General features: G+C 55.1%; 1 protein-coding gene and 1 long non-coding RNA gene across 2 annotated transcripts; one reads left to right on the forward strand and one right to left on the reverse strand.

The window, feature by feature from the left end:
* Window positions 1-35,121: 35,121 nt before the first annotated feature.
* Window positions 35,122-44,454, reverse strand: LOC147914170 (uncharacterized). Its single transcript, XR_015555507.1, has 4 exons — window positions 44,367-44,454; window positions 40,070-40,384; window positions 38,133-38,279; window positions 35,122-37,130 (listed from the first exon to the last, which is right to left on the reverse strand). It is a non-coding gene; the product is annotated as an uncharacterized LOC147914170 (long non-coding RNA).
* A 329-nt stretch (window positions 44,455-44,783) lies between these two features.
* On the forward strand, window positions 44,784-50,608 carry BHLHE23 (basic helix-loop-helix family member e23). Its single transcript, XM_087444868.1, has 2 exons — window positions 44,784-46,551; window positions 49,445-50,608. The coding sequence occupies exon 1, from the start codon at window positions 44,821-44,823 to the stop codon at window positions 45,493-45,495; it is 675 nt and encodes a 224-aa protein (XP_087300994.1). The 5' UTR covers window positions 44,784-44,820; the 3' UTR covers window positions 45,496-46,551; window positions 49,445-50,608.
* Window positions 50,609-63,630: the final 13,022 nt, after the last annotated feature.

Consider the following 63,630-nt stretch of genomic DNA (forward strand, 5'->3'; position numbering starts at 1 on the left):
CCCCAAGGGCAGGGGCCTCAGAAGCCCATGGCTCCTCTGACTGCTCCATCCTGCGCCCGTCGGCGCTGGGCAGCCACACACCTGCCCCCATCAGAGCCCTTTATGCCGTGCTCCCGCTGGTCCATCGGAGGCCCATCTCCTGGTGGACACAGCTGGTTTGTGCGTGAACCCCTTCTGTCACAAATATTTTTTGAGCTCCTGCTGCATGGGGGTCAGTGTTCAAGCACGAGAGACACAGTGGAGGGTAGAGCAGGGTACCCTGGGGGCCCCCCAGGGTACGTCTGCGAGGCCCAGGCTCCTGCTGGCACGTGGGGCTCCCCAGGTGCCGGGGACGGGAGGTACTCAGCTCAGGGCAGGGCTGCAGCTTTACGTTGGGTCGTCAGGGACGGCCTCCTGAAAAGGTGGCACTTGGAGGCCATGAGGGAGCAAGCCGGTGGCCGTCGGGCAGTGGAGACCCCGGGCAGAAGGGAGCACAAGAGTGGGGGACCAGGAGCAGAGGAAGCAGGCCCCCACTGGTGAAGGATGTAGGGCCACTGCACAGAAAAAACGTGGCCTCTTGGGCTGAGCAGGATGAGGACCCACAGGCAGGACTTCCTGCAGGGGAGGGACCCCTCTGGATTCCATTTCAAGGGGACTATGAGGTCCTATGTAGGCGGCAAGTGGACGGGAGACATCTGGGAGGGCGGCAGCCGTTTAGCTGGGAGGTGTTGGGGCAGGGGCGGGGGCCAGGTGCGCAGTGGGGCAGAGGGGGTGAGGAGCGTCCGCTAGGACATCTCCCTGCTCTGCAGAGGAGATGGGGAAGTGCCTGGCGAACCCACCTTCCCGAAGTCAGCTAAGCCCAAGACACAGGGACAAGGAGGGCAGGTTTCTCGCAGGCGACTGAGGTTCAAAGATGCTCTCCCCTGATGTGGATGGCGGCTACTTCAGTAAACCATCTCCCTTGCTTTTTCTTTTATTTATATCTGACCTCATTATTCCAAGTAAGAGTCAGCCCCTCCAAAAGGCTTGGGCTGACACCTGCCCTCTGGTGAAAGTCCCCTCACAACCAAGCGCCTCCGTCACAGGTCTCTGCAACGATAAAGGAGCACGTGCTATGTGCGGGACCCTGGAGCCCCCCCCCCTTCCTTGCTCTGTGCCCAGGACAGAGTGGCTCCCCTTCTGGACAGCACATCCCCAGTCACACAGACGGCGTTGACTCAGCATGGCCAGCATGGTGCTGGATTGACAGCGCCCGAGCTCCCACGGCTGGCCCAGACAGGTCAGGGGGCTCAGCTCACGGGAGCCCCACCTGCCAAGATGCACAAGGGAAGGGTCCGGCCTGCCCTCCACACACGGCTCGCCTCCATCGTCACAAATTGACTGTGAGCCAAAGCCTCTGTGAAGTGTGGGCTTCCTGCCCTCACAGGTGCACATGCACACATGAGCACACGCATGCACGGCACACTCACACACACAGATGCACACACGCACACACACGCCACTCTCTAATTCACAGGTTAGCAACGCCTCCCAGATATGATAGCCTGACTGAGGTGTGCACCTCCAACCTGGACACCTGGATGTCAGATCCCATGGTCCTCCCCCTCCCTGAGATGTTGCCCTGTAGCTGTCCCCTCAATGCTCCGTCTGCTCGGGACCCTCCCAGCAACCAATTCCCCAGCCCACATGGCCCCCCAGCTGCTGCCTCATTTCTGTGCTTCCCGTAAGAGCCACTGCTTCCTTACCTCCCAACCCCATTCCCACCCTGCTCTGACCCCCACCACACCCCTGAGGCAGCGCCTGCCGAGAGGCAGCCATGGTCGGGGCGCAGGCTCTGGGGCCCAGCACGTGGGCTGGAGTTCTGGCCTCGGCAGCTTGAGCCGGTTGACCTCAAGCCTGACTTTAGGGCACTTATGAAAAATAATCATCAGACCATTTCTTTATCTTAAATCGGGCAGTAAGATGACAGTTCTTACAGCACTTTGTTATGTGCACTGGTCCTGATGGTGACGGTGATGATGGTGATGGTGATGATGGTGATGGTGGTGATGGTGATGGTGGTGATGATGATGATGATGATGGTGATGGTGATGATGGTGATGATGGTGATGGTGGTGATGGTGATGATGGTGATGGTGATGGTGATGGTGATGATGGTGATGGTGATGGTGATGATGGTGATGGTGGTGATGATGGTGATGGTGATGGTGGTGATGGTGATGGTGGTGATGGTGATGGTGGTGATGGTGATGGTGGTGATGATGATGATGATGATGGTGATGGTGATGATGGTGATGATGGTGATGGTGATGGTGATGGTGATGATGGTGATGGTGATGGTGATGATGGTGATGGTGATGGTGATGATGGTGATGGTGGTGATGATGGTGATGGTGATGGTGGTGATGGTGGTGATGGTGGTGATGGTGATGGTGGTGATGGTGGTGATGGTGATGGTGGTGATGATGATGGTGATGGTGATGATGGTGACGGTGACGGTGACGGTGATGGTGATGATGGTGATGCCAGTGATGCCCCACCTAGGAGCCCCAGCAGCGGCACAGATGCTCTGGGCCCAGAGGGGCTGCTGGAAGAACACGAAAGGATTGGCTGAGGTTGCCCTCAATGGAGGCCCACATGTGCCCCTCCCAGAGCTGGGCGGAGGGAGCCAACTGCATGGGCACACTGGCACAACAACCTGTGCAGAACCTGCCATCAGTGTCTGCAGAAGGGGGGCTCAGGTTCAGTAAGGATTTGCATCCCTGGCAAGGGCATCCTGCTGGGGGACCAGCATGGGCACGGGTGCAGAGGGTCAGCCCTGGGTGACACCCTGGAGGGGGTGAGGTTCAGGACAGGCCGCCAGTGTACCTTGACCTATGACTGGTTCCTTCAGCCCAAGTCCCTGGCATGTCCTTGAGGATTCACGCAAGCCAGCTGGCATTTCCCTGCAGGCTGACTTCACCACGAAGAGCCTGGCACAGCGCAGACGCTCCATAGAGACCTGGTGGGCAGGCAGGAGCATGGGGGGTACATGCATTTCCATCCCTCATGCTCATGCTGGCCCCACGCTCTGGTTGACTGGGCTCAGGAGAGGCCATGGGGCCAGGAGGGCTGTGCAGAGGGCAAACAGACTCTCAGACCACCTCCCAGCCAGAGCAGGTGGGGGCCTCCCCTCAAAGGTCAAGCCCACCACTTGGAAAGGCACACCCATCCCAACCCTGGCCAGACTCCACTCCCACCAATGACCATTCAGGACAAGCCGTGGTTTCACAGCCGCTGTGGACGAGCCAGGCCCCGGGTTCCCATCTGCACCTGGTGTTCCCGTGTGGTAGGGGCTGCTGTGCTGCCAGTCCCAGCCAGTGACAGTCTGTCCTCTGTGGGGAGGCTCCAGGCTCTCACCTGGGAGGAGCTGGAGTGGAGGAGCTGGTGCCCACGTCCCTCCACTCAGCCTTTCCTCTGAGAGCAGCCTTAGGGGGAGGGGCATGGCCCGCAGGCATCCTGTCCCTTCCAGCTGACCGCACACGGCCCCAAGAGCCTGCCACACATCGTCAGGCTAGGGGAGTGGAGCCCGTGTATAAACGCTCCTGCTTCCCATGTTGGGACAGACAATTCTGGAAGCTGCCCTGTGTGTTTCTCAGGGGCCCCACTGCCCCATTTGCTGACCTCCACAATTGCAGCTTTTTCCTGCCTCACTGTCCACTGTCTTCTCCCAGAAAAGCCACCTCACGTGAGTCCCAGCCTCAGAGCCTGGCTCAAGCACCCAGTCTCACCTCCCTGCAGGCTCCTCTGGGGTGAACGCTGCCGGGGTCAGCAGGGAGGGGCCTCCAGCCACGTCATTTGAACACCGTGGAGGGGGCGAGGCTTCCACTGACTGAGGCCACTGCTCTGGAGGGCAGGTGAGCTTCCTGCAGCCATGAGGTCAGGACACTTGCTGACGAGGCCTCTAGTCCTGCCCAGCTCCCAGGCCCCAGGCACTGCAGCCCCGCCAGGCCCTCTCCTGGACAAGGGGCTAATTCCTGGACCACTGTCCAAGCCCAGACGGTGGGGTCCAGGTCACCACCCAAAGCCTGCAGCTGGCCCTATACTCAGCTTTCTCCCAGAATAGCCCTCAGGGGCCTGTTGGGAAAAGCACAACTGTCCAAAACATGTGAGTCAGGTTGCTAATGGCCAGGAGCCCAGGCTGTCGGAGAGGGCAGTAACCCACAACTCAGCAGGCCTGGGCTGTCCAAATCCTGCGTAGAAAGGTCTGGCCCTTGACCGGCTCCTGGGTGGTGACCTCTGTGGAACGTCCTGCTTGAGGAGAGTGTCTTTGCTACCTTCAGTCTTGGGCCCTGCTGGATGTCCACATTAGCAACGGGACTTACAGTGGGGCCTGGGCCACGCAGTTTCAGCCCCGCACTAGAGGGGCGGGAGGCGGTGTATCTAAGGTCAGCCACGCGGGCTTCATGCTCACGCCGCTGAGCCCCAAAGAACCCTGGACACCCCGGCTCAGGAGCTTCCCTGTTGGCAACACCCCACGTGTTCACACAGCGCTGCTGGGAGGAATCAGTGGTGTCCGCGCAGCTCCACGGAGGGAGGACTGCCGGAGGCGCTCCGGGAGGAGGAAGAAGGGAAGGGAGAGGGCTCCTCGCTCGGCAGAGAGTGGAGACAGAAATGGGGTGTGGGAATCAACTTTGCAAATGAGACTGGAATCAAATTCTGGGATTCTGAGAAGACTTGCAGTTTAGAGGAACCCCGTCCTGAGTCCTGCTCCTGGTGAGTGTGTATGGCCTCAGAGCAGCACCCGGGAGCTGGGGGCCGCCTCCCCTCACGTGCTCACACACATCCCAGGAACGGTTTCCTCCGGGATCCACGCCTTGCAATCACCTGAGTTAATATGTTACCCCTACATAAGTTAATTACATTATTACTTTCTGACACTGCAATCACAGATTTTTATGTTTTGATGCTAAATTTGGTAAAACTTTACATTAGGGTAATTAAATAATTAGCTGTAAGATGACAAGCTAGCAAACAACTTCCCTCTCCCTCTGACACGCCCAGTCGGCATCGCCTGCGTGGAAAATGGGCAGAGAGCGAGCGTGTGCAACCACAGAGCCTGCACCAGGAGATGTACCGCTTGGTGCCCGGCCCAGGCCTCTGCCCTTCCCTCTGGGTCACCCATCCCCAGAATCTCCCAGCAGCCTGAGCTCTCGTCTTGGGATCAGGGCCTGGCAGTCTCCATGCGTCTGGCACGGAAAGAGCAGAGCTTGATGTGACCTGTGCTTCAAGGCATCCTCATCCCTCTGGAAACATCGCCGCTGGGAGAGCAGTGGGGTTGCTGGCATTTCCAGTGGACACCTGCCTCTACAGAGCTGTCCACACAGCAAACCAAGTGCATTTGTCCCTACGGTGGCTCAGAGTGCGGCAGGATCAAGGAACAGTGTCGGTGCGAGATAAGGTGATGCCTGGGCTGCCACGCCTTCCCCTCAGATCTGATTCTTAATCCTCCTCCTTCTCCCCTTCTCCCCTGAAAATGCAACAACTCTGAGCACCCAGTCATGGGTGTGCACGCGACTGCCGTCTGGAGTTGGTGGCTATTTGAGGAGCATTCAGTTTCTAGGTTAACATGGCACACAGAAATATTTAAGACCTGAATGTTCAAGAAAGCAAAGTTATGGAGCGTTTACACCATCTGTGGCCTCATTTCTCTCCGGGTGAATTCCCCATCAAGGTCGTATGTCAGCAAGAAAAGCCAGAGGGCTTTGAGCAGGATCCTGTTTCCTTTATTTCCAGTGTGGATGTCGGTGAATCCTCTCATGTCTGCAGCAGTTGCAGACACAGGCCACTGACCTGCTAAGGTTGTGCCTACCAGGCTTGGGGAGAAACACCACAGCCAAGGCTGGCTTTCACCCAGGGCTCCTTGGTCACATGTGTGCATCTGACCCAGATTGTGGTCAACACCCCGCGTCTGGGGAGGAGAGAGCCTGCAGCTCCTCTGTGAGGTGGTGGAAGGTGCAGCCTTTCCAAGCAGCCGTTAGCACCACGGACAGTGCCTGAGAGACCTGCAAAGTATGCTCATGAACAGGATCTTTTCAAACACGCGTTATTCTAACTGAACCTGAGGGAACTGTAACGGCGCCCTCCAGGGATGGGGGCTGTCTCTGAATTAAGAGATACTGCCCTTATTCCTGGTGCTGGAGGGTCCCTGGGCTCGGCTCACAGCGAGCGGCAGGCCTCCCGACAGCACAGTGTCCTGAGCCCAGGCGGGAGCCAGCATTAGACGTCCGGGCAGGTAAATCGCTCCCGGTGGGTCAGGCCAGCAGCCCAGCTCCTCCACTCCCTGCATCCCGCTCCGCTCTTGGGACTTGCCCAAGACCCCAGCCATGGCCTGCAGCTCACCCTCCTGCCTTTGGTGTGGAGGAGGCAGTGTCATCATTCACTAAATGAGGGTGAAGATGTGCCCACGCCCACCCACAGATGGCATCAGGATGTGGGCAGTGCCACGAGGAAGGACCCGACACCAAGGCTGAATGAGACCCTGCTGGGGTCCACTGCAGGGCCAGCTCCAGAAGCCAGCTCACGAAAGAGATGTTTCCTCCTGACCGAGGATCCTTGGGCCATGTGCCACCCTGAGCTTCCAAACGTCAGGGTCGCGAGCTGCTGGGAGCTCCAAGACAAGGAAAGAGGCCACCGGATCAGCCTCACAGGGTCCTGGCAGGTGCTGTTACCATGGCCAGGGGGACACGAGCTGAGCTGCACTTCTACCCTGCTCTTGTCTCTCTCAATGACCCCTCAATTGCTGTGACAGTCCTTCCCAGAGTTTGGACTGAAGGCTGTGCAATGCGTGGTCTCTCGCTCTCTATTCCTTCATGGCCAATCTCTAGGGGTCCCTTTTCTCTCCTGGCAGCAAAATCCCTTGTTCAAGAACTTGTAGACAATGAAAATCCACAAATGAGAAGGGGAGAGGGGACAGAGGGACCCTCCCCAGGATGTTCAGACGATAAAGAGGTTATTCAGACGATAAGGAGGTACCCAGGCTCTTACCGCGTATGCCTGTTGAACAGTGGGGGGCAGGTGAGGGTTGGGGCCACCATGCGAGGAGAGGCCTGTATCAGTCGGGGTCCAGTCGGGAGAGCAAAGGCCATGCCTGAGTGTTTCACATGGGAACACCAGTGTCAGAGGAGTTGGAAGAGCTGTGAAGCCAAACAGGAGATGGGGGCTTGTGGCGGGGGGGGCAGCGTGAGGGGGGCAGCCACAGGAAGCCAACACCACCTGAGGGCTGGGGGTGCAGGGACGTGGACTCCAGTGATGAACTCGCCTCCTCCAGGCAACCTCGCAGCCCCACAGACTCCAGCCGTCCCAGCCAGGCAGGAGCTCCTGGTGGGGGACATGCCTGGCTCATCTGCCCTCAGCTCAGAAGAGGCTGCTTGGGCATCTGGGGTTAAGAGAGCCATGGAGGAGAAGGGGCACCACAGCCAAGTGGGTGTGCCCAGGTTGCCATCCTGACCAGTTCCCTCTGTGTCCTAAGCCTCCTCTTGGTGTCTGGTCCTCCCACTCTCCCCTGCCCGTAGAGGAGTAGCGACTGGAGTCCTTGGGGTCCTGGCTTGGGCCACACAGCCAAGATGGCCTCTGGAGGAAGCGTTGTGTTTTTGGGGTTTCTTAGGAAGCCATGAACACGAAGGTGCTGGCAGACAGCAGGAAGGAAGCCCGCACGGGGCCCCTCCTAGGTCGAGAGTGACAGAGCAGGAGGGCCTGCCCAGGTTTCAGAGCCTGTGCAGTCCCTGCCATGTGGTCTGGAGTGGACCTTCTGCTCATCCACAGACGAAGCCATGGGCCTGGGGCAGGCCTTGACCAAGGAGAGGGGCCCAGGAAACACCCCAGCTCCACGCGCCCAAGTTGCTGCTCCCTCCCAGCTGAGGCTCCCTGCCCGTGATGGCGGGCAGAGCTCCTTCCCCAGGGACCAGGATTGGCTGAGATCACGGCGGGTCTCAGTCCAGCGAGCAGCCTCACAAGGCGTGTGCACATGCGGCTCGTGGTGACGAGTGACCCCACACGCATGTCCTGCTGGAGATCACGCCATGTCTGCACATGTTTGGGCCTCAGCCGTCTCCCCTCGAGGGGTCTTGCTCTGGGGTTGGGGGGCCGTCAGCCTTTTTCATTGTTCTTTGTTTCTTTGCTCTCATTTCATTTCGAATTATGGAATTTTACTCTCAAACCAAAAGATGTTCAAAATAATGCCGGACACAATTGCACAAAATCCAATATTTTATGGTAAATCGCACCCCAGGCCCTTGTTTTCGGATCTCACTTCTGAGTTGATTTCTGCCCACTGGAGGTTACCGGGCTCCTGACAGACCCCTGCCACTCCCTGGTCTGAATGAATGTTGTCTCACTCCCGAGCTGAGTGTGGGGCGTGCAGCAGAGTGGAGGAGGGACCAGACACGCCTGTCAGTGCTCTGACCGCAGGGCCATCAGTGCCCGGGACGGAGCGAGCTGCTGACCCCACGCCCCCACCCACCGAAAGAGAGACGGGGTGGACAAAATGACCAAATTCATCCTTTTTTCCTGTCAATGACCAAATTCAAATGGACAATTTGAAAACTGCATTTGCACTTTCTACCCGCTGCCTGCAATGATTGTGCTGTGATTATCAAATACTTCATAAATAATAATGTGACATTTTCCGATTGCCCATCTGATTAAGTCACCGTTCTTTGCAGCCTGAGATTGTGGGCAGCTGAGATGGCTGAGGACAGGACAATTCCACAGGATCCTCAGCCCCCTGCGGTCCCCGGGGACCAGTAGTCCAGGCCCCCAATCAGGGCCACCACAGATGCAGCCCTCCCCTTGTCCAGAGAGGGAGGGAGGCAGTGTCCACCCCACTCCTGGGGTGGGACAGGGGGGCTGGTCTCCTAGCTGTGTCCTCAGGAGCCTGCGACATCCTCAGACACCCCATCGCTCCTCCCAACACCTGACCTGCCTGAGTTTGGGAGCCTGGGGACTACCGAAGAGAGAGGGAAGAAAAGCAAGAGCTGTCCCCACACGTCCTCGAGGGTCACCCTTGCAGACTCGGAACCCTCCCCTCCCCCACAGCAGGAGCCAGACCTCAGCTACCAGCCCAACACCAGCAGCTCCCGAGCTGAGCAGGAGGGTCCCCCTCGCCCCGTCACCTGCGATCTGAGACCTTGGACCCTTTCCCAGCCCTGAGGTCACTATCCGCCCACCGCCCTGACCCCAGGCTCCCACTTCCTTTGTTGGAAATGAGACCACAACCTCCCCCACACCCCAACCCACCAGCAGCTGGCTCCTCGGTGGGAGTGGGTTTCCATCAGACACTCCTCCTTGGAGAGGAGGGAAGGAGTGTACCTCAGGAGCAGAATCACTGGCATGGACTAGCCCTCAAGATGCCAAAGATCATTCCAGAGTCGGTGACGCCTGCAAGCACTGTGCCCGCCCGGCCCAGCTGGCTTGGCAGGAGGTAATGAGGCTGCACAAAGCATTATGCGGTGTTATTGGCTCAAGAACTGCTGTCCCCAGGCAGAGCCGCGCCACAAACTCTGACATTTGTGAGCACTGACACCCGCTCCCCAGACACCCAGATGGTCACCACCACAGACACAGAGGGGGATGGGACTCGGGGAGGGGCCTGCCGGCAGCTCCGGGGGATGTTGTTAGTGCTGTGGAGTCGATTCCGACTCCTAGTGACCATGTGCACAGCAGAGCGGAGCCCTGCTCGGTCTTTTTGCACCGTCCTCTCCTCTTCCAGCACTACATCAGACGATGCTCCACTGCTATTCACAGGATTTTCAGGGTCAATTCTTTCAGAATTGGGTGGCCAGGTCCTTCTTTGCAGTCTGTCTTAGTCTGGAAACTCTGCTGAAACCTGTCCACCATGGGTGACCCTGCTGGTATGAAATACCGGTGGCATAGCTTTCAGCATCAGAGCAACACACAGCTGCCATGGTATGACAACCGACAGAGGGGTGGTGTGGTTCCCTGACCTGGAAACAAACCTGGGCTGCCACGGTGAGAATGCCAGATCTTAACCACTAGACCACCAGGGGTGGCAGCTCTGGGGGAGGCGGGAAATGAAGCCCCAGACACGAGGAGGTGATAGCCCACAATTACCCAGGGTCACAGCACAATGCAACTCTGCTCAGGGCAAGATGAAAACGCAGGAAAAGTGCCCGAGAGGCGCTCAGATACAGAGCTTTCCTTCTCCTGCAGTCTCTCCCTCTCTCCCTCTCTTCCTCTCTCTCTCCCTCTCTCTCTTTCTCCACGTGTCAGGGTGTCTTTTATTTGCTATTTAATGTCATTTGAAGTAAAGAAAAACTAAAGTTCCAAATTATTAGCATGAATTTTACTGTTCATCTTCATATTGTGCGATACCAGTTTTAAGTGGAAATATAAGAGCATCAACTTCTACGCGGAACCACCAGAAATCCCCCAATAGGACTTCACTGCCTGCACAGGCGCATTCTGTCCTTACAGTACAGTGAAACGCTGCCCAGACTCATCTGGGTTGTTTCACTCTCGAGACGTGGACGATCCACCAGCATCTCTCTCTCCCTTACTGGTGGGTTTGGAAGGGCGACAGGAGAGCAGCTCCGGGCTCCCTGTCTTTCTCTCCCGTTCCTTTCATGTCGTCAATTCAGCGTAAGTGGCTGGTTAACTCGGGGAAGTAACAGGAGGAAGACAGCGGGTGATGGGCTTCTTGGTTGGTTGTGTTTCTTAGAACACATTGTCTCGAGAAGAAGTCAAGATGGCGGCGTAGGCAGACTCTGAACTCACCTCCTCCCACAGACACAGCCAATTTACAACTACTCGTGGAAAAATTACCCCTGAGACAGAACTGAAAACTGGATAAGAGGAACTCCTGCAACAAAGGACAATCCTAATTGAGGTGGAAGAGGCAGAAACTCCCTTCTGGAGAGAAAAAACACTGCCTTCACAAGCCGCCAGCTTCACAGCCGCCCGGGAGCCGCCCACAGGTCCGCAGCCCTCCCTGGAGGAGCAGGGACCTGAGCCGGGGAGCGCCCCCGCTGTGGGCATTTTGTGGACCCAGCACAATCGAGACCAGTGGCACAATATCTGACTTTGCCTGCTACTAAAACATTAGGGAGTACCCCCAGAAAACCTGGTTCACAAAGAAATTAAAACCGGCTCTTAAAGGGCCTGCGCACAAACTCACCCGTTTCAGAAAGCATCCTAAAATCACCAGAAAGAAAGGTGCATAGTGCTTTGGTGAAAAGAGACTCCCTGATAGGCCCTGAGTGCATCTCGGTGAGAGGTGAGACCTCTTCAGGGACTGGGACATTGGCGGCGGCCATTGCTGTGGCCTGGTGTGGGCGTACTGACACAGACGCCATTGGAGTTCTCCATGGGGCCTGCTAGCCCAGGTCTGCCCCACCCACTAGAGCACCGATTTAATCCAGCTCAGCCAGGGCAGGCAGCCCACCCTAGAGACTGGCCCCACCCAACAACGAGCCCTTAGGCAACTTGTGGGCCTGCATAGATTGGTGACTGGATTCTCTGCAGCCTGGCAACTGAGCCCACTTCAGTGGGGCAGCGTGTGCACAAGGAGCAGGTGGAGAGTGTGGGGCGGTGGTGGAGTGTGTGGGGCTCCCACCGTGGAGAGACTGGGTCCACTTCGGGAGGTCGGGGCGCGCACATGGGGCAGGACTGTGTTGACCGTGTGTGTGGACCTGTGAGCGGCAGGGCCTGTCAGCTGCAGAAGACTTGTGCTTCTCAAAGACCCACATAGGGGGTTTGCCCCACCTTCAAAGTTTGAAACAATTGGGTGCTCCCGTGCCTGAGGCCAGCCCCACCCAGCTGCAATCCTCAGAGAGCTGACAAGAGACCTAAAGTCTGGAGGCTTATAGCAATTGTAAGCCCCTGAGCCTAACAACCTGCCATGCTGGGTGCCTACTCACTTAAAAGAAATACTGCAATACATATGTGGTATTAGAACGTGCAGCCAACTGTGCTGGGGCTCCCCACACCTGATAAAGAGACTGAAGGGCCCACAACAACTACAAACAGCTGAGCATTACAACAGCTGACCAGGAGCATAACTCGGCCTCCCTGGGCGCATACAGGGAGAGCAAACAGGCCACAACAGAAGGACACACGTAGCCAACATAGGGGTCACCCCTGGAACATTGAGAACTGAGGGAAACACACTGCAGACCTCCTAAGGCATCACTTATATAAGGTCACCTATCCAAGAGCAGGAGACGTAGCTGACCTACCTAATACGTAGACACAAGCACAGGGAAAGAGGCAAAATGAGGAGGCAAAGGAATACATTCCAAGTAAGGGAACAGGACAAAACCCCAGAAAAGGAACTAAGTGAAACAGAAATGAGCAACCTACCTGACAGAGAGTTCAAACTAAGAGTGTTAAGGATGCTCACTGATGTGGGGAGAAGAATAGATGAACTCAGTGAGAATGTCAACAAAGAAATGGAAGATATAAAAAAGAGCCAATCAGAAATGAAAAATACGATACTGGAAATGAAAAATTCGCTAGAGGGACTCAAAAGCAGAGTAGAGGATACAGAAGAATGGATCTGCGAGCTGGACGAAAGACTAGAAGAAATTACCCAAGCTGAATGGGTAAAAGAGAAAAGAATTAAAAAGAGTGAGGACAGTCTAAGGGACCTCTGGGACAACATCAAGCACACTAACATCCGTGTTATAGGAGTCCCAGAAGGAGAAGAGCGAGACAAAGGGGCAGAGAATCTATTTCAAGAAATAATAGATGAAAACTTCCCTAACCTAAGGAAGGAAGCAGACATCCAGGTACAGGAAGCACAGAGAGCCCCAAACAAGATAAACCCAAAGAGGCCCACACCAAGACACATCATAATCAAAATGTCTAGAATTAAAGATAAAGAGAGAATCCTAAAAGCCGCCAGAGAAAAACAAGTTACATACAAAGGAAACCCCATAATGCTGTCAGCTGACTTCTCAGCAGAAATCTTACAGGCTAGAAGAGAGTGGCACGATATATTTAAAGTGCTAAAAGGAAAAAACTTACAGCCAAGAATACTCTACCCAGCAAGATTATCATTCAAAATGGAAGGAGAGATCAAAAATTTCCCAGACAAGCAAAAATTAAAGGAGTTTGTCACCAAGAAACCAGTGCTACAAGAAATGTTAAAGGGACTGATTTAAGGGGAAAAGAGAAGACCACAAATAGGAAAAATTATCTATTTCCATGCTAAGAGGGCAATGGATACAAATGCACAAAAAAGAGGCTAGATATGATATCAAAAACATAAAATGAGGGAAGAGGGGAGTTAGAGAAGAGCTTTCAGACAGAGGTCAAACTAAAGAGACCATCAATTCTGTATAGAAGGAGAAAGGAACAGAGAAGGACTACTAAAACACTGAGAAAAAAAGTTAAAAAATGGCAGTAAGTACATACTTATCAATAGCTACTTTAAATGTCAATGGACTAAATGCCCCAACTAAAAGGCATAGGGTGGCTGATTGGATAAAACACCAAGACCCATATATATGCTGCATACAAGAGACACACTTCAGACCTAAAGACACTCACAAACTGAAAGTGAAGGGATGGAAAAAGATACTCCACGCAAATGGCAATGAAAAGAAAGCTGGGGTAGCAGTACTCATATCAGACAAAATAGACTTTAAAACAAAAACTGTAAAAAGAGACAAAGAAGGGCATTACATAATGATCAAGGGAACAATCCAACAAGAGGATATAACACTTGTAAATATCTATGCACCCAATGTAGGTGCACCTAAATATATAAAGCAATTATTAACAGACATAAAAAGAGAAATAGACAGTAAAACAATAATAGTAGGGGACTTTAACACTCCACTTACATCAATGGATAGATCATCCAAACGGAAGATCAATAAGGAAACATTGGCCTTAAATGACACACTAGAACAGATGGACCTAGTAGATATATACAGAGCATTCCATCCAAAAACCGAAGAATACACGTTCTTTTCAAATGCACATGGAACATTCTCCAGGACTGATCACATATTAGGCCACAAAACAAGTCTCCATAAATTTAAGAAGATTGAAATAATACCAAGCATCTTTTCTGACCACAACGGTATGAAACTGGAAATCAACTATAGGAAGAAAATCAGAAAAGCCACAAATACGTGGAGATTAAACAAAATGCTACTGAACAACAACTGGGTCAATGAAGAAATCAAAGAAGAAATCAAAAAATACCTGGAGACAAATGAAAATACGACATGCCAGAATTTATGGGATACAGCAAAAGCGGTTCTAAGAGGGAAGTTTATAGCAATACAGGCCTATCTCAACAAACAAGAAAAATCTCAAATAAACAATCTAACAATGCACCTAAAGGAACTAGAAAAAGAAGAACAAACAAAGCCCAAAATCAGTAGAAGAAGGGAAATAATAAAAATCAGAGCAGAAATAAATGAAATAGAGACTAAAAAAATAATAGAAAAAATTAATACAACCAAGAGCTGGTTCTTTGAAAAGATAAACAAAATTGACAAACCTTTAGCTAGACTCACCAAGAAAAAAAGAGAGAAGGCACAAATAAGTAAAATCAGAAATGAAAGAGGAGAAATTACAACAGACACCTCAGAAATACAAAAGATTATAAGAGAATACTATGAAAAGCTATATGCCAACCAATTCGACAATCTGGAAGAAGTGGATAAATTCTTAGAATCACACAACCTTCCAAAACTGGATCAAGAAGAAGTAGAGAATTTGAATAGACCAATCACCAGTAAGGAGATCGAAACAGTAATCACAAACCTCCCCAAAAATAAAAGTCCAGGACCAGACGGCTTCCCTGGTGAATTCCACCAAACATTCAAAGAAGACTTAATACCTATCCTTCTCAAACTCTTCCAAAAAATTGAGGAGGGGGGGAAGCTCCCTAACTCATTCTACTAAGCCGACATTACCCTGATACCAAAACCAGACAAGGACAACACAAAAAAAGAAAATTACAGGCCAATATCACTGATGAACATCGATGCAAAAATCCTCAACAAAATACTAGAAAATCGCATACAATACGTTAGAAAGATTATACACCATGATCAAGTAGGATTTCTTCCAGGTATGCAGGGATGGTTCAACATTCACAAATCAATCAACATAATACACCACATTAATAAAATGAAGAATAAAAATCACATGATTATCTCAATAGATGCAGAGAAAGCATTTGACAAGATACAGCATCCATTTATGCTAAACACTCTGAATAAAATGGGGATAGAAGGAAAGTACCTCAACATAATAAAGGCCATATATGAGAAACCCACAGCTAATATCATCCTCAATGGTGAAAAACTGAAAGCCATCCCTCTAAGAACAGGAACCAGACAAGGATGCCCACTGTCACCACTCCTATTTAACACAGTACTGGAAGTCCTAGCCAGAGCAATCAGGCAAGAAAAAGTAATAAAAGGGATCCAAATTGGAAAGGAAGAAGTGAAACTGTCACTATTTGCAGATGACATGATTTTATATATAGAAAACCCTAAAGAATCCACCAGAAAACTTTTAGAAGTAATAAACAAATACGGTAAAGTTGCAGGATACAAAATCAACATACAAAAATCAGTTGCATTTCTGTACACTAACAACGAAGTAGCAGAAAGAGAAATTAAGAATACAATCCCATTTACAATTGCAACAAAAAGAATAAAATACCTAGGAATAAACTTAACCAAAGAGGTGAAAGATCTGTACACTGAAAACTATAAAACATTGCTGAAGGAAATTGAAGAAGACACAAAGAAATGGAAAGATATTCCGTGCTCTTGGATTGGAAGAATTAACATAGTTAAGATGTCCATACTTCCTAAAGCAATCTATAGATTCAATGCAATCCCTATCAAAGTTCCAACAACATTTTTCACATAAATAGAACAAAGAATCCTAAAATTTATGTGGAACAACAAAAGACCCTGAATAGCTAAAGGAATCCTGAGAAAAAAGAACAAAGCTGGAGGTATCACACTCCCTGATTTCAAAATATACTACAAAGCTATAGTAACCAAAACAGCATGGTACTGGCACAAAAACAGACACACAGATCAATGGAATAGAATCAAAAGCCAAGAAATAATCCCACACATCTCTGGACTGCTAATCTTGACAAAGGAGCCAAGAACATACAATGGAGAAAAGAAAGTCTCTTCAACAAATGGTGTTGGGAAAACTGGATAGCCACATGCAAAAAAATGAAAGTAGACCCTTACCTTACACCATACACAAAAATTAACTCCAAATGGATTAAAGACTTGAATGTAAGACCTGAAACTGTGAAACTTCTAGAAGAAAACATAGGCAGTATGCTCTTTGACATCGGTCTTAGCAACATATTTTCAAGCACCATGTCTGATCTGGCAAGAGAAACAATAGAAAAAATAAACAAATGGGACTACATCAAACTAAAAAGCTTCTGCACAGCAAAGGAAACCATCAACAAAGCGAAAAGACAACCTAACAATTGGGAGAAGATATTTGCAAACCATACATCTGATAAGGGGTTAATCTCCAAAATATATAAAGAACTCATGCATCTCAACAACAAGAAAACTAACAACCCAATTAAAAAATGGGCAAAAGACCTGAACAGACATTTCTCCAAAGAAGATATACAGATGACCAACAGACACATGAAAAGATGTTCAAAATCATTAACTATCAGGGAAATGCAAATCAAAACTACAATGAGATATCACCTCGCGCCCGTCAGAATGGCTATAATTAACAAGACAGGAAACAACATGTGTTGGAGAGGATGTGGAGAGAAGGGAACTCTCATACACTGCTGGTGGGAGTGCAAACTGGTGCAGCCACTATGGAAAACAGTATGGAGATTCCTCAAAAAATCAAGGATAGAACTACCATATGATCCAGCTATTCCACTGCTGGGTATTTATCCAAAGAACTTGAAAACACCAATGTGTAAAGATACACGGACCCCTGTGTTCATTGCAGCGTTATTCACAATAGCCAAGACTTGGAAGCAACCTAAGTGCCCATCAAGGGACGAATGGATAAAGAAGCTGTGGTATATATACACAATGGAATACTATTCAGCCATAAGAAACAATGAAATCCAGCCATTTGTGACAACATGGATGGACATTGAGGGTATTATGCAAAGTGAAATAAGTCAGAGGGAGAAGGTCAAATACCGTATGATTTCCTTCATTAAGTAGTAGATAATAACAACAACAAACAAACACATAGGGACAGAGATTGGATTGGTGGTTACCAGAGGGGAAGGGGGGAGGGAGGAGGGCGAAAGGGATAATTTGGCACATGTGTGTGGTGATGGGTTGTAGTTAGTATTTGGGTGGTGAACATGATGTAATCTATGCAGAAATAGAAGTATAATGATGTACGCCTGAAATTTATACAATGTTATAAACCAGTGTTACCGCCATAAACAAAAAATTAAAACAAAACAAACAAACAAAAAAGAACACATTGCCTCTTTTCCGCATCTGATGAAAATTCTGGTCCAAAGGGAAAGTGTGGCCCCTCGGGCTGCCAGCGGCCTGCTGGCTCCGTCATGGACGGACTCTCTCACTGCCTCGTCCTCACTTGGATCTCGCTGGGCTCTGACGCATCGTGGGCCACGGAATTCTATGAAAGAAATGACCGATGCACATGGTGTCTCCGCTGCTCACACACTCATCCAGTGTCCCCTGGAACGTCACTTACAAAGCACAAGTTCAAACATAAAGCTGTTAAGAATTTCAAGATTGTGGGGCCAGGCCTGTGGTCTAGTGGTTAAGTTCAGTGCACTCTGCTTTGGCGGCCCGGGTTCATGGGTTTAGATCCCAGGCATGGACCTACACCACTTGTCAGCCATGCTGTGGCAGCAACTCACATACAAAAAAGTGGAGGAAGATTGGCACAGATGTTTGCTCACAGTGAATTTTCCTCACCAAAAAAAAAAAAACAAGCAAAAACAAAGAATTTCAAGATTGTTATAGCAGAACATTAAACCAAGTGCAGGCCCCTCTCAAGGGGCCCTTGTGACTACCCAGGTCACAGCCTGTGAGGCTGGCCTTGCCCCGCCAGGAAAATGGATGTTACCCCCACATTGGGGAAAGGGTCAGGGGAGGAGGCCGGGCACACGCAAGCCCAGAATACAGGAAGGTGAGAACCCCAGAGAGTGAGGAGGCATGAACACATACATACACACACACACACACACACACGTACACACGCACAGGCACGCACACACGTGCACACTGGAACACGTGCACAAACACACACAGGTGCACACACAAACACATATGCACACGTGCACACTGGAACACACTGCACAAACACACATGCACATAGGTGCACACACAAACACATGCACACATACACACTAGAACACACATGTACAAACATGCACATGTGCACACTGGTGCACCAACACACATGCACACAGATACACATGCGTACACACGTGGACACTTGAACACACATGCACACAGGTGCACACACAAACACACATGCACATGCACACTGCAACACGTGCACAAACACATGTGCATGTGCACGCTGGTGCACAAACACACGCACACAGACACATGTGTACACATGTGGACAGGTGAACATGTGCACACAGATGCACACATGAACGTGTGTTCATAAATACACATGCACACACAGGTGCACACGCACAAGCATGCATGCACACAGGTACACACATGTGCACAAAGCATCTGGAATCTCACCCTCAGTGCCCCCTTTCTGTGGGTGATCACCGCCTCACCTGGGTCATCTTATAAAATACAAACGTCCCCAGGAAGACACTGAGGTCCCTGCTCCCCCAAACTCCTGGCAGGCCCCCCGAGTCCTCTCCTTCCCCATCTCTTCCCAGCTCTGTACCCCAAAAGGGCTCCTCCATGGAGGGCGGAGGGAAAGAGGCGATGAGGAAGAGTGGAGCCCCATGGAGGACTGGACGGTCCGGAGAGACAGTGCTAACAGGGGCTTGATGGAAGCAGGGATTTTATTTCTCTGCCCCACAGCAGCACTGTGCCAGGCACTGGCTCCTTCCCACGGATGAGGGACGTGCCACTCAGGCACGGAGAGCCTCCCCAGCTCACAGTCTGAGCCCCTGAAGCCCCCACTTGATTGTCCTCCACACCAGCATCTCCGCCCGCCCTGTGTGGATGGCCCCAGAGCCATCAGAGGGACCAGGCGGGGCCACCACACCCCACTTCCTACCTCAGCCTCCCCAGCCGTCGCAGGACCAGTGCCTCCTTACACAGGAACCGTCCCCCCTTCCCCAGGAGAGAGCAGGTCTGCCCCCTCCCTAAGAGAGGCAGAGGACCCCCACAAATTCAGCAGGGACGGACCCCAGGAGGCCACAACTCTAGGGCTTCCTCTTCATGATCAAGCACATGAGGGCGGCTCTGGGGGCCCCCGGTCGCTCTGCCCAGACCGGCTGCCCCAGGAGAAACCTGGACCCCTCAACTTGCCACCAGCCCTGCCTAGGCCTGCACGGGCTCCACTGCCCCGCCAGTGCCTCCGAGCAGCCCATGTGGGGAAGTGAATGTGGTTTACTGAGAAAGCGACAGGCCACGCCAGGTGGCCTCACGTTTGACCACTGCACCTCGTCCCACAGTCTGGGTAACGACGCATAGAACTTTCACGCTCATTGGGCACCTGCCATGAGCCAACATGGGAGGAGGGGTTTATCCTTCAGATCAACCCCGTAGGGCCGGGACTACTGTCCCCACTGAAGACGGGAGGCCAAGGCTCATCGAGGGACCATCCCAGGTGGACACGAAGGGGACAGAGGAGGGGGGCCCAGGCTCAGCTCCAGGCCCCACCTGCCCTGGCCCCTGGATGCCCAGCTTCTCTCCAGCACTGGTCAGAGGGGACTCTTGCTGATCATCAGGGGCATGACCCCGGAGACAAGGCAAACAGGGTCACCAATGCTGGGTGACTCAGCCCTGAGGAACGCATGCGTCAGTAACTTGGCAGGGAGCAGGGGCCACGCCAGAGCCTTCTAGCAGGTCTCAGACAGGATCTCGTCACTCAGTCAGCAGGCAGTTGTGCCCATGGGGCTCTGCAGGCCGAGGAGTGCCTACGCTGGCCCTTGGGAAGCCAGCGCTCACCTGCACAGGCTCTGCCTCTGCCGACCGACGAGGTGCTTCAGGGGCCCTGAACCTCAGGACCAAGTGCTACAAATGTCACACAGCTTCTAGGCCAGGCCCACCATACACGCCGCCCATAGGCCAGACGGTACTTGATGGTGGATCGGAGACGACAGCCCAGACCCCAACTCAGGTCTGGTGCTCCCTCCACCCGCCACGCAGCCCCCCAGCCTCGAGATGCCCACGGCAAGCCCTGGTTATCCTCTCCAGCCCACTCCCAGCATAGCCAGACGCTGGCAGTTTGCAATGTCACCTTAGAAAAGGAGGAAGAAAAGAGGAAAACGGACGGCGGAGCTCGCTGCACCTTCAGTGGGAAGCCTGCACTTAATTGAGGGTGTAGCAATTTATTTTCTTCTGTCACTGGTCCAGACCATGAAATATTTATCTTTCCTCATTGAGCCTCTGTGCTCAAACAGCCTCAGACCAGCTCCCCGCGGGACCAAACAGAAAATTGTTAGTCAATAACCTCAAACCAGGGAGCACAGACGACGCGGCTGGTGGCTCAAGCAGAACCTGGGCACGGGAGGGCATCTATAGGGGGTGGTGCCGCCCCCGCAGCCCTGTCTCCCAGCCCGGGTGGCCCCATCTCCCCGGCCTGGGCGGCCCCACACAAAGAGCTCACAGACGCTCCCTTTGGGGCGCCTGTCCAGTGGAGGTGCTCAGCGGGTGGAATTTAAAGGTGTCCTGCTGTCCAGCTGTCCAGCCCGGGCGGAGGGGCTGGGATGTGCAGGGAGGGGCAGGGTCAGCATGGTGAGCGGGCAAGTAGCCAGGCTGGAGAAAGAAGGAGGCAAAAGGCTTCGGGGATCTGAGGCATTTGGAGACCTCACCAGAAATGGCAGAATCCTCACAAGGGAAGGAACCTCCCCAGAGTCTCCCGGGCTCCGCGTCTCCCTGTGTTTATGAGGGTGGACAGCCTCTTCTCTTGAATCCGGTGGCCCATTCACTCTAAGACCCATTCCCCATTATAAACACAAGTGTCACTTTTACAAGGAGGGCGTCCACTTCCCTGAAGAGACCCCTCCCTGGAACGGCACATGAGCAGCTTGCGGAGCATCACGTTCTCTGGAAGAGCAGGGCCAGGTGTCATTTCTCCCCAGACCCTCACACCCCCTCAGGGCGGGGGCCTGGTGACAGTGGACCACACCCTACAACCCAGGACAAGGCTGGAAGGAGCCAGCTCAGGCCTGGCCAGCCCTGCCCAGCGCCTGCATCCACCATGCCAAGCTGGGCTGTGCTCTGCAGCCCCAACACTCACACATGGCAGGCGTCCGAGGCCCCTGGAAAGGGAGTGGCCCAGAGCATGGCACTGGGGGAGAAGCTGCGGGAGGTGGGTGGCCGTGAGCTACATGTCAGCCTCTGTCCTGACACCCCTCAGGCCGTGGTGTGGGCCTTGACTCCCACCCAGGGAAAGGGTCAGCCAGGCCAGGCGAGTGGGTGGCCCTGGAAGTTTCCAAAGTGTTGGGAGGAAGGAGAGAAAGTGGATCAGAGGAACGAAGAGTGAAGACGCTGCCCGACCCCGGCCCCTTCACCAGCAGAGGACTTTGTTACAAGGAGAGGACGAAGGAGGAGAAAAATGGAAATTCTGCTGTCAAGAAATAGTGCGCTTTAATTTCATGCCACATTAGGGCAATCTGGCAGCAGAGCCCCAGGAGAGTGGGTGCGTTCGGGCTTCGGGGCACAGGCTAATGTCGTCCCCTTGGGCGCCAGTGCCCTCCGATAATGGTGAACCCGATTCAACAGCGTGGGATTAATTCAATCTATCTCCACGCGCCAGACTAGCAGCCAAACACCTCGCCTCCCGACCTCTTTGTACGTCTCTCTTAAAAGGAGTGAGCATGGTGGGCCTGTGGGGAGGGGCCCACACCCACAACTGTGTGTCATAAAATTAGGAAACGCAAAAGAACACGTCTTCCTCCCCAAAGAAACACGCTCTGCCTTAAAGGGAAAATGAACAGTGGTGTCAATTAGGTCGCCAGACAGTAGCCAGATAAATCACCATATTAATAAACCTCTGACTTTCAGAGGCCAAGCTGGGCCCGGAATTCACCAGCCCTGGATGGGGGGTCCAGCCTGACTAACTTCGGTTGTTTGGTTTTAGGTGAATATGTTGAGACTGCTCAGAAGACAGGCTGTCCAGACATGAGAGATCACACAATTACGATGCCACTGGCCAGAAATGTCCACCCAGCAAATCCAGGGACAGGACGTGGATTCCAGGGCTGGGGGAGGGGGGGCTGCTAATGGGACAGGTTTCCTTCTGGGGTGATGAGAATGTTCTGGAATTAGACAGTGGTGATGGTTGCACAGTGTGTGAATGCTCTGAAGGCCACTGAATTGCACACTTTGAAATGGGTAAATTGTAGGGTATGTGAATTATGTTTCAATAAAGCTGTTAAAGAAAAAACAAAAACCAAGATGTGTGGTGCAGGCAGTGTGAAGGTGGGGGGTGTCCCGGGCCCCCTGATGGGCATCGTCCCCCCAAGCTGGCTGGTGGGCATCTGTGCTCCACTTGGGATGGAGTGCTGTGTAGACAGGCTGCATGAGTGTCTGGGTTTTTTGCCTATTGTGTTGAAACAGATTCCACAGACGTTCTGCTTAGAAGCAGCAGAAGGAGGAAGCTCTGACAAGTTCTGTCTCCTCGACCAGACTCAAATCAGGCCCCTCTGAGCTCCCTTAGCACCAGGCCTCAAACTCTGGGCTTCAAGTCCTTCCTTGCAGAGTCCAGCTCTAGCAAGAACCCTGCTAAGTCAGTTTAGCCAGAACCCCTGCCAGGCGTCATGAGCCGGGGGCCTGGGCAGTCCCTCCTTGTCCGTCCTCAGAAGGGTTAGTAGCTAAATGCTCTGCAGTTGCCATCATGAAATTCTTAATAATTTTTTAACAGGGGCCCTGCATTTTTATTTTGCACTAGGCGCTGAAAATTCTGAGCTGGTCTTGCCTTCCCCATTGGGGGAGATAAAAGTTGACATCATTCCTTGCTCTCTGGTGGGCCTGGAGTGAAGCCCAGGGGTCCCTAGCAAGGCACAGCTGCCAGGAGAGACAGCTCTGGGGATGGGGCAGGTCAAGGCCAGCTAATCCACAGGGGTAGGACCCCTGGTTTCCCAGGCCCTGGCCCCAGACTCTGCCATCCACTGCTCTCAGCTGATCCCCTGACAACCAGCATGGAACCAGTGCAGAGTCAGCAATGGGGACAGTGCAGTGGAACAAATGAATGGAGGGGACAGTGTGTGGAATGAATGAATGGAGGGGACAGTGTGTGGAATGAATGAATGGAGGGGACAGTGTGTGGAATGAATGAATGGAGGGGACAGTGTGTGGAATGAATGAATGGAGGGGACAGTGTGTGGAATGAATGAATGGAGGGGACAGTGTGTGGAATGAATGAATGGAGGGGACAGTGTGTGGAATGAAGGCTCGAGTGCACAGCAGAGAAGAAACCACGTGGAGAGCAGGGGAGGGGGACGGCAGGAGGGGGAATGGGAGCAGTGAGTGGGGGGACCCATCCTGTGCCATCACGGCTCAGGCCTCCCTGTTATGGGCTGAATTGTGCCCCCAAAATTCATATGCTGAAGTCCCAACCCCTGGGACCTGAGAATGTGGCCTTATTTGGGAACAGGGTTATTGCAGACGTAATTAGCTGAGATGAGGTCACCCTGTACTAGAGTGGCCCCTAATCCAACGTGACTGCTGTCCTGAGAAGAAGGGGACATTGGGACACAGACACACAGGGAGAACACCATGTGAAGATGGAGGCAGAGATCGGGTGATGCGTCTACAAGCCGAGGGGATAGCAAAGATGCCGGCCACCAGAAGAGCTGGACAGAGGCCCGGGACATTTGCTCCCTCGGAAGAAACCAGCCCTGCTGACACCTCGATCTCCGACTCCCGGCCTCTGGAACTGGGAGATGATCAGTCTTTGCTGTTTACGCCCCTGGTCTGTGGGGCTTTGTGACGGCGGCCCCAGAGCACACACGCATTCGCCCCCCGCAGTGGTCCTGGGTGACACGGACGCACATGAAGAGAACAGAGCTTCCTGCGCTGACGGATGGCGCCATCGCCTACTGCGTGCTGGCCTCCCTCACACTCGGCCCCACACCGACCCCTGTGTGGATCCAGGCGCTTCCTCTGCCACAGCCACGCAGGCCGCCTGTCGGCCACCAATCCACCGGGTATCAACCGCTGCTCATGGCATCGCCGTTACCACAACCGGGCTGGGAGTGAGGTTCATGACGGCTGCTCAGCGTCAGCAACCTGCCCGGGAGCCGCGGTACAGCCCTGCCGAGTGGTTTCCCGCGTGTCCACACAAACACACACCTTCGCAGCTGCCATGACTCTCCCTGCCCGGCTCCACGGGGCAGCAATGTGACGCCCGCGACCCAGTTCTTCCTTCTCCCGGGCCCCTTCGGCCCTGCCCAGCACTCTCGAGGTCCACATGAAGTGTCGCTGTGCGTGCATCGTGAAAAGGCAGAGAGCAGTTGGAGACGATGGTTTACAAGAATGGACGTGCAGACGCATTTGCTCTCGTGCGCAGAGAAATGGCAGCTTCAAGAGAAACCTGAGTCCCAGCAACCAGCGTTCACTTCGCTCTATGAACAGCTGGAGAGGCCGCCTCCTATGCTCATTCACTTTCTAAACAGACGCCCAGCCCTACCCTGACAGCTTGAAACTGCGTGATCTCCGGAGAGTGGACACGAGGTCCACTCGTCTGCTCCGTGTGGGCAGAGCGCCCGGCACATGGCAGCCCCTCCTCCAGACCCCGGTAACTAACGCGCCTGGCCATGGTCTCAGGGCCACGAGGAAATCCAAGTTATCAAATGTGAGAGTCTCAGAAATTCCAGGTTTCCCCAATATTGACTGCTTTCATGGTCAAAATATTTCAGTTGTTTACTCGGGTTTTTTTTTTTTATCTAAAACAACAGTTCCTCCAGGGTCGTTCCGTGGGGCTGCACTCCAGGCCTCACCAGGAAAGAAAACTTTGGAGCACAGGAAAATGTGATAAATTAAATACTCCTTCCCCAGCACCCCCACCCCCCGCATCAGTAACCCCACTTGAGAAATCACAGCAGGTCCCCCCGGGGGATTGCTCTGGCAGCAGAGACACTGCTGGAAGTTAAGGGGACGCCCCCCAAAAGGAGAACGGACGGAGCCACAGAGCACGTCACCACACCCTCCGCTCACCGAAGGGCCCGGCTTACATGCTCCTCAGGGAGACCCCTCACTCCCAGCCCCAGAGCATCCACCATGTGACAGGTGGAGACCGATGTGACGCCACCATCAATACCACGTTGCCACGGCCGAGCGAGAGCAGCCGCACACGAGAGAGCAGGAGCCGCTCATCCGGCCGCGGCCGGCCCCTGGAGCGCGCAGTCATGGTGCACACTGAACAACAGCATCTGTGAGTTAGCCAGGAGGCCTGGCCCGTGAGTGCGTCAAACCAGACACAGTTCCAATCAATAACGCGGCCCTGCGGCGTCAGCAGAGGAGGCCTTCCTAACCCCGCATCAAGTCTCTTATCATCCATGGGGACACAGGGGTTTGCTCCCCACGGGACACCCAGAGGGGCCCCGCCGGCCGAGGACACCACCGTGACTCCGTGGCCAGTGCTGTCCAGAGCTCCAGCAGTGAGGGACACGAGAGCCACTGGCCAGGGTCCAGGGGGCATTCCCTGGGGATCAGCAACCCCACAGCCACGGACCCAAAGCCATTTCTGTTGCGTCGGGTGACGCTGTGTGTTTGTGCTCGGGGAGTGTGGCAGCATTGTGTGCTAGCTAACATCTTTATGTTGCATATCTAATTTTCACATCCTTCTAGAGTCCCACTTTACATGGAAAACATGAAATAATTCTAATCTCCTGCCCGTTTTCAAAAGTCGCTCACGTTTGCCTCATTTCGAAACTTCGGGTCAAGTCGGCTGTAACTGTCTTCCACCCCCACCAGGGGGCACCACCTTGTGAGCTGCTCTGGCCTCCTTGGGGCCAGGAAGGTGGACAGACGGTCGAGGGGGACCGGCTGGTCCGGTCATCCTCCGCATCTCCTCCTGGACATACCCATGAGGGCGGACACTCACTCTGTTGTTGTTCCGTGTTGGAAGGTTCCGGTCCGCACGCACATGCAGCCCTCATTCCCCGTCACTGCAGCCCTTTCCCTCCTAAGCAGAACTCGGGTCGACAGCAAAAGTGTTTGTCTGGGTGACGGTGTCCCTTTCGCCAGGATGGACCCAGGGAAGGGGCAGTCACACGGAAAAGTCCCAAGTGCCAGCCGGATTGGGGCTGAAAGGAGTGGTATGGGGTCCAGACGCTCTGAGGAGAGCCAAGCCCAACCCTCCCGCCAGCAGCAGCCCCAGTGTGGCCTGGCCCCAGCAAGACCACAGCCCTCTGCGCACACAGGACGCCACCCAACGCAACCTCCTCCAGGAAGCCTGCCTGAACCAGCTCAGCCCAGTGACTCCCGCCCTCCCACTGCCCTCCCCTGGGCCAGGGTCCGCAGGGTGTGAAGGAGGGAGAGGGGGACCCCACAGGCGGACGACCAGTCTAGACTGGGGGTAGCTCTAGGGACCAGCCTTCGTGGGCAGCTCAGCACAGGTCCAGGGGCTGGCGCTCCCTGGACTAGACCCAGTGAGGTCTCACGGGGGAGACAGAAGAGATTCTGATGGCTGGGTGCCCATCCCCGGAGCTGGGGTCGGGGGGTCAGCCACTCAAACCACAAGGACCAAAGGTAGGGAATGAGACTCAAGACAATTTCCAGGCCCAGAGAGAGCAGACGCTGGAAGGGAAACAAAACGAGGGGCCTGCCTCCCCTGGGGCTGCTGAGCTGACAGGACTTAGCCTGCCGCTGCTGGCAGCTCTGCCCTCGGGGGTCACACGGAACAAAGTCTGAGAGCAAAGTCAGCACAGAGCAAAGTAGAGCTGAGAGGTGGGGGAGAGTGAGTCCTCACACCATCATCCAGGCACCTAGATCCACCTGTGTCTGAAGCCATCCTGGGTTCATATAACCGAAAACTGCAGAGGTCCCTTTTCTTCTTAAGCCAGTTTGAATTAGTCAGGATTCCTTCAATCACAAGTGACCAGATCCCAGCAGGTCATAGCTCAAAGAGAAGCCAGACAGGCACAGAGCTGGCACCAGGAAGCTGAGGTGACCGTTGACTCATTGTCCTTCACACAGATCTCTGGGCCCCGGCGCCCCCATGCTGCTCACTCTGCTGCTCTCACCTCTCTGCTAGCAGAAATAGAGGAGGGGTGGGGGGTCATGTCAGGCTGTCCCCCATGTTTGTGGGTCTGGCAGGAGCAGGAGACGCCCCCTCGTCCACCTCACCTTGATAAACAGCAAACATTCACTTAAAGAACAAGTGAGCGGAGCCACAGAGTCTCCTTGCCCCCCAACCAGGGCATCTCTCCTCCTGACCCCCAAGACTCTAGCCAACAAACTTGCTCCTAATAAGTGTCATTCACTTGCTTTTTAATTGTGCCATAAGCAAGTGTTCAGGGGCCCGGAATATCTCCTTTTTAAATTTTCTATGTATTAATATTTAATCTCAACCAAGCACAAAATCGTTTGTGCAATAACGTGGGCACCATGGGAATGGGAATCAGTAACAGACACGTGCAATCAGCTCTCAGCATGTCTCGAGGGTCCCATCTGCTCCAGGAATTCCCGCCCTCCCAGACGCCACAGGCCACCCAGGCCCCCGGACGCCGCAGCTCGGCCAGCGTAGGGAACCCAGGACGGGGTCCAGGCCAGCCTCCTGCGCCATCTGTGAGGTGCAGAAGAGGAAGTTCAGGTGAGCTCCTGCCCTCCACTGGCCGTCAGAAGGTCCAGGCAGCCCTGACGGCCAGGTCTCCATGCCTCACAGGCCTCGTGTCCAGCCGGGGCTCCCCTCGCTCCTGCCTGCCCACACCTGCTGGAGGCTCTGATGCAGAAAGCTACGGCGAGTCCATCTGGAGCTCGCCTGCACTGCGGGGAGAGACTCTGGACACCGGTATGGGGGGGCAGATCCAGGTGCACCTCGGGTCCCCCAGGTAAGAGTGCAGCACCTCCCACCCAGGACTCTGGACCCCGCCCCCGGGTCCCAGGCCTGGGGCCGCACCTGATCCCACCCTGCAGCCTGACAGATGGCAGCACAAACTCTAACTCCGCCTCTGAGGGCCGTGTGACCCTGGGCGAGCTGACCCTTCTGTCCAATGGAAGGAAATGAGGTCACAAGTGCCTGGCAAAGAGCCCAGTCTCTGCAGATGTGCCCCTCCAGGGCGCAATAAATATCAGAGCCAGAAGTCCCCCACTTCCAGGCCCCGGGCTGGTGGAAGGAGCAGTGACAAAGTGCAGCCAGAGCGCACCTGTCCAGGAAGGAGGGACGGCGGCAAGAAATGCCCTCCCACCACAATCGGCCAGAGAAGCAGACGGCACATGTGGGGCAGCAGCTTCCCAACACCAGACCTCAGACCGTGCAGGCTTGTGCCCCCGAGGGAGAGAAGTCAAACTCGGGGCCCACAACTGCGCCAGCTCACTGCCTGGGGACAATCCCTACGCTGCAGCTCAGGGAGGGTCGCAGAGCCCAGAGGCCCCTCTGAGCTGAGGAGACAGAGGCTGAGGCAGCGAGAAGCCATGGGGCCGAGTACTGGAGAGAGAGAGCTGCCCAGAGAGGGAGCCCCAGAGACCTGCAGAGGGTCCCCCACACTTTAGGGTGATACTGATCTGCACACGCCTGGGTGGACGTCTGCAGGACTGGGGACAATGCTGATACTCACAGGGGGCTGGAGGGTCTGCAGCCCCAACATGGACACCAGGGGTGAGGCTCAGAGGGAACGGCTGTGGCAGCAGATAACTCAGCCCTCTGAGGGCTCCAGGGCCGCCCTGCCCTGGACGCATCTAAGCGAGCCCGGAAAGGACCCATCTGACCACAACTGACAACCGCACAGCCAATCCACGCTTCTCACAGGGTGGCAGCAAAACCTGGCACCTGGATCCCCACAGACGCGAAGAGGGGTAACAGGACCGTGACGGGGGGAGACGGACCAGCGGAGACAGACCCGGATGATGGGGGGGCGACGAGGACGTCAACACAGCCCCACACACACCTCGTGTGCCACTCACTCACGTTGAGGAAACACAATCACGGTGAGGAATGTAAGGAAAGGTCTAGAACCCCAAGGCAAGTCCAGAGACGAGAAACTCAACGTCCAGAGTGAAAAACACAGCAGACAGGGCTAAGAGCAGACCAGACAACACGGGGAAAAGTGCATCTGAAGACGTGCAGTAGACACTACCCAAAATGAGGCCCAGAGAGAAGAAAGAACAGACTCTCAGTGGCTGTGAGCCAATGTGAACGTGGTGGAGGGAGAGAAAACAGATCTTAGAAATACTGGTCAAGTTTTCCAGACCCATGGGAGATCCAGCGACTCCAGAAGCGCAAGGAACCCCAAGCGGAACAAACACAGCGAAACCCCCGCACAGCAGTCCTAACGAAACTGCTGGAAACCAGGGTCACAGACAAATTCCTCAGGGAGGGACAGAGATGGGGGTCAGAGCAGACCGCCTGGTGAAACCGTCCAAGGTAGGAGACAAGGAGATGACGCAAAGTACTGGAGACAGAGAAAACCTGTCCAGCAGGAACTACCTCCAGCAAAAACGTCCTCACAAGGGGAATTTTTAAACCAAGTCAGAGAATTTATCACCAGCAGGCACACACGACAGGAAACATTCAAGTTCTCAGGAGAAGGAAGATGACGCCAGAGGGGTCTACACGAGGGAATAAAGCGGGCCAGGCGTGGAAAATATGTGGACAAATATAAAATACTGGTTTATTATTTTTGATTTTTGAAAGATAATTGAAGCACAAATAACAGTGCGCCGTGGGTTTCTAACATCTGCAGACGCAGAGAAGGTCTGACGGCAGCAGCACGAAGGAAGCAGGTGGAAACGTGAGGACACAGCTGCACATACGAGGTGCACAGTGAGTTAGAGAAAGGTCGTCTACACCCGCCGCCTGTGAAGAGCAACCACTGCAGGTGTAGACACGGAGGGACTTCTAGGAGCCAGGAGTAAAGATAAAAACAGAATCACCTAAAACTCAATCCACAGTGATGCAGGGAAAGAGGAAACAGCAGCCAGCAGAAGTGGACGAATAGGGGAGGCTGACAAAATCTGTGGAGACGTATGCTCTGGAAACCGCAGCACACGGGAGAGAGACGGAAGATGGGAATGCATGTAAAGACACCACAAGATGCCCAGATAAAGGGACAGACGGAGGATTCAACACCATCAAGGTGCTGGGACGTCCATTCTCCTCAAGCTGGTCCACCCTTTCATCAGGGAAGAACTCCCGCCTCGCAGAGGGTGACAAGGGGACACTTGCCAAACTCCACAGGGGCCAAGAGCAGACAATGGGGCTCCTGGGCCAGCGCCAGTGGACGTTACCACTGCCCAGCCCACCAGCCGCCCAGGCACCCACACCAGGGTCTTATGCAAACACAGCAGCAGGCGCTGGCCGCCACAGGGCTGGGTGTGACCTGTGGCACTCTGTCCTCCAGCACGGCCCTGGAGAGGAGCCCCAGGACCTGTGATCCAGGGCTGTGCGTCTCGTTGGCCTTGGGAGCTCCAGTGAAGGACAGGCTCCAGCCCACGGTCCCAACGGTGGGCCTTCCGATACTGGGTCAGCGCCCACACTGCTGTGTGCAACGAAGGCAAGAGATGTCCTGGGACCGTCATGCCCACTGGTTCCGTGTCAGGTCCCTGCACCTGGACAGTGTGCCACGGTGGCAGGGCTCAGACCCAAGTCCGAAGTGGTGTGGCCAAGGGACCAAGGAGAGGGGGACAGCCCGGTGGGAGACCAACCTCCCACAGCCTCTGCAGGCGACCCATCAGCCTCATGCCCATTTTACAGATGGGGATGCTGTCCGCCTCCGACATAGGGGCCCCTGGAAGAGGCAGCAGGTCCATGCTACGGTCACCCCAGCAGGGGCGACCCCCTGAAGGGCATGAGGCTCTGGTGGACTCAGGGTCCTGTCCCCAGACTCGCCCAAGCACACAGCGCCCACGAGGCAGGCGCCATGCTGGGCCTTCGTTTACCATTTTATGGGTGAGCAGAGAGTTGGGGGTCCAGCGTGAGCTGCCTGTGGCCTGGCTCGGGACCTGGGCCCTGACCACTGTCCTCCGCAGCTTGTCCCTCCTATGCCTGATGCCGACCTGGGCCTCCTAGACCTAGATCGTCCCTGCAGCCAGACCCCAGGCACCAGGCTGGCCACCCAGCAGGTATCCCACAAACAACCCTGCCCCTCTCCACTGCCCTTCCAGTCAGTGGTGCCCCCTCCCCGGCCCAGACCTGCTGCTGAGGCTCCAGAGGAAGGGCGGCCCCATGTAGAGTGGGGCTCGGGGGACTGGGGACCACTGTGGGGGGGGGACGGCAGACCCACCCCCACCACCCCAGGCGGCACCCACCCCCCTCCTTCTCGCCCACCCTGCAGAGTCCAGCACCGGCCACCCCCCTGGCTGCGTCCTGGTTACTCCAGAGGTCCAGGGCCTGTGTTCTGGCCCAAGCGCAGCCAAGGACGCTTTGACACCACGCTCCTGCTGTTCCCAGACCTCCCTAGAATCGGCGCTGGCCACACAAACCCGGGGGTTTGCTGCCCCCTAGAGACAAGAAGGAGAACTGCCCCCCCCCGCCCGAGGAGCCCTGGGTGGGGGTCCTGACCTCGGCCTCGTGCCCTGGACACCTAGGTTTCCCCGAACCGGCACCACGGAAGAGCCAGGGTGGAGCTCACCATGACCCGTCCCCTGCGTGCCCTCCCATGCAGAGGCCCCCACTCACGCTCACACCTGTAAAGTGCTCAGCAGGGGCCCAGGGCACGGTGACCTCAGGTGGCCTCAGCGAGTGCTGGGCAGTCATTCTCGGATCTACTCCGAGCACCTGCAGAGAACGTGGCGCGAGGGGCAGGCGGTGAGCAAGGGCGAGCACAGCTCAGCTGTGAACAGAGACGGAGGAGGCGGGGGCCTTAGAAATAGAGGAGGACAGGAGGGGCGCGGGCGGTGAGGACCGCCCAGGAGGGGCGCTCGGGGAGGGAGGGGCCCTGGGGGAGGGGCGCTGGAGGAGGGAGGGGCCCTGGAGGTGGGGCGCTCGGGGAGGGGCGCTGGGGGAGGGAGGGGCCCTGGAAGAGGGGCGCTGGAGGAGGGGCACTGGGGGAGGGCGCTGGGAGAGGGAGGGGCGCTGGGGAGGGAGGGGCCCTGGAAGAGGGGCGCTGGAGGAGGGGCACTGGGGAGGGGCGCTCGGGGAGGGAGGGGCCCTGGGGAGGGGCGCTGGAGGAGGGAGGGGCCCTGGAGGTGGGGCGCTCGGGGAGGGGCGCTGGGGGAGGGAGGGGCCCTGGAAGAGGGGCGCTGGAGGAGGGGCACTGGGGGAGGGGCGCTGGGAGAGGGAGGGGCGCTGGGAGAGGGAGGGGCGCTGGGACAGGGAGGGGCGCTGGGGGAGGGCGGGGCGCTGGGGGCGGGGCGCTGGGAGAGGGAGGGGCGCTGCGGAGGGAGGGCGCGATCTTGCAGGAAACGCTCTGCCTGCAGGTGTCCCCGGGGCTGAGGGGCGCTCGTGGGCTGAGGTTGGCTGGGCTGCGTCTGAGGAACAGCAGGGCGGGCTGGGTGGGATGAACGGCTCCTTCTCCCGGCTCAGAGCGGAAGCCGCTGGCCCTTGCGGAGGGCCCGTCGGCACAGTTTCACTCCGCGAGGAGACTGCTGCAGAAGGGACGCGACCTGACGTGTGTTTTGCAGGAGCCCCCCTCACCGTCTGGCGAAGATAAACCACAGCGCAGCAAGCGCAGACGCGGAGGCCAGCCGGGAGGCTGTGTCAGTCACCCACCGCTGTGACAACGCCACCCTCACCCCCGACACTTGCTGGCTTAGAACCACCGCTGACCTATTGCTGTGATCCCGTGGGTCGGGAATTGGAGCGGGGTCAGCAGGGACGGCTCCTCTCTGCCCCTGTCGTGGGCTGGGCTGGGTCGGGAGGTCCAAGAAGGGCCACTAACACCCCGGGGCCTCGTGCAGGCAGCCGGCCTGGCACACCCTCCACGTGGCCTTTCTCCAGGACAATCTGGACCCCCAGGCAGTAGGTACTGACAGAGCAAAGGCAGAAGCCCCAGAACAGACACAGCGTCCTGCCCCTCGCTGGGCTGTTGGAGGCCTCCCCACGCAGGGGAGGGGCAGAAAGCCCACCACTGGGTGGAGCCACCGGCCTGCCCCGGGAGGGGAGGAGCACAGGGCCAAGGGACCCAGGCCAACCTATGGGGGCTGGACCGGGTGGTACGGTGGGTGGCAGTGACCAAAGAAAGGGGTCCAGTGGCTCCGAGGGCCCCAGCCTAATCAGCAAGAAGGAGGGGGAGGGCACGTGCTCCCCAAGGGCCATGGGGAGCCAGGACAAGATGAGCAAGCCTGGATACCCCCCTCCAGCTCCAGGGGTAACTGGCCCCCCAGAGGCCCCCTCCCCCAAATAAAAGGCCAGGAGTTGAGTGAAATCTCAGGACACCACCCTGCAGCCGCGCCCTGTGGAGACAGGAAGGTGCGGCAGCCCACGCTCATTTCCACACATGGCAATGATGCCTCTGCCAAGGAGAACCTGGGCCTTGTTTCCCGCCTCTCCAGACTCCGCCTCCAGGACTCTCCGCCCAGCACCCTTGTCAGGGCACTCAGCCCTCTCCGGCCTGCTTCCCTGCCGGCTCCAGGCAGCCACGAGGGCGGTTCCCTAAAGGAGGAACATGAACAGCTGGCAGACACCCCAGCTCCCCTTGGCCCCGGGAGCAGGGGATCTGGCGGCAGAGGGAGGCGCAGGCCGACGTCCACTCCTCCGGAGTCCGAGGCCAGGGCTCCCAGGGGACGTGGACAGCAGTGGGCTGGGATCAGAGGCGAGAGGAGCCCCCGCCCGCAGGCCCCTCCTGACACAGGGAACACCCCTCAGCAATAGCGCAGGAGCTGGGCCATCTCGGGGAAGCGCCAAGGCCGGTGCCTCGTGGACCAAAACGCTGGGGCAGCTCCAGACTCCAGGAGAAACAGGCCTGGCCCAACGGTCATAACCCAGCGAGCGGGGGCTTGAGGGTGAGCAGGGCTGAGCCGGGAGGACCCCACCGGCGCTGGACCTCCCTGGAGGCCGTGCTCCCAGACAAGAAACTGAGGCATGGCGCTCCTGGCCATACCCCTGTGAGGACGACAGGTGACTCGGAGCTGTTTTGTCCCCTGATGCACTGACTTGCTCCCCCGCATTCAGATCCTTCTGAGCACACACACACGACTCATCCCTGTAGCAAGGGTCGCCGCCGGCACAGAATCCGGTGGGAAAGAGACAATGAACGTAATCTGTCTGGGAGTCAGAGAGCTTGGGAGAGACGACAGCTTCTACGGGGGAAAGAAAGTAGAGCAGAGTAAGTGGGTTACGACCCCCGTCACAGGGAGGGCTGGGCCCCACTGAGAAGACAACGTTACAGCTGAATCTTGAAAGGGTGAGGGAGTCGGCTGTGAGGGTCTCCAGGGAAAGAGGGAGCCGGGCACAGGGAACAGCCAGTGCAAGGGCCCTGAGGCACCTGCATGCCCAGTGTGTTCTGGGAGCAGCAGAGAGCCTAGAGTCAAGAGGCCAGGGGAGATGTCAGGGTAGGGGCAGACTGTATGGGGTTCTGTCACCCATTTACGGAGTTTCGACTTTACAGTGGTGACATGGGGCCACTGCAGGGCTTTGAGTCACGAGACAGGGTCTGGCTCACGCTATACAAGGGTCACTCTAGCTGCTGTATTGAAGATAGACTTTGGGGACAATGGTGGAAGCAGGGAAGCCAGTTAGGAGGCTACTGAGGTAACCCAGAGGAGGCCAGTGGAGGGTGAGAAGTCACCGTGTTCCAAGGGGATGGGGAAGGTAAAATCGCAGGACATGGGAGGTCAGAGGGAGGCGTCTGGAGTGGCTGGAAGCATGGCTGCTGTCAACAGAAATGGGGGGCTTATGGCGGGGCGGGTCTGGGCTGAGATAGAGAGCTCAGTCATGGCTGTGCTGAGTCTGAGGTGGCCTCAGAGCCATGATGTCCAGCGGGCAGCTGGGTTCATGAGTCTGGAGTTCAGGAGAGGGGTCAGGGCAGGGACCATGGGACTCACAGGCACGTCAGGGGTCCTGGATGAGATCCCCAAGGGGGCGGGCATGACAGAGAAGAGGCTGGAGGACCGATCCTGAGCCCCGAGAAGGAAAATGTCAGGGCAAGGGAGAACCAGCAGAGAGCTGAGAACGAGTGACCAGGAAGGTCACGCTTTAAATATCCTTATGTAAAGATAAGGAGTTCACACAGGGGAATAGGGCACAGGGCTCCCTTTTCTCCACATCCTCGCCAGCACTTGTTATCGCCTGTCTTTGATAATGGCCGTTCTGACAGGTGTGAGGTGGTCTCTGCTGGTGGTTTGATGTGCATTTCCCCGATGACTGGTGATGTTGAGCATCTTTTCATGTGCCTGTTGGCCGTCTGTATGTCTTCTTTGAAACATGTTTATTCAGGTCCTCTGCCCATTTTTTTAATTGGATTGTGTTTTCCTGCTCTTCAGTTGTATGAATTCTTTATGTATTTTGGATATTAGCCCCTTATTGGATATATGATTTGCAAATATCTTCTCCCATTCATAGGTTGTCTTTGCACTTTGTTGATGGTTTCCTTTGCTGTGCAGAAGCTTTTACTTTGATGCCGTCCTACCTGTTGATTTTTGCTTTTGTTGCCTTTGCTTTTGGTGTCAAATCCAAAAAATCATCGCCAAGACTGATGTCAAGGAGCTTATTGCCTGTTTTCTTCGAGGAGTTTTATGGTTTCAGGTCTTTCATTCGAGTCTTTAATTCATTTTGATTTGATTTATGTGTATGGTGTAAAATAGTGTCCAGTTTCACTCTCTTGCATGTGGCTGTCCTGTTTTCGCGACACCTTCTTGTCTCCTTTGTTGTAAATTAATTGACCATACATACATGGATTTATTTCTCAGCTCTCTATTTTGTTCCATTGGTCTAGGTGTCTGTTTTTATGACAATACCACACTGTTTTGATAACTATAGCTTTGTAATATAGCTTGAAGTCAGGGAGTGTGATGCCTCCAGCTTCGTTCTTCTTTCTCAAGATTGCTTTGGCTATTCAGGGTCTTTTGTGGTTCCACACAAATTTTAGGATTGTTTGTTGTATTTCTGTGAAAAATGCTGTTGGAATCTTGATAGGGATTGCATTGAATTTATAGATGGCTTTGGGTATTTTAACAATAATACCTTAACAATATTATTTCTTCCAATCCATGAACACAGAGTATCCTTTCATTTATTTATATCTTCTTCAGTTTCTTTCATCAGCGTCTTATAGTTCTCAGTGTACAGGTCTTTCACCTCCTTGGCTAAATTTATTCCTAGATAGTGTATTATTTTTGATGCTATTATACATGGAATTGTTTTCTTAATTTCTCTTTCTGTTGCGTTATTAGTGTATAGAAACAACTGATTTTTGTATATTCATTTTGTATATTTCATTTTAGTAAAGTCCTGCGACTTTACTAAATTCTTTTACTAGTTCTAATAGTTTTTGGTGGAGTCTTAGGGTTTTCTATATATAATATCCTGCCATCTGCAATTAGCGACAATTTTACATCTTCCTTTCCAATTAGGATCTCTGTCACTTCTTCTTCCTCAGGAATACTGGCCTGTAGTTTTCTTTGTTGTGGTGTCCTCGTCTGGCTTTGGTATCAGGGTGATGCTGGCTTCATAAAATGAGTTTGGAAGTGTTCCCCTCCTCTTCAATTTTTTGGGAGATTTTGAGAAGGATTGGTGTTAGTTCTTCTTCAAATGTCGGTCCTGGGCTTTTCTTTGTTGGGAGGTTTTTAATTACTGATTCAATCTCATCACTAGTGATTGGTCTGTTCAGATGATTCAGTCTTGGTAGGTTGTGTGTTTATAGGAATTTACCTATTTCTTCAGATTGTCCAACTTGGTGCATAATTGTTCATAGTAGTCTCTTAGGATCCTTTTTATTTCTATGGTATACATAAGCACATGGATGTTTATAGCAACTTTAGTCATAATTGCCAACAATTAACAGATGAAATAGACAAAGAGATATTTGTAAATATATAGACATTTTAAACGATACAATCAGTAAATCTGACCAAAATAACTTATATAGAACACTACCCCCAACAACTGAGGAATGTACATAGTTTTCACCACAAAAAAAAATGTTTACAAAACCTGACCATATGAGATAGTCATTGTGGTTTGGGGAGAGGGAGGGAGGGACAAGTAGGTGGAGAACAGGGAATTTTTAGCACAGGGAAACTATTCTGATGGTGGATCCATGTCATCATAGAAGGTACAACACAAACAGTGAATCCTCACATAAACTATGGACTTTAGTTAATAATAACGTGTCAATATTGGTTCATCAATTGTAACAAATGTGGCCACCGAGGCACACGCTAACAATAGGGGAGACTGAGGGGGGATGGGTATGTGGGGACTCTGTACTTTCCCATCAATTTTTCTGTAAACTTTAAAACTGCTCTTAAAAAAGTGTACTAATTTTTTAATTGACCATATGCTGACCTAAAGCAAGTTTCAACAAAGAAAATAAGTGATCATGTGAATGTCTTTAGGGAGCAAATTTTTCAGATTGATCTTCATGCAGCCAGCAGAACGGCTTCACGAGTGGTTGTCAATTTTTCCTTGTTGTCTGTCAGCTTTTGTCTGATCTATTTCAATTATATAGTAAGAGACCTGATCACACCTCTCTCAGCATCCACCAGACAAACACACACAAAGATAAGAATATAAGGAATTTGAACAACACAATACGCTGATTGGAGTGGGGTGAATATATATATATACACACACAAAATTTCAACTATGTCCAATAAAATTCCCATCACGTATATGTGCCATGTTCATTGACCACAATGTGATAAAATTAGAAATCAGCAAGAAAGGAAAAACTGAAAAGGTATTCATATATCTGGATATTTCACCCAAGATTTACTTACAAAATTTAGAACTGCTTTCCCACCAGGAAATCTTCTGATGCTGTTTGAGGGAATGTACAGGCTCCGTGTCTATCCCGGGAGTGCGGGCAGTGTTCTCAGAGGGAAGAGTCACCTTGATGGAATGTCTTCTGGCTGACCTCATCGCTCCTAAGGAAGCACAGCAGAAGGGCATCTTGTCTAGCTAGGGGGAGGTGTCCGGAAGGCTTCCTGGAGGAGGAGGTGCGTCCAGCCCTGCGGGATGGGCAGGGGTGTTCCAAGGGGATGGATAGCTAAAGCCAAGGCACAGAAGCCAGGAACACCCCCATCAACATCCCCAGCATCAGTTTGGCCCATGGGCGGGTGCTGGTGGCGGCACGGATAAGGCTCACTTGAGGGGATCACTCGAGGGGATGGGCAGGTGTGAAAGACCTGGAGTGCCCCCAGGAGCAGGGCCTCTATCCCGCAGGCGACTGGGAGCCACCGGGCACTCTAAGCAGAAAGAGATCAGGTCAGCCAGGAATCAGCGTGGTGACGGAAAAGAGGGGCTGAGAAGACGAGAGGAAAGGCATCGAGGCTGAAGCCAGGACCCCGGGAGGGACGGATTCCTCCCCGGAGTTTTCACCTGACTCCATTGTTCCCTGATCACTCGAGGTCGCTGGCTGTGCCACTAACCAAGGAGACAGTCTGGGGAGAAAATCCATGCTAATGCATGCCGTGCTTGCCTCGAGGACATTACATCTGAGTACCCAGCAGGTACCACCTCCGTGGGGGATGTGGAGGCCCAACTGGTGGGACACGATGGGGCTAATGAGTGACATTTGGAAGATGGTCGGTACCAGGGGACTGTCTTATATGCACCCCACCAAAGGCCACCAACCAGTAGCTCACATTGCATTAAAACCTCCTCTCCTACCATGTGGATGAACCCTGAAAATATTGTGCTCGGTGAAAAGAGACCACACATTGTAGGATTCCATTTACATGAAACGTCTAGAATAGACAAATCTGTAGAGAGAGACAGAGGGCAGATTGGTGGCTGCCAGGGGCTGTGCAAAGGGAGGAATGGAGAGTGATGGCTAATGGATACGGGGTGTCTTTTTGGGGGTTGATGAAAGTGTCCTAAAATAGACTGTGGTGATGGATGCACACTACTGTGAATATACTAGAAACCTTTGAATTGTACACTTTAAATGGGTGAATTGTGTAGTACATGAACTATATCTCAATAAAGCTGTTCTTAAAAAAACACCAACTTCCTCTCAACACCCTGGAACAGCCTGGCAGGGTACCCGCTAGTGGGGGGAAGGAAGTCCCTTCTAAACTGTTGAGTGCCATACAAACGTAAGAGGTGGTGGTTTTGGGGAGCTTCTAACAGCAACTCGAGCAAACACAGGTTCTTGTAAGGGATTAGGGGCCGGTCTTCCAGTACCTTCCCTGAGGGAAGTGATTGACATGGAGTGGAGACGGGTGGACGTGAGACGCCAGAGTGGCTGCCCAGGGGCGCTGCTGCACCTGCTTAGAGGACTTTGAGGGCATTTTCTAAGCGCTGCCCAGAGGCACCTGCAAGAGGCACACGGAGACACGTATCCCCCTAAAATGAGCCTCGGGACCACCTCCTGCACCACCAGAGACCCGCGAAAATAATGAGGCAGAGGGCAGAGTCTCCTGAAATCCCAGGTCCAATTCAGCCTGGAAGGAACTGCCCCACCTCTTCCCTGCCACGGGGGGATGAGGGGTGGGGGGATGAGGCTGTCCTTGCTGCCCCAACACGCTGCCCTCGGCCTCCCCCCAGGGACCTCACCTGGGGGACTTATCCACGGCAGCGAAGCAAAGAGTTGTGACCTCGTTTAACCTCCCGCACTCAGGAGACATCACAGAAAAAATCACAACCCAAAAGCAAGTGTGGGGATGTAAACAAAACCGACAAAAACATGAAGAGGTTTGGGACAGATACTCACTGGGCATCTTTCAGCAACATCTGGGCATGAGCTCTCCCGTGTCCCAGGAGTGACCAAGGCGGCTTCCTCTGTACAATCTGCTACGTGTCAGTGATGTTTGAAAGGAAACTGTTGAGACGTCATGACAACATAAGGAAGGAGAAACACCCCCAGAGTCAGTGCCAGGGACTCCACACAAAGTGCTTACGTAGACACTGAGACGGTGGAGTCCAGACCCCGGGCGGGCGGGTGCAGCCCCTGAAGAAGCCACGAGCTCTCTGTTCAGGGTCCAAGTCAGCGGCCTCCCCTCGGTGTTTTCTCTCATCCTTTCTGATCCTGTAGAAGACGGGTCATCAGTGACAGCTTCTGGAGCCTCTATCTCTGCTGGAGGACGGGGTGCATTTTCGGGGTCACTAGTGGTTTTCTCACCGTGCCCGTCTCTCCATTTTGCAGACGAGGGAAGGTGGCCACCCAAGGCCTGACAGAGGCAGAGAGCTCTCTCACCCCCAGAGCTCTGTTCCTTCCCGCACCCCCCACCAGGCCTCTCCATTTGGCTCCCCAGGTGACCCCACAGTGCCCCACGTCCCCCCCACCCGCCCCACCTGACCCCCTGCCCTGAGACCCAACAACCACAACCCAGCAGCAGGGGCGGCCGATGACGTCCACTGAGTGCCCACATGGGCCACGGCATCTGATTGTCACAGGCCAGATCTGGAAAGGCCAGGGCCACATGCAGGGCCCACAGCTGCAGGGCCACACGCAGGGCCCATGGCTGCAGGGCACAGAGTGGCTCCCGGGAAGGGGAGGGAACCCCCGACTCAGGACAGCCTCGAGGACACCAAGAAGCCCTTGGGGGCAGGCTCACCCCTGGGGGCAGCCATCAGACCGTGTGCCTTATCAAGACCATCCGCTCCACAGATGGGGAAACTGAGGCCCGAGTAAACACCGCAGTCAGTGCAGAGCTGCCTCACACCCCGCACTGCCCTGGCCCACAGGAGTGGAGGGGCCCAGAGGTGGTGCATCTGCCTTATCAGCTGGAACTCCAGGAGAAGCCCTCAAGGCCGTGACGTGCAAACCCCACGACAGGGAATTCAGTGACAGCACAACAGGTTCCTCCACTCCCCACCATGCAGACACCAGGCGCCCCCTGATCCGGATCCGCGACGGGCCTGAGAATGTGCAGCTCTGAGCAGCAGCAGGCCCGCGGGGGCACGCAGTCTCCCAGGCAGCCAGCAGGTGGCAGCGTCTGACCAAAAACGGTGCCTCTCCCTGAGCTGGACCCGCTTTCCTGGCCAGATTGGTGGCGGGTTTCCCAACACTGGATGCTCAGCTCCACCGCAGGTGGGCCTTCCATGGAGGCTGTTCAGTGGTCCTGGGCTCCAGCATCTGCCCACCCGTGCCTCCAGCCCTCCTCTGAGCTCTTGAAGGCTCTCAATTACCTGGACACTGGGAGACTGGCCCAGGCCCCCGCTCCCCGGCCAGGCCTTTAGACAGCCCCATGCCCAGGCCCAATGGGAGACCGACAATGGCAGAACCCCTGGGCTGGGACCCGGACGTCACGTTAATCCCTCAGGGGATGCCAACCTGCAGCCACGGCTGGGGCTGTGCTCCAGGCCACGTTTTGAAAGCCAATCTCATCTGTGCCGTGGCTTCAATACAATGTACTCCACTGACCCCCACCTAACATTTCCACGTCACCATCAACGCCTGCCGGACACCCCTCTGAGTGGTTCAAATGCCCCCACGCTGGCTATGTCTACAGCGTACTCTCTTCCTCAAACCCGGTCCCCACCCCCCCAGTCCTGAGTCCCAGAGGCAGAAGGTCATCCATGGCTGGCCCCCCCTCAGCCCCCACTGCTCATATCGGCCTCAGTGCGCCTGTGGAGTTGGCCCACCTCTCTCCACGTCCCCCGGCAGCTCTGTCAGGCCTGGAGGGACACCCAGGAGGAAGTGCCCCCCAGACCCCCGGCCACAGTGGGATTGCAGTGATCTGTTAAAAATGCTTCCCGGGCTTGTTCACTGACTGCCACTGCTCTCCCATCAAAGACCAGAGGTCCCCCCATGGCCAGTTCCCCTAGCCCCTGGGTCACTGGGCCCCACCCTGGCCCCCTGCTGCCTCTCCAATGTGCCACACTCCTTCCAACAGCCTGTTCACTCCCCACCCCCAGGGTGCCCCCACTCCAGCCCCTCATCCTAATTGACACCCACGAACGCTTCAGACCACACCCCACATACCATGGGCCCTGTCCACGCCAGGCTGTCCCTCCGCCCTGCCTATGCCTGACCCCCGCCAGGGGCCAGTCCAGGGGCCCTCCTTAGAAAGGGCCTCACCCAGACCCTTCTCATCCCTGCCAAAGACAAGCCCACCTGCATTCCAGGCCAGGATGCACTGGAGGGTGAGGCCCTGCTGAACGCGCAGCCAGGGTGGACACCAGGCCGCCAGCACGGGCAGACACGTTAGCCCACAGCTCCTCTCTGCTCCTTTCTCTGCAGGGCCCAGAGCAAGGAGAACCTGATGTCCTGTGACTGCTTATCCACGTGTTCGTGCCTGTCTTCTCGAACACTCACACCCAGCATGGAAGCCCTTGAGAGCCAGGATCCCAGTCATTGCTGGATTTCCAGAACCTTCCAGAAAGCACATGGCTCTTAGCCATTCACTCCACAAAGTGCATGGCACCTAGTCACCCTCTCTGAACACTCGACAACACCCGGATCATCTCTCTTATTCCTCTTCCTGGTGGAACCTGGGGAACAGAGAAGTTAGGCGACTTTGCCAAGGTCACACAGCCGGGCCTGGTGAGTGGTTCCCAGGCAGACTTGTGCTGGAGGCCAGGGTAACACTCATCTGCCGACTGAGCAGGGAGCAGCCATTCCTCCTGAACTCCACAGGCCTCCAGGCAGTTTTCCGCCTGGGAGAAATTGTGCAGTCCTGGCCTTCATTCCCTGTTGGAAGGACTGCAAAGGTGGGTCCCGAGGCTGGCAGGATTCCCATCAAATGGGGCTGGATCTGAGAGGAGGCGGCACCTCTGGAAACTCTGGCCAAAGCCCCCCAAGACACTGTGCGCTCACCAAACTTCCAGTTTGCAGTGGAGGAACAGAGGGGGGTTAGGCAGCAATGCACTGGCGGAGAGCTGATGGGTTAAACCCTTCCCTCAGCGTATCTGGAAACAGGGCCCAGAGTTTGAGGAAGGAACCAGGCTGCCCTCAGCCTCCTACCTTCCCTGGTTTCAGCTGCTCATGGGGTTCTCCATCGTTACTCCGCCCCTCCCAAATCTTCAGATGGGTCCAGCATTAATCCTTGCCCCAATCCCCCCAGCCGCTAGGACTTCTGGCAGGTGACCCCCAGCTCGGCCAACCCCTCACCCTGAGGAAAGCTATGCCAAGTGACCAACAGAGCCCCACCCCCAGCCCCCTCCAGGCTGGTGGGAGAATCGCAGAACCCAGCATCAGGCATCTGGCTCCCACCTGCAGGTGCTCAGACCACATCCCTGACCTGACGCCCACCTGGGGCCACCACCGCAGTATCCCTAGAGGGGTTTCTTGCCTGAGACTCAGGCCAGGACATAAGACCCATCCCCACCCCAGTCTCTCACTGGCTCAGAGACTGACCAGCAGCCCCCACCAGCAGTCTCCCTCCAGCAGAGCCTGCCAACTTCCCCAACACCACGGGGGGAGCCCTCGCCCCCAAGTAGAAAACAGAAAATTCCCCCCTCTAGCGCATGACAAGTCTTGGAAAAAACCATTCACCTGAAACACCAGATAATTGAAACAAGAGGTTTTGTCCTCAAACTCCAATCCCTGTCTCAAATCACTACGACTTCGGGGAGCACGGAAGCAACCTCAGGACGCACTTGTCCCGGCAAACTGCGCGGTGGGGGTTGGAGGCCCGGGAAAGGGCCGGCTGTGGGGAAGTCCCCGATGGCGCCTCCCAGCCAGCCGGCCCACGGGGCGCCCGGAGCGCGCAGTTTGCTGCATCGGGTTACGCGGCTGTACGGCGGCTCCGCGAGGGCGCCCACGGGGGCTGCGCGCCCAACACCCTGAAGGAAGGCCCCAGGCGTGCGCTCGGCACCTGCTCGGGCCTCTGCGGGTCGGGGTGCCCGCGGTTGCGCTGCGGTCTCTCTGCTCTGACCCCTGCGGACGCTGGAGGCAGCTCTTGAGAGAGGGACCGAGAGCAAGACGGACTGAGGAGGGTGCCCACGGGGGACGCGAGCGTTTTGTGGTGGCAACTCCCGGGTCTGGCAGGAGGTGGTAGCTGGGGACGCCGAAAAGCAGGTAATGCGTTCCCGGTCCCGCCGCCCCAGCCCATCTCCATCCAGACCTCCAGCTCCCTCCATCCCGGCAATCCGCCCATCCCTGGTCGTCGGTCTGCGTCGCTAGTGGAGCCAGGCTCCAAAAGAGGCAGTCACCAGGTCCCCTCTGATTGACGGCCGCGCAGTCCCAGCGGGAGCCTCAGCACCTTAAAACGGGAGCCGGCGCGTGGGAGCTAGAGCCCGCCCCCCGGCCCAGCCCTGCGCGCGGCAGCGGAGGAGGAAGAGAAGGAGGAGGTGGAAGAGGATGAGAGGGAGAGGAGGAGTCGACCAGGAGGCGGGGCCGAGGCGGCCAGAGAGGCCCGGCGCGCGGATGCTCGGGGACCGACAGACAGCCGGACGGGCGCGCGGAGCCGATAGCCGCACAGCGGCGGTGGCGGCAGCGGCGGGCCTCGGGAGCGGTGTGGGCCCGGCCGCCTGAGCGCCTGCCCGCCCAGCGAGCCCTCGGGCCTCGGCGGTGCGGCCATGGCCGAGCTCAAGTCGCTGTCGGGGGACGCGTACCTGGCGCTGAGCCACGGCTACGTGGCGGCGGCCGCAGGCCTCGCCTACGGGGCGGCCCGGGGGACCGAGGCGGCCCGCGGCTACGGCGCGCCGGGCCCGGGCAGCGACCTCCCCGAGGCGCCCGCGCCCCGGGCCCCAGGCGCGGCGGCTGAGAGCAGCGGCGAGCAGAGCTGCGACGAGGACTACGCCTTCGAGCAACGGCGGCGGCGGCGTGGGCCGGGGGGCGCGGCGGACGGGCGGCGGCGGCCCCGGGAGCAGCGCTCGCTGCGGCTGAGCATCAACGCGCGCGAGCGGCGGCGCATGCACGACCTGAACGACGCGCTGGACGGGCTGCGCGCCGTCATCCCCTACGCGCACAGCCCGTCGGTGCGCAAGCTCTCCAAGATCGCCACGCTGCTGCTAGCCAAGAACTACATCCTCATGCAGGCGCAGGCCCTGGACGAGATGCGGCGCCTCGTGGCCTACCTCAATCAGGGCCCGGGCCTGGCCACGCCCGTGGCCGCCGCGCCCTTGACGCCTTTTGCCCAGGCCGCCATGTACCCCTTCTCTGCGGGTGCCGCGCTGCCCTGCCCAGACAAGTGCGCCGCCTTCTCTGGGACGCCCTCGGCGCTTTGCAAACACTGTAACGAGAAGCCATAAGGGCTCCGGGCCGCCCCTGCCATCTGCGCACGTCCTCCATTTTACATTACCCCGATGACTGTTTCACCCTGCCCCGACCTGACCCCGCCCACGGGGAGAAGGCGGCCTGACCTCACTTCCAGCCCGTGCGCGCTGAACAGTTGGGGGCTGCTGGAAGCGCAAAGCCCCTCCCGGCGCGAGATCGAGCCGGAAAGCGAGGACGCTGGAATCCACGCCTGGGAGCCCGAAGCGCCCGCTGGGCACCCTCCCGACGCCCCCAGCCATCGAGCCGTGGCCCGTGGTCGTCCGGGCACCGCCGCTCACCCTCGAAAAGAAAACCAGGGCCGCAGCGGGAGTGTGGACTGGCGCTATCCGGAACAGGTGGTCCGGCCCGGCGCCAGGCTGAGGCTCGCGGAGCGCAGGGACAGAGCGTAGCCTGGCTTGGCGAGTCGTGGCCCTCGCGTTGGGGCGCGTCCTTGGCTCCCGTCGGCCGCTCTGGCCAAACTGCAGGGCCTCGCTCTGGGGGTGGGCTTGTTCCCGAGGACTCGTGGCGCCTGGCACCTCCGGCCTCTACGGGCTCCACGACCCCTGCGACGCGCAGCCCACCGCAGCCGAGCCGCGCGATGCACCCCGACCCGGCGCGGCAACTGTCGTTTGCAAGGAAACTGAACTTTGGACGCAAGAAGACCTGGGGAGTGGCTTTTCGGCTTTCCCAAGTCTGAGTTTGTGATGTTTATTTACTTGCCTGCCTAGAGGGCTTACCTCTAGAGGTGAGTGGACGCCAACGCCGGCTGCCTCTAAGTCTGTGGAATTTGTCCCCTAGACAGCCCTGGACTCCCCAGCCACCACAGCCCCCGCCAGAATATCCTCGCCCAGGCATGGCCCGGGTGGAGTCGGATGGAGACCGCGGCGAACCGTCTGCTTAAAGGCGCCTGTAAGGAGGAGGGGGTCCTCACAGCCCGTGCCCCGACTTGGCCCTGGGGTGTCAGGAGAGGGCCCGGTCTAGCCCCGGTGACCCGCAAAGCCCCCTCCCCGCCAACCCCCCGCACGTTTCCGGGGGAGGAGGCCGGGCCACAGGTGAGTACCCTGGGCGGCTGCGCCCTGACCGGTGTGAACAGGGATGGGGTCTGTCTGTTTTAAAATCGGTGTGAAGATAGGGTCTGTCTCTTTTATGTCGGTGCGCAGCCCAGAACTCGGCCACCATCCCGGGTCCACGCGCCTCGCACAGCCTGGTGGCTGCCCTGGGGACTGAGCTGTCTGTGCCGGTTTGTGCCCGAGTGGCTCTGCTACAATATCTGGCTTTATTAACCCAATTTCCGCGGCTGTCCTTAATGCTATGCTAACGGGGAGAGGACCGCCACCTACAAAGCGACTGTCTATAGCATTTAACTTTAATTAACACATTTCAAAAGGCCCTTTTGTATTTGCAAAATGAAGTGTGTGATTGTCTCATTCATAAAGCTATATGCTTAATACTAGTTTCTGCTAATTTCCATTTTTATTTTTTCCTTGCTTTTTTTTTCCCCTAACAGACTAGTTTATCAGCTTTGCACATCCAGAAAACTAAGTGTTGGAAACTATGTTTCAAGTCCCTTGTGGGTGACTGAAGGCAGGGCTGGTAGAGACTCAGATGTCATTGACTCCAGAGGTCATTTCACAGTGACCTAAATCAACTTTATAAATTATGTACTTATCATAATCTGAGACAGAGTTGCTTATTCTGGTTAAAACCAGACATAGTTTGTACATCATTTATATTCGGAATAAAGTATTAGATTTCAACATATTTTAAAGTCATATGATTAAATTTTAATATCAAATTAGGTAGTGTTCATTTGTGACTGAACTTGTAATTTCAATTTCCAGATAGTTGTGTCAACTTGGGCCAATGCTTCTAAATCACAGAGTCTAAAAAGTCTCCGAGACGTGAACCACTGCTCTGTAAGCAGCCACCCAGCAAATATGTAAAATAATAAGAAAAAAGTGAAGGAAAAAATCTCTCTTCCCCATCTTGGGTGAAAAAATAACAATTTTTAAAAAGAACCACTTAAGTACTCATAAGTCCTTACAGTCACTTTGTTTAAGTAAAAGTTAAATTAAATTTAAACATTTTTCAAAATTGCAAAGCTGTTTGTCTACTGGTCTCCAGAATGTCGGCAGGCCTGTCATGGGGCCGAGTGGAGTTTTTCCAAGTGAAATGAGGTAGGTCTCTCTCCGGCGGCCGCTGATCAAGCAATCTGGTCTCAAAATAGATGTCATTTGGCCTCTGACAAGTTCGGGCAGCACACTCCCCCGTCTAAGACCCTAGACGCTGGAAGAATTCCCAGCACAAAAGGTCTGACCCCCCACAGCCCCTGTGCCCAAAGTACAAACAACCAGGGGTGCCATTTGGCGCTGCCTGTTTGCAAGCTCGAGACTCTGGAAACATCTGATGGTGGTCTGGTTGTCTTCTCCGGAGGTCGCACTCCTGTGGGGGTGGCGAGAATGTTGTGGATCAGCTCGAGAGAACTCATCCCCATGCATCTAACCACCCAGAGCTCGTGTCTCTCCAGTTTTGGGGGAGGAATTAAATAGGAAAGAACTTTGCTTATAGCTCGGGTTTGAGACAGCCTTGCAAGATCCTCGTTGGGTGAGGAAGATGCATCTGCTGCAATGAGGTGCGAGGAAGTGTCCTGGGACCGAGATATTAACAACAGCCCTTTAAACCAGCACAAAGACAATGCAGGCTACTCGTGGAAGTTCACATTTTCTGGTGACCACATAAAAAAAGGAAATCAAAGCAGATGAAGTTAATTTTAATAATAACATATTTATCCCAACACATCGAAAATATCATTTCAACATGTATTCCATATTTTTAAATTATTAGGGATCTATTTTACATCCTCTTTTTTGTACCAAGTGTTCAAACTCCAGTGTGTCTTGCACTTAGAGCCCATCTCAGTTCAGATCAGCCCCATTTCAAGTGCTCAGTGGCCACCACAGTGGACGCTGCCACTCTAGATTTGTAAAAATGCAAACGCGAAGTGCCTTTGTTTCCTTAGCTTTAATAATAAGCAAGGAATGTCCACAGATTCAGGGAATAAATTCTAGTGCTGGACAACAGGACATGCTCTGTTGTTTTTACTCCTTCAGTCCTGCATCACCAGAGCTGGCTGGGCTGGGCAGGTGGCAAGAAGGGCCTTTGTCAGTTTGCTACCAAGAAGTGGTGGCCGTGTGTCCACCTGGTCACTGGTTCCACATGCCATCTAGCATCGCACTGGCCAACCACACCCAAGCTTGGGGAGTCAGCGTAGTGACAGCCTGGGGTCCTCCCCACTCCAGCCGAGGAGTTGTCTCAAAGCCAACACGGCCTCCTTCCTCTTTTAACCCCACAAGTGAAGAGCTCGGCCACACTGGCTGCTGCTTGAGCAACTTGCAGACCAAGACTCTTTCAAACTCAGATTATGAGCCCGTGAAGCCCGGCTCATGGGGCCTTGGGGCTGGCTTCTCTGAGGCCCGTGGCCCCATATGGGTCCCTTGGTCCCACACCCCATCTTCCTTCACTGACTGGCGTGACTGGCGTGGCCCCAGTGCTCTCGGTTCCAATGGTGCCCAAAATACTTTACACCCAAAGCTCTTCATTTTCCCCTAGTTGAGAAACTCACTCATCTCAAACAGCGTCCCTGGTTTCCAGTAACAAGTAATGCATCCGAGCTCTGAGGACAGGAGTCTACCCAAACCCAGCTCTGCCTCCAGGGCCTGGAGTATGGACCCCACAAAGGCCATCAGCCCGCCCGAGTCCATCCACTGACCGCACGCACCGGGCACTTGCCTTCCGACTATTTCATTTTGTTGATTTCCTCCCAAAGACGGGGTTTCCCTGTCACTTAGGCAGATGTCAGAGACTCCTGGGGGCCCCTCGGGTAAGCTGACGGGCATCAGCGCAGACGCATGCTTTGCCAAATATGCCTGTCTGTTCTCCTTGCAGGTAGTGAACATTAAAAGAAGAGACAGCTCCTCATAAAGGACAAATACTGTTTTCCTAAAAGGATGGGCGAGACGCACAAACCGTCGTTCTGGCCAGTGCAGCCTGGCCTCACCCTCTCGCGGAGAGCTCCGAGCCCAGGCTAATCCGGCAGAGAATGATTACAGCAATTTGATCATGAGAACTCGCTGGGGATGCGTTTTTAGTCTTTAATCGCTTTTGGCATCCCGTTTGGAGGGATGGAAATAGAGGGATTTACGACGTATTTAATGATTTCTCCAACAATTGCCTCTTTGGATTCATAACCCTGGATGTTATGTGCCAATTCTCCAACAAGTCTGTTCCATGACATTAGAAAGTTAATACACATTTGCAAATTTAACCCCCAAGGAGCAGAACCCATGTTACCATAAATGTGGAAAGGCTCAAATAATTAGCAAAGTTACCTTTGATTCAGTGTTTTCCCTGTTTTAAAAAGTGATTAATGCTGGTTTTTTCCCAGTCTGAAGTGCCCGAGGGTACGTATTCATGTAAGTATAAAAGCTGTTTCTAAGTGCGGCTCTCTGAGTGGGAAGACAGCTAGAATTATTCTGGAGGTTCACGTGGAGGGGGTGGTGTTTCTTAAGATGCACGCGTGGAAGGGGGTCAATAAACCGACATTTCTGTTCTTCTGTGGTCGGCTCTGTGGAATCGCCCGGTTGGTCCCCAGTCAGGATGCAAAGGGAAGCTGCCTTCTGGCCCCAGAGGCCTCTGTCTGCATTTCCAGGAGGCACAGACATGGGTGCAATGCAGAGCCGTGCATGGGCCTGGCCGATGGCCTCTGTCTCCCACAACACTCAGTGCCCGCCCCACCCGGGGCCGGCCGGCTTGACCGCACGGTGGTGCCACTGGGGACAGGAGCAGTGTCCTAGCTCGAGGATCTCATAGGAGCAGCTCGGCTGCGGTTAGAAACACCCAAGCCTGCCCAGCCAGCCTCATTTTGCCTCTACGCCCTGCTTTGTCTAAAGTGATGAGCTGGCAGTTGGTCGCTCTCCCCGGGGGCCCTGATTCGTCCTGACGGAAGCCCAGTCTCCCCAGTTCCATGTGGACAGCTCTTGCCGCCCTAATGAGGCCACGGCCAGTCTGGGAGCCTGGACACAAATGGGACCCGTGATGCTCTCTGGTGGCCACGAGGCATCTGACAGGAGTTCTCATCCGTCTGCAGCCCGGCTGGCTCACCTCACCCACCTGGAGCTCTGCGTCCCCGGCCCTCTCACCACCGCCCTGCTTTGTGACCACAGATGACACTGAAGGTACAGAATCCCCGGGAACAGTCTCTGCGCTGCATGCACGGGGACAGAGCCTTCTTTGATGGCCCCAGCGAACACCCGGGGCAGCGAGTCCAGGGTCGGTCCCAGCCGGCACCTGCCCAGGAGGTTCTGATGGGGATCAGAGCCAACCAGAGAGGGGGCTCGAGTGACCCTGTGGTCATGGCGTGGGCGGGACCCCGGTCTCCTCTGCCGAGGTCCACTACAGGTCCCTGGAGGGTTTCATGTGGAGCAGCCTGGACACCGTCCACTGAACACAAACTCATGAGGGGCCAGCCCAGCGCTCAGGAGCAGATGCGCCCTCGAGTTTTAGTCACGGGGATTCAGAAACCCCACCGTCTGTGAGCCAGTCGGTGCCAGCAGGCCCGTGGCAACCAGATTGCTGATGGGAGGAACCATGTCTGAACAAGCCTGTTTGGGTATTAAGATCCCTTCCCCCCCTAGCACTTCACTAACCAGCCCCATTAGACAGGACCAGCCCAACCGCCAGGGTGCCTTCCCAGCTCTCAGGTAGTTGAGAATTCTGTGAAGGTAGCGCCTTCATTTCAAACATCACAGACAAATGGGAAGATGTTTATTTTTCATTCAGGAATCCAGGTTTCCAGAATAAATTGAAAGCCTTTTACCTACTGCCACGACTCGAAAATAACTGCTCTTGGTCTGCCGTTGAGTCTCTCCTCTGGGCTGTGTGGCCGGCAGTCATGTTCAGAAGGAGCAGTTTCCTCCAGGCTTTCTATTAGCTCCTTCTCCTCCACCTTAGCGACTTCAGGATACCAGATGGGATGAGAAGCACAGTCCCAGGATGTCCGAGGGCTGCTTCCAGAGACGCCTGCGTCCAGGGAACAGAGCACGCCCTCAGGCCCCCTCCCGGCACACACATTCTGGCTGTTCTGCTTCCTCTTCCTCTCTTTCTCTCTCCCTCTCTCTCCCAGAGCTTCTTGGGGGAAGAAAAGAAGAGTCTAGACACTCTCCCTCCCTCTGGGTAGCCGTCTTCCCCCAACCATCAAACATGCTCCTTAAATATCACAAATTTGAGGTCTCAAGACCCTGGTCACTGCCCCAGTGTGGTGCTGCTTGCCTCTGGCTCCGGGAAGGCTTGCTGCTCTGGAAAGGAAAGACTGATCCAGGAGAACAGCTGCCTGGCACCTTCGGGCCAGCCTGGAGCCAGGTGGACACTGGGCAAGAAGAGGCTGGGGCAGCCGTTCTTCTCTCTGCCCATGAGTGTCACCTGAGCTTACGTGTGTGTGTGTGAGCACGTGTGCGTGCATGTATGTGCATGTGTGAGCATGTGTGCATGTGCATATGCATGTGTGAGCATGTGTGACTGTGCATATGCATGTGTGTGCATGTGTGGGCACATGTGCATGTGTAAGCATGTGCGTGTATGTACACGTGTGTCACACTGGACACAGTTTCACCCCCCTCGAGGGTTCCTGGATCCTCGGCCACAGTCGGGACACAGAATAGTCCCGGCACCACCAGGAGCCCCCATTACAGCCCTTCCTCCCCACCCCCACCTCGCTCTAAGCTGAGAGGTCCTTGAAGCCCCTTCCCTCTCTGTCGACGGTCTGGCCTTTGTGTGTGACTGAGGGTAGCGGGGTGATCCCCAAGCCCGCTTGCCGGGACTGGGGGATTTCCCGGGACACAGGCTTTCTGTTTTGAAACCTGGGAAGTCCTAGACAAATGGCTGAAATGGTCACCAGGGGTTAGGTCTCCAACCCTTTCAGAAAACAGAAGATCCGGTGAGCAGTATAAATAACAACACTGGCGGGGGGGGGGGGGTCTCACAATCTCCTGTGGGCGTCCTCCGTCTCCCTGGGTCACACTCCACCACAGCCCAAGGCCACACCGTGCCCCTGAGCACAGGGTGGGGGTCATTGCTGCTCCCGTGGCTGTTCAGAAGGTGGGTGAGACGGCCCTACGCAGGCAGCGGGCAGGACCCGGGAGAGGCAGGTTCCACTTGGTCTCGAGGATGTCCTCAGCCAGAACTACAGGGAGCAAGGACAGCCGAACGTGGCCTCAGTCAGGAGCCAAACTGGGGGAGGTGGAGGGTCCATTCCCTGAGCTGTGGTCACTTCCTGGGCCCCTGATTTCTCGCCCCAAGATGACTCCACCAGCTGGCCGGCCCCAGCAGTGGACCTTCCCCACGTAACCGCTGGCCCCTCCTGACTTTAGGAGACACAGGGGAGGCCCCCCTGCAGGAGAGACGTCCCCGGAAGACACAGGTGCTGGCCGGAGGGGGGACGGCTGGCGCTGCTAGTGGAAGATGTGGGGACAGGGGAGCCAGCGGGGTCAGCGCCTCCTAATGAGCACGTTGTTGGGCGATTTTGCTCTAATTTGCTGCTTAATAAGGCTGGTTTAAAAAGTAATTTTGAGGCAACGTGCCTCCCCTAAACCTGTTCATTTCCACGACGGGCCTCTCTCCGGCCCTGCAGGGGACATGGTGGTTAATTAATCTTATGTCGGAAAGTGGCCATGCTGACAGATGAGGGACGTGGATGAACTTTCAAGGATACTGACTTCATTAAGCAGCCTCATTACAGCCTGCAGAACTGCTAAATATGTCCTTGGAAAGAGAATGCCGGCTTTCCACCACTCCCCCCTCTCCTCTCCGCCCACCACGGATGGGAAGGAAGAATGTTTCCAAAATAATTACAAATGAGCCAACAAGGTCAGAGGCCCCTCCAGGCGTTCGCCGAGCACCCTGGGCCAGGCTGGGGAGAGCTGCTCTGAGCCCGGCCGCTCTGTACCGTTTCCTCCTCTGTCGAGAGACAATGATGGAGCCTCGAGCACTGAGCCGTCCTGAGGACTCAGCGGGAGACCCCGCACAGCCGCTGCGCTCCCTCCCGGCCCTCGGAGGTGCTTCGTCAGCGTCAGCCGTTCTCCCGGCCAGGTCAGCAGGCTGCACGGCTCCATGTCAGCAACGACAGACTCGGTGACACTTTGCTAGATCCTTGTTCCCGCCTCAGGCCGCCTGAAGAACCTGCAGGTGGAGGAGACGCAGGGGTGGCTGTGCTAAATGGGCCATTCACTCTCTCACAGAGCCACTGTTTCCTCTTTCTTTGTATTGTGGCAAAACATACTTAACATAAAACTTACCGTTTTAACCATTTGTCAGTGTAAGCTCAGCGGCATTAAGTACATTCACAATGTTGTGCAACTGTCCCTACCATCTCTTTCCGGAACTTTCTTAGCACATACAGTTGGATTGCTTTAAGCCAGGCTTGCTGAGGTATGATTTACATACGGTAACATGCACCCCTCAGGTACCCCATCCATGAGTGTCGGCAGACACACACAGTGCAGCCACCACCACGATCAGGATGCAGATTCTTGCTGTCACCCCAAAAGCCCTCTTGTGCTTGCCTGCCCCGCAACAGCCGGTCTGCTTGTGGCCCTGTAGTGCTGCCTTTTCCAGAACATCCTCTAAATGGACCCACAGGATGTGGGATCTTTTGCCTGGCCTCGTTCACTCAGCTACCGCATTCACGGTTCACCAGGGTTCCCTCTCCGTGCCTCGGTGTCACTGTCTGTGAGGTGGGGGCGTCATCTTAGCTGCAACACGGGATTTGGGGGAGCTGTGTGAGCTGTTCCCGTGAACCTCAGGGCTGCGCCCGCCCCCACGGGGCTGTGTGCTGCTGCCTCATCGTTCTCCTGCCCCACACGGCGCCAATGGAGTTTTGAAAGTGCTGGGCCGCCTGGGTTTTTGCAGAAGCAGCCCCGCGTGAGCCTCTGCAACGTGAAAGAGACTTTTGGGGGATGAAATGAGAGGTCCAGTCTTACTCTTTCTGGGAAGGGCCGACTGGCATGTTGAGATTTCCAAAGATGGCTCCTGCCTACAATTCTGGAAAGCCAATAATGAGACAGAGGAGCCACAGCTCGGTGGAGGCCGATCGCCCTCTGAGTCGGTCTGACTGCGTCCCACACTTCTTCCCCTCCCTAAAAACACAGCCTCTGGGTTAAAACTTTAGAGTCCTGTGCCTGGCTGTCGCTGGTGGTCTCTCTGACCCGGTGAGAGGCGGCAGAGTTTGGGCAAGGAGTCGCCGAGGGGCCCATGCCCGGGACAGCGAAAGGGGAGCAAGCGCCTCCAGCCTCCCTGAGCTGGGCTGAGGGCCGACATGTCCTCCTTGTGGGGGCCTGGGACAGCACACTGATTAAATAAAAATGACAGCAGTGGTCAGGGAGGGGCCCGGGGGGAGGGCCCAGTGAGGAGAGGCCCCTGATATCACTTGTCCATAAGCTCGGCATCCTGGGCGGCTGCCAAGCTGCTTGTCGATGAGCGTCACCATGCAGTCGGCCCAGCGCTTCCTGGAGACTCAGGTGGAGGAAGGACAGAATGTAAACCAGTCGTGAGAAACCGTAGGAGAATCTCGTAATGAAAAGCTTTTCACAAAGGAGACAGGCCTCAGACGGTAGACACCAGCAGATCGTAGCTGGTGAGAGAAACGGGCCCAAGGAGGCGGCCCCACAGTTTGCCATCCCCACTAACTGGGAATGTGGGAGAGGTGTCTTCCTGCTCGAATCTTGTCACAACTTTTTTCTCCTGTTGTACTTTTTTGGTAAAGAAAAATATGGATAAGTCTTTAATGAGCAAAGTGAGCTTGAAGGGCTGTCCTCGAGCGAGTCACTGGTGTCAGGGGCGGACTGTGCCCCACATCCGGCCACGAGCACGGTTCCCGGTGGGACCTCCAGTGCCCAGGCCACAGATGTCAGTAGGAAGCTGCCCTCATAAACAGGAGGCATTCATAATCCCCGAGTGGCAGCTCAATTATCTGTCCGGCAGCAAGGGCATGTTGTGGATGAGGCTGTGATTAAATTTCCTCCTGTAACAACCCTAAGTAAATCTTTGCAATTTTCATTTTGCAGAGATTTAATATAGATCGGTGCCCTGTTGTTGGCTCCCATTTTAATCCAACGTCACTCATTAAATGGAGGCCAGCAGACGCGGGCAGGCGAGGCCTGTGGGCTGAGCTGCGGGCTAGACACACAGAGCACCTTCCAGATGGACGCTGCTGCCCTCCTTCTGTGATGGCGCTAATCTGAAACCTTGACCACGTCTCTGCACATTACCCATATTAAATGCAACCAAAATTCCAGGGCTGGTGAGGGCCATGGGCGCTCTCCCCGGATGACTTTGGACCCAGGGCCGGCCTGGGGCAGCCGAGATGCCCCACCCCCTCCTGCTGCTCCACTCGGAAGCAGCCACTCCCAGAGTCTGCTACCAGCAAAGCCGTCTCTGGGTCGTGGCCCAGCTGTGCCCACCGATAAATCCTGCCTGGAAACTACTGGGCTTCCCCACCCAGCTGGCCAGACATCCCCAGTTGGCCAGATTAAAAAATAGCAATTAATTTTTAGTATGACTCTGCCCCAAATATTGCATGGGACATACTTACACTGAAAGTGTATTTGATGTTTATCTGAAATTCGGATTTAACTGAGCATCCTGTATTCTTATTTGCTACGTCTGGCCACTATCCCCAGCCCCTGCAGGCTTAGCCCCAAGTCTCCCCAAGCCACATTGGCCAGGTTCACTCACATGGCTGCAGACCCCGTCCTGGTATCCCTTCCTCCAAAGACCAGTGAGTTTCCTGGGGGCAGGACTCACTATAGTGAAAAATGAAGATGTAGGCCCTTGTTCCAAAATGATTAAGAATTACAGAGTAGTGACAGCAGAGCATTAAATGAAGTGCAGGCCCCTCTGAGTGCAGGGCCCTGGGCAACTGCTCAGGTCTCTGTCCGTGACACCGGCCCTGCTGGGGGAAGAGGGACAGAGAGCAGCCCACACCCCAACCAGGCTGCACACCGAGCCAGGCCTGGGACAGACTCCCTTCTTACCATCTTCCTCCTCCTCCATCCCGCACAGCCCGTCTTCATTCCAGTACCCAAAAGACACCACACACACATGTGCACGCACATACATATGCACATGCATATACAAACCCGTGCACACACATCTATACACACATGCACACACACACGTTCATGCGTGTGTACATATGCGCACGCACACACATGCACTCATTCACACACCCACGTGCACACACATTCACACATATGGGCACACATCTGCATGCACACGCATGCAAACACGCATACATGCACACATTCCCATACACGCACACATGTATGCACACGCACACACACACTTCCATTTTGGACGTTTGGCTCATTTGGAGACGTGGTGACAGGCTGGTTTGGCAGTGTCGCCCTCACTCCTGTCCATGGGAGCAGAAACGGTTCGACCTCTGTGTGGAAAGGCAATCCAAAAATTCCCATCCTCATGGAAAAGGTGCAGACCTTGGGCCAGGAGTCCTGCTGTGGGAACGCTCTGCCCAGTGCAGTCGGGCCTGGGGCTAAAGACATGAGCAGCCTGGCCCCCAGAGTGAGGGCCTCTCCACCACCTCCTGCCAACAACCAGGGCGGGGAAGGCACTGGGTTGCACCCACGGGTGGAATGTCATGCGGCTGTGACCAGAGAGCGGGCACCATCACACTCACACGTACAGGCAGTTTCCGAGATTTACAACAGGAAGCACTGTTTACAACAGGCTGTGATTCCTGCCCTAAAGGAAGGGAATTCACACGATACACACTTCTCTGGAGGAGACAGGGCACCGGCCACCGTGGCGCTTCTGAGGAAGGGGCTCAGGGTCCAGCAGGCAGGACGAGAGGGAGAGTGGCTCCTGGTGGGACTTCGATACCGAGTCATCTCCCCACCACCGGGAATATCTTTAATTAAAACCAGAGAGTAGCAGTCGTGGGCTGAGTGGTGGCCCCGAAAAGATATGCCCACATCCTAATCCCCAGACCCTGCGAACGTTACCTTATATGGCAAATGTCGTTAATTAAAGACCTGGAGGAGAGGCGCCTATCCGGGATTATCAGGGTGGCCCTGAAGGCCATTGCCTGCGTCTGTATAAGAGATGGGCAGCAGGAGTTTGGGCCCACACGGAGGGGAAGGTGGCAGAAGGCGAGCAGAGAGAGATGTGGCCACAAGCCACAGATGAACAGCCACCACCGGCGAGGGAAGAGGCAGGAAGGATCCTCCCAGAGCCTCCAGAGGGAGCACAGCCCTGCCCACACCTTGATCTTGGACTTCTGGCCTCCAGAATTGTGAGAAAATAAGTTTCCTTTCTTTTGTTTTAAGCCACCAGTTCAAGGTGCTTAGTTATGTGGCAGCCCCAGGAAACTGCTATAAAACCCACAGTGGAAAGTTGTAACCCTGGTGGAGACAAAGTATCAAAGTGCCGCCCGCGCCTCTCCTGGCAGACGTCCATTTCCCTGCTGGGCACATTCAAGTCTCTGTGACTCTCCTCTCCCCGGGGAGCAAAAGGAGAGGAAAGGGCTGGCGGTGGCTGCTCCAGGCCCCTCGCCGCACTGCGTACATGCAATTCCCCCAGCGAGCAAGCGGCACGCTGTCCCATTTTACAGATGAGCCGGGGGGTCCCAGAAACCGAGCAGCAGAGGCTCTTAGAGGCTCTTAGACGGCCTGACGGGCCCTTCTGCACCACCTGCCCAGGAGCCCGGGTCAGGGAGTTGTCGCGTTATGTGGTTCTGATGACACTTAGTGTGCGGGTGCGCGTGCCAAATGCTCCGTGACTATCTCTGTGTCAGCCTTCTCCTGCACTGTGTTGTCATTCCCGTCTCACAGGTGGCGTGGGGGACAGAGAAGGCAGGTGGCTCGTGTCTGGTCACTTGGCTGCCGGCTGGAGGAGCCGGAGCGAGAGTGGGGTGTCTCTGACTTGTTTCCTTCCTTCAGCCAGCCCTCCCGGTTGAGGAGGTGGGTGATTTCCCCCAGGAAGAGACTCAGCGGGGGTCCCGAGCCCTCCGAGGGGCTGGGTGAGAGGGGGACCAGCCTGGGCCTCTGACCCCGAGGGGTAAATCGTGATCCAACCAGTGGGGTCACGAGAGAGCCTGCTCCAGCTGGTGGTGGGAGATGCTTCACAAGGAATGGAGCCAGCTGGGGACGTGGGGCAAGGGGAGAAGCCCCTGGGCAGAGACTGGGGGGCCGAGCAGCTGAGGGGTCCACACCAGATGCAAGTTTCTCCACAGCGGCCTTAACGTTTTCCTCCCACCTGGGGATCTTGTCTGTCCTTCCTAGGTGTGTTGGGTGTCTGTGGCTGCGTAACAAATCAGTCCAAAACAACAATAAACTCCTGCCGTCTGACCATTTCTGGGGATCAGGGATCCAGAAGCGGCTTAGCTGGGCGGTTCGCACTCTGGGCATCTCCTATGGTTGCAGTGCCTCAGGAAGAGGGAGCTAAACCTCCTTTTGAGAGGAGAATTGTCAGAGAACTTGGGGATGTGTTTTAAAATTACCATACTAGGAGAATTCACCCAAAGGGATTGACAGAAAATCACCCAAAGATACCACCCCCTACACATAAGAACGTTCCCACAGATAATGTCAGGGTCTGAATTCAACCTTTCGATGTTCATTTCTTTGACTTTAGCACCAAGTCTCCAGGCTCTGCAGTTAGATGTGAATGTCCCAACAAGGGGTCACAGATAAGGAATCTTCTCCGTCCTGCTCTCCTCTCTCTGGGGGTCTTCACAGACAGTGATGTCTGTCCTCTGGGCCTCATCTGCCCCCTTAGCCCCATCTTCAGGACCTGGATGTAAGAGTCACTCAACAAGCAGATATGGTTGCACTTTCCAGTGGGATGTCTCACCTTGGACCCCAACAGGGTCCCCCAGTCGTCTCCACTGAGCCCCCAACCCCCGATGCCCTGCCCAAGCGCTCAGGAGGGGAGCACACAGATACACTGGCTCCATCGATCCTCTGGTATTATCTTTTACCAGCAGTATCAAATGCCTGTGCTAATGAACGGAACGGGCTTAACCGCAGTAACAACTTCATATCACAGGAGCGGCCGTTCTGGGTCCTGTATAAAAACTGCAATAATAAAACTTCCTCTGTGGTATTTTCGTGGTTTCCGTTGTTCTGAAATGAAGCAGAGGTTGTGCTAGAACATTCTGAAGGGGATGCTGGAGCCTCACACCCATGCTCCACTTGGGAAATGGAAGGAACGCACCCGCAGCCTCTCTCCAACTGCAGAACCATCTCTCCCCACCACTCTGGCCCGGCTGGAAGGGGAGAGGGCTGTGAACAGGAGACAAGGCTCAGGCCAGAGGCCTGGACAAGCCGCTGACAGCCCAAGCCTCAGCGTCCGGGTCTGTGAATGGGGTGTTGAGACTCTGCTGGGCCAGGGGAGGTGCCTGCCTACTGCCCTGGGGCTCAGCAGATGGGACCGGCAGACACCCTCTTACAAAGGACCCACTTGGGGTCCCCTGACAAGCCGTGAAGGATTGGGTTCCCAGAGGCCAATTGTGCACTACTCTGAACTATAGTGCTATTCTTGAGGACGTGACACATTTTCTCGCACATGGATCGGCTCCTGGGACTCACTCAGGACCCTCACTTGGTCACCAGACTCTGGGGCTGACTGTGCCCATGGACTCCTCGCAGCCACCAGGGAGGAAATGTGGGCGCCGCATTTCTCAGATGCAGGCATGTGAGCACCCGAGGACAACGCGAGGAAGGCGGAACCAGGATCCCCGGGCCAGCCCCAAACCACAGCCCATCCCCCGGAGCCTGGACCTAGTCTCTGCAAGGGGGAAGACCCTCCTGACCTTGAGGTCTGCGGGAATCATGAGGTGATTGGGGGGCACAGACACAAGGACGCAATAAACAGTAATTAACACTGTTGTTACTATCGCGGTCAAAACTGGCAAATTAGTGGTGCAAATAAGAACAGGAGAGACAAGTCAGACCTAACAGAACAGGAGTGTGTCCCTGTGTCCATGAAGCCAACCATCCCTGATTCGCCACGGTCCAACCCACACACGGGAGCATTGGGGGAGCAGTGCTGGACATCAACCTGCTAGATTTAAAAAAACAACAACGAAGTTCAGGCTTCCTGCTAATTCTGACAGGTGTTCTGCCTGTCCCCCTAGGACCTCCCATCCCCCCAGGACCTCCCACCCCGCCGTGGGCCTCCCATCTCCCATCTCCCATGGACCTCCCATGCCCCCTGGGCCTCCCATCCCTCTCAGGTCCTTCTCTCTCCCTCTCTTCCTCTCAGTTTGGGGAGAGGTCTGCCTTCACGTGGGGCCTGGGCTGATCTCTCCCTCTGCCCAGGAGAGGATCACGGCCTCTGTGGGTCGCCGTCTGTCTCTCAGATGCTTCCACAGACTCCCGAGGCAGAGTTTGCCAGGAAGCAGTCACTCCTCATCAACCAAAGCAAAGAGCCAATGCCACAGAAAGGGGCCTGCTCCCTGGCTGTGGCCGTCCTCTGTAAACCGCCAGCCGAGCTCCAGCTCAGTGCTCCAGAGGCCACCAGCAGGCCCAGCCATGAATATTGATGGCACTTCCTTTGTGACGAGCCTCCCACTCCAGGCCTGCTGCAGAGCGGCCGCTGCTCTGAGATCTACCTGGCTTTGTAGAGTCAGGATGCTCAGCGCTGACAGATGGACCCTCGCCTTCAAATCTCCGTGCGCCCACGCCCGGCACTGACGAGCCCAGGATGTTTTTAATATCACACACTTGCCTCGGGCTTGTTTTAAATCCCATTTATCAGGGGCTTGGGCTTTTTATCAGTCAAATGCCTTAAGCACTTTGTCAACTTGGACATCTGGTCACAACGTTTAAAAAAAATTTTTATTTGCTAAAATATTTAACAGTGTGGCAGGGGTTTCGCTGGAGATGTGGGCTGCTATGGCATACGCAGACAGCCAGCCGATCCAACAAAGAACCACAGACGCTGCGCTAGCCCATGGTGGGCAGCAGCGGTAGCCAGGGGCCGTCCTAGTGGGAGCGCTCTTTCTTGGCTGAGAAGTTAGAATTTGCTCCACTGGGGACCAGGTGAACACTTTGCTGTCACCCTCCCTCTAAACCACGAGCAGCCAAAGGCCGAGGGAGGATTTGTGAACTCAAAAGACAGTCGCAGTTGAAAACAGGGACTCACACAGACCCTTGTGCATGCATATATTCAATAAATATTCAGTATTATTCACCACTAAAAAGTAGCCAAAAGGTGGAGTCAACCCAAACGCCCATCAGCTGATGAATGAATAAACGAAATGTGTCTCTCTAGACAATGGGATACTACTCAGCCAGGAAAAGTAGTGAGGTACTGGCTCGTGCTACAACGCGGGTGAGCCTCGAAAACGCTGCTCAGCGAGGAAGCCAGACACACAGGCCCGTATGGTGTGTGAGCCACTGTGTGAAATGCCCAGAAGAGGCAAACCCAGGGAGACAGGAAGTAGATTAGTGGTCGCCAGGAGCTAGAGGTAAGAGGGGATTGGGGGTCACCGCTGATGGGTATGAGGTGTCTGCGGGGTGATGAAAAAGTTCTGGAACCAGATAGTGGTGATGACTACACAGCATTAAAAATGGTTAAAATGCCGATGGCTTGGTGGTTAAGTGAGCGCGCTCCACTGCTGGCGACCCGGGTTCGGATCCCGGGCGCGTACCAATGCACCGCTTCTCCAGCCATGCTGAGGCCGCGTCCCACATACAGCAACTAGAAGGATGTGCAGCTATGACACACAACTATCTACTGGGGCTTTGGGGGGGAAAAATAAATAAATAAAATCTTAAAAAAAAAAAAATGGTTAAAATGGGGCCAACCCGGTGGTGTCGTGGTTAAAGTTCACGCGCTCCGCTTCGGCAGCCCAGGGTTTGCAGTTTCGGATCTCTGGCGCAGACCTACGCACCACTTATCAAGCCATGCTGTGGCAGGCATCTCACATATGAAGTGGAGGAAGATGGGCACGGATGTTAGCCCAGGGCTGATCTTCCTCACCAAAAAAAAAAAAGGTCAAAATAGTAAATTTGTAAATTTGTAAAAGACGGTCACAAAGATGAGATGATGCTGGTATTGATTGTAACAGCCTTAGCCCTGACTGATTATCAAAGGTAGTTAATGATCAAGGGTCCCCTGTGGGCCCAGCACAGCTGTCTGCTGAGGACACATTGATGAGCAAGAACGGCTGGCCTCAGCCCTGGCAGAATCCATGGTCGAGAGCAGGGACAGACAGTAACCAGATAACTTAGCCTGAGACGAAGGAAGGCTTCCCAGAGGAGGTGACGTTGGGCTGAACTTGGAAGAATGGGGGGGTCTAGACAGTGGAACAGCAGGTGCAGAGACCCTGAGGCAGCAGTCCTGTGGCCCTCAGGGATGAGAGAAGGATGATGTGGGTGGGAAACAACGAGGTCGGGAGGGTGGTGCCAGGTGTCCTGGCTGAGCGGAGGTCCGGGCTCAAGGACCAGCAGTGGGAGAGTCTGGTCTCTGCCCCGGGAGCAGTGGGTCACCACTGTAGAAAGAAGGTACATTGGAGGGCAACTCCCATCGCTGTGATCAAACCCATTCTGAGAGCCCTTCGGTGTGCTGGGCCTGGTGAGGCTCTTCACACAGATGGCTTTGTTTACACCTCTGTCAACTTAAAAAGCGAGCTCACCAGTTACTTTACCTTCAAAACAAGTTTATTCGGGAATAGCCAAAAGAATTGCAATTCTGGATGTGCATGCCATGGCAAACCATAGGCAAATCTGGAGAACGAAGGAGGGAGCTGCTTTTATAGAGAAAAGAGGGAGGGGGAGGGGCTGTTCTGAAGGAAAGTCGTTGGAGGAGAGTGACAGTTCAGGGCTGCAATGGCTTCTCATTGGCTGAGCTGTGGCGTTTTGCATTGGCTGGGCTGCAGCATTTCTCATTGGCTGAGCTGTGGCATTTCTCATTGGCTGAGCTAGACTGTTTCTCATTGGCTGAGCTGTGGCGTTTCTCATTGGCTGAGCTGCAGCGTTTGTCATTGGCTGGGCTGCAGTGTTTCTCATTGGCTGAGCTTTGGTGTTTCTCATTGGCTGAGCTGCGGGGTTTCTCAT

Source organism: Ceratotherium simum, chromosome 21, assembly GCF_057802395.1.
Source record: "Ceratotherium simum simum isolate JZ-2026a chromosome 21, ASM5780239v1, whole genome shotgun sequence".
NCBI lineage: Eukaryota > Metazoa > Chordata > Mammalia > Perissodactyla > Rhinocerotidae > Ceratotherium > Ceratotherium simum.

Bases quoted from the DNA above. Each gene is read 5' to 3' on its own strand.
- BHLHE23 (XM_087444868.1), top strand. From the start codon at position 44,821: ATGGCCGAGCTCAAGTCGCTGTCGGGGGACGCGTACCTGGCGCTGAGC.